Here is a 72,089-nt window from a genome sequence, read left to right as displayed (position 1 = left end):
CATATAGGTAGATGCAAGGGGTAGCTATACTTACGGAAGACCAACTTGGGAGAAAACCTGACTTGCCCACCAGCTGCCGTTGCCGCCTCCAATAGCTATACTTATACTTACGTAGATGCATGGGGTAGCTATACTCACAAACAAAAGACATGTACGTAGATGCAAGGAAGGTGAGGAGGAAGGATGAAATGTAGGTCAGATGGGGAGTACCTGTACAGATCGAAGCACCGCCGCCGTCGCTTGCTGGTTCTCCCGAGCCGTGTCCGGTCCAAAATTCTAGCCGCCGCGGCCGCCTCCAATTTGTTCGTTAGGGAGAGGGTTCGGGGCCGATGCCATGGTCGCCGTCTTGGGTGTTGGTGGCTGCTACACCACCGTTCGTGGCTTTTGTGCTTGCGAGGTTGAAGGCATGGATGCTTCATTTTAGATATGGAATCATTGATGATTGATTTTGTATATGGACTGATTGATGCTCGCCGTCTTTAATTATTTTTAATTGATAACTGAATAGATTGATCCTTGCCACGGTATGAATAGATATCTTAGGAAAGTTGTAATTGTGAAAGGAAAGAGTGGATAGTGATCGATTGTAGTACGCGAGGGACCCATGATCTCTATAGATAATATTTCATAACAAATTAAATAGGTACATAATGCTTTAATAATGAGATTTTTTTCTATGGTGTATAATGCGTCTTTAAAATCTTTTATTTGTTTCCTTAAAATCTATATTTGTTTCCTAAAGAAATTTGCAATAATGGGAGGTATCGGTTGATTTGGGTAAGTTAGTAAAGTTAGATCCGTGATTGCGTGTATGTTTAGAAAGTGCTGATTTGCAAGGAAAGAGCCGAGGAGTAAATAAACCGGTGAATAAACCCAGCGTTGATGGGGAGGTGGGAGGAGGGACAAAAAAAACCAAACAAAGGTGGGAGGGTAGACGAAATAAAACCAGTAAAAATAACCGACGGACTATTCACCAACTGCTTCATTAGAAGTAGAGAAACACAAACTGGATGGTGGCCGAGTGGCTAGCAGTGCAATGTTGCAGGTAGGAGATCGCTGGAACTATTCCCCCGTGCTATCCTGTTTCTCTATATTTCTTATATCGCGAAATGGCCTGGCCCGCAACTGTAGATGAAGACTGAAGGAAGAAGACTCGCTGTAAGTGAGATATAGTCTTTGCGAGGAGGAAAGCTAGTCGACAGTAGTTGCTGGCGTGAAGCCAGGCCCGACCCATGTACGATTCGGTGGCAAGCCCACGTATGAAAAAGGTCCCTAACATCGGCTCAACTCCTATTTGACAACCTCAGAGCTGGTTATAGGAAACATGCGCACACCCTTTCTGTCCAAGGCTCGAACTGTGAACCTCCTAGTTAATTTCCGACAACGGTAACCATAAGTAAATATCATGTGGAAGAAGAAAGGTAGTCGACATCAGTTGCCGGGTGTGCAGCGCCCCGTGCCATGTATGACGATTCCATTGTCAAGCCCACATACGAGTGCATGTATGAAAGGTCCCTAATATCATGTCAGCTCTATAGGATCATCCAAAGCAATATGGCGATGAACACACATGTCATGAGACGAAATGGTGTAAGTGGCATGGCAATATATCTCGGAATGGCTATGAAAATGCCATGATAGGTAGATATGGTGGCTGTTTTCAGGAAAATATAAGGATGCTTATGTGTGATAGAGCGTATCATATCATGGTGTTTGGATGTACCAACGAAGTTTGCACCAACTCTCGAGGTGAGAAAGGGCAATGCATGGTACCGGAAAGGCTAAGAAAGGTGAGAGTGCGTATAATCCATGGACTCACATTAGTCATAAAAACTCATATTCTTATTGTGAAAGTTTTATTAGCCCTCAAAGCAAAGTACTACTCGCACTCATATTCTTATTTTGCATACAATTGTGATAGGGAAATCACTACTGTAATATCTAAGGCACCAAAAGACTTGGCAGTTTGATTACTTCAGAATAAAATAGTGTTCCGATTAATTAGCGGAAAACTGGATGAAAACAATCACAAGCCACTGACAAGGTACACTGGAAAGATAAACGACACACACCGCTGAGAAGAAAACATCGTCGAGGTTTCACGTTGGTGTCATTGCCGACATCACTTTTTTTTTTCTCTGTAAGAAACCCCCACTTCGCCACAAACGACCACTGAAAAGCTTACACCACATAGGTCGTGATCCAATGTCTGATGATTCCTTTTGCAACCTTGTGATTACGCCTGTACATGACCCGGGTGTGATCTGTTGGATAAGTGAGCAACTAACTTTACTAAGGGCCAAAGGCCAATAGATATACAGGTGTGGCAAAGTGCAGAAAAGCCCCTTATACAATGGGGATGTACACAATGAAGTATACACATCTAACACCCCCCTCAAACTCATGGTGGAGCAACAACATTGAGTTTGGAGGAAAAAGCCATGCTGCGCTCGAGTCTGTGCCTTCGTGAAGAAGTCAGCCAACTGTAACTCAGAGGGCACATAGTGAAGAGCGAGAGTCTGATCCTGCACAGCAGCACGCACAAAGTGGGCATCCACACCGATGTGCTTGGTGAGCTCATGCTTCACCGGGTCACGCGCAATACTGATAGCACCGGTACTGTCAGACATGAGAGGAGTTGAAGAAGTAGCAGACACACCAAAATCCTCAAGTAACCACCGTAACCAGATCACCTCAGCCGTCAACATAGCCATGGCTCGCAACTCAGCCTCTGTACTCGAGCGAGAAGCTGCAGTCTGCTTCTTTGTCTTCCAGGCAATAAGAGAGCCACCAAGAAAGACACAGTAAGCAGACAGCGAGCGTCGATCAGAGGGATCACTAGCCCAGGTAGCATCAGAGTAGGCCTGGAGCTCAAGAGAGCTGGAGCAGGGAAAGAAAAGGTGCTGAGAGATCGTGCCACGAAGATATCGTAGAACACGGAGGAGGTGACTATAGTGGACAGAGGTGGGGGCTGAAACAAACTGACTCAGGATGTGGACATGATAGGAGATGTCAGGACGCGTAACAGCAAGATAGACAACACTGCCAACGAGGTGACGATAGCGAGTGGGATTAGGGAGAGGGTCACCATCATAGGCACGGAGCTGAACGTTGAGCTCCATAGGAGTCACAACAGTGCGCTCATCACCAAGAGCAGCGCGAGCAAGAAGATCCTGAATATATTTTTCTTGGGAGATGTAGAAGCCATCAGGGGTCGAGGAGATCTCAATCCCAAGAAAATAGCGAAGAGGACCAAGATCAGTCATGAGGAACTGATCTCGAAGGCGAGCCTTAACAAAGGCAATGTACTCAGAGTCGTCACCAGTGATGATCATGTCATCAACATAGAGAAGGAGAAGAGTCCGACCACGAGGAGACGTGTGAACAAACAGCGCAGGATCATGATCACTGGGCAAGAAACTAGCGGCGGTCACCATAGATGCGAAGCACTCAAACCAGGCACGAGGGGCCTGCTTGAGACCATATAGGGAGCGTCGAAGTCTACATACCATACCATCAGGAGCATAATACCTCGGGGGTGGCTGCATATAAACCTCCTCACGCAACTCACCATTGAGAAAAGCATTCTGAACATCAAGTTGAGAGATAGACCACCGACGAACAGAAGCCTCAGCAAGGAGAGTGCAGACAGTGGTCATGTGGGCCACAGGAGCGAATGACTCATCATAATCGCGCCCCTGCTCCTGCTGAAAGCCACGTGCCACAAGACGAGCTTTGTAGCGCTCAAGAGAACCATCAGAGCGAGTCTTAAGCTTTTAGACCCACTTGCAGGTGATGGGACAGACACCAGAAGGGAGGGGAACCAGATCCCATGTGCCAGAGCGCTCAAGGGCAGCAAGCTCCTCGGCCATCGCAAGCTGCCATTCAGGCTGAGTCATGGCAGTGCGATAGGAAGTGGGCTTGGTCAAAACAAAGAGACCGTACCAATCAAGGGAGTAGCGATCAGGCGGAGGGCGAGGCCGAGCACGGAGGTTATGAACCTGAGGAGGTGTGATAGGAGGTGCACCAGAGGTGGAAGGCTCATCAGAGGAGACATCCCCAGTACGAGATCGTCGAGTATAGTGGAGAGGAAACGGTGAGAGAGGGCGACATACTGGAGAGGATGGGGGAGAGCTGGAGGAGGAGGATGGAGAAGACGGGGTCGGTGGTGAATGAGAAGGAATGAGAGGTGCCTGAGGAAGAGGTGACACATGAGGCACATAGCAAGGTGTATCGGGAAGGAGAAGGAAAGAAAGGTCGTCCACAGAGAAACTCGAGGAAGAAGAACGTGGGTATTAAGAACGAGACTTGTCAAAAGTCACATCACGCGAGATGCGCAAGCGATGACCCATAGGATCCCAACATTGATAGCCCTTGTGCTCATCAGTGTAGCCAAGGAAAACACACTTAACCGACTGAGTAGTCAGTTTGGTGTGTTCTCGGGGGGCAAGAAGAACATAGTAGACACATCCAAACATACAAAGAGCTGAGTAGTCAGGAGAGCGACCAGTGAGACACTCCAGAGGAATACCACCCTGCAGAGCAGTCGATGGCTGAATGTTGATGAGATAGGTGGATGCGGAAATAGCCTCAGCCCAAAAATGGGGTGGAAGGGAAGCAGCAATCATCAGTGCACGAGCCGTCTCAAGCAAATGACGATGCTTACGTTCGGCAACGCCATTCTGAGCATGAGCACTAGGACAAGAGAACTGGGCAAGAATACCCTGTTCCGCGAGAAAACCACGCAACAGCTGAGAGATATACTCTCCAGCGGAGTCAGCACGAAAAGTGCGAATGGGCGTGGCAAACTGGGTGTGAACCATGGCAGCAAAACGTTTGTATATAGGAAGAACCTCGCTACGAGATTTGATGAAGTAGAGCCAAGTGTAGCGAGAGAAATCATTAATAAACAAAACATAATAGTGATGACCACCTTTCGAATCAAAAGGAGCAGGACCCCAGACATCAGAATGAACTAAGTCAAAAGGGCGCTGAGATACAGACTCACTCGTAGGATAAGGTAACTGAGTCTGTTTGCTAAGTCTGCAACCATTACAATGTAAGTAGACATCTCCAGATACAGACCCTAAGAGGCCGTGACGAACTAAAGAAGACAAGCGAGAGCCACAGATGTGACCAAGGTGATGATGCCACTGCTGGAAGGACGCAGACGAAGAGGCAGCAAGAGCAAGAGAGCTGGCAGAAGTGGTGGCAGCGGAAGGAACACAAAGCCAGTCAACCTCCCAAAGGCCCTCTGACTCACGGTGCCGGGGCCAGCACCAACCAAACCCTTGGTGTGATGATCCTGAATGGAGCAAGAGTCGGTATCAAGAATGACATGACAACCAGAATCAGTAAGTTGGGAAGCGGAAAAAAGATTCATGGTAAGGCGAGGAACATGAGAAACACTCGGAACAGAGAAAGATGGAGTTGAAAGAATACCACGACTAGCCACAGGAAGAGATGTGCCATCGGTAGTAAGAACATTAACAGGCGAATCAAGAGGGTGGAGAGAGGACAACGCAGAAGAATCAGAAGACATATGAAAGGAGGCTCTAGAATCCAAAACCCACGAAGATGTACTTGACTGTGTAGATGCTGGTGGTGGTGAGGAAGAGGATGCAGTCACAACAGCAACAGTCGATGAGGAGCCTGAGGAGGCAAGAAGGCGCTTGAGACGAATAATGTCCTGGTCAGTGAGTGACGGAGTCGAGGAAGACACAGGAGTCCCACTGGAGGAGGAGCGCCTCTGGTCTCGCTTCTTCTGGCCACAATCAGGCTCTGGGTGACCTGGCTGAGAGCAGTAACCATAGACGGTGTCACGGCGCGACGTGCTCCTCTCAGCATAAGGAGGACGACTCACCCCCCCTGGAGGAATAGGCAGGAGCGGCGAAGCAGTGAGGCGAGCAGATGACACAGGAGCCCGGGCGGCCAACACAGACGGAACCAGAAGCAACCCAGTAGAGCGAAGACGGGTCTCTTTAGCACAAATCTCAGCAAGCACCTCCAAGATAGGAACACGGCCACGAGCAAGCAAGTGAGCACGTCGCGGCTCAAACTCAGCACGGAGACGAGATAAGAACTCATGGACCCGCTGAAACTCCAGGTCAGACCGAGTAGTCTGACAACAACGACAGGTGCGACAAACAACTGTCCGAAGAGGGTCAAGCTGACGCCAGATGGCAGAGCACTGTGAATAGAACTCATCAACAGAGGAATCGCCTTGCTGGAGGGCGTGCTCCTGACGCACCACCGATAGGTAGAGAGTATCACCAGAGGGCTGATAGCGCTGACAAAGATAAGACCACATCGCTGCAACTGTGCCAAGTCCCATGAACTCTGAAGCAAACTGAGTGAGGACACTTGCAGTGAGAACAGCAGCAGCACGAGCATCATCATTGCACCACTGAGTGTAAGCAGAGAGATCATCGCGGTACACCGAAAGAGCATCGGAATAAGCAGATACCTGCTGATCATAAGCATCAACCGCAGCATCATCAAGGGCCTTGGCAGCATCCCGGTCAGCCTGAGAAGCCTCAGCAGCAAGTACTGGCGGCACCGGTGGGATTGGGGCCACGGGCGCAACAAGGCATGGCGGGCAGTGGACCTCGCTAGAAAGAACACCCCACAGAAGAAGGCCACGCATATGGATGCGCATGAACCCCACGAACTCAGCATAATTGGTGCCATCGAAGATCACGGAGCACCTAGGAACTGCAACATAGCCCGAAGAAGACATAGCAAGATCTTCTGTTGCTTTCTCTGTTCAGCTTCTGCTTGATTTTTGTTTGGTCAACGCACTGAAGATACCCGGATCGAGATCGGGCTGGAGGACGAGCGAGGCAACCCCGCTCGATCAGAAGCGCGAGGGTGGGCGGCCTGGGCTTCGCACGACCCGAAGCAGGAGGCCGGTGGCCTGGCTCGATATTGAACGAGCGAGGCGGAGAGGCCCGGCGACCGGGCTCGATCTGGAGCGGGAGTCGAGCGGGCGAGGCGGCCTGGCTCGATCCGGAGCCGGGGCTGAGTCCCTGCACGAACATGCGAGTGGCCCGGGGCAGGCAGTCGCGGGGAGCAGCGGCCAGGCAGCGGCGGGGGTACCGGCGGCCAGGCGGGCCAGGAGTGTGGTGGGCAAGGTCGGCTAGAGAAGAGGCAGGGGCGAACCCACGTTATGGTGAGTGGGGGCCTAGGCACCCATTGAAAAGTTGAAATTTCAGTAAGATTTGCTTGTGTTTTGTGAAAAATATGCTTAGATTCTTTGAATTTCTATAGAATATGCCCCCACTCAATTAGTTTGCCCCCACTCCAAATACTTTCTAGGTCCGCCACTGAGAAGAGGAGCTCCGGGCGCAGCAGGAGGGCCTGGTCCGAGCAGGCGGCAGGGACAGGTGCCGGATCTGGCCAGCCAGCAATGGAATCGGCTGGAATGACAGGATTCGAGGGAAGCTATGAGGGGAGTGCACGGAGTTGCGTCGTGCAAGAGAGCGGGGCTAACCTAGCATCTGATAACATGTTGGATAAGTGAGCAACTAACTTTACTGAGGGCCAAAGGCCAGTACATATACAGGTGTGGCAAAGTGCAGAAAAGCCCCTTATACAAGAAAAGCCCCTTATACAAGAAAAGATCCTTATACAATGGGGATGTACACAATGAACTATACACATCTAACATGATCAACCTCGCTAAGTAGAGAGGTTAAGGTCAAGAGAAAAATCAACCAATGTCACGAGGACGATGAAGGTTGTAGAACCAAACAGATTGGTTAGGTTCACGATATAGAGCAACATACGACTGAAGCAATGCCATCTTCGATGTTTATGTTTTCCACCGTAGTTTTACCGTCGTGGGTCGGCATACTCGAGTCACATGGAGCCGACCTGCCATTCCCATCCTGTTGATTCTTAAACCAAAGTAGGGTTATGATTTAGGTCAAGCTAGCATACTAAAGGGAACAACTCAAAGAACAATGGTAGCATTATGGACGAGGAGTCGGTTCGAGGTCATTGAAGCAAAAGAAGAGTCTGGAAAAAAGAGAAAAAAGTTAAGGAGGTTGAGCAGGAGGTCGGCTGTTAGGGTCCCAACTGTTGATTCACTTCTTTCGGCCATGAATTCAGATCACAAGCTTGATACAGGACTAACGGCTACGGGTTCAGGGAACAATTCTTGGGGGGAGAGAGGAGGAAGAAAGATAGGGGATGCGAGGGAGCCGCCAACGCCGTGATCCAATGCCCGACGATTGGTTTACTGCTTCTCCTCCACGAAGAAAGGGCGCGTCCTCAACGTCATTTGTTTTGATTTTTTCACGTTTTTATTTACTTTCGTTTATACTTTCAAAAATTCTAAATAAATATATTACAAAAAATACTCTAAATTGTTTTTCAAATTGTTAACCAAACATTTTGAAAAATGGCCAGGCCCGCAACTGTAGATGCTTCTTCTAGACTCAAGGAAGAAGACTCGCTGTAAGCGAGATATAGTCTTTGCGAGGAAGAAAGCTAGTCGACAGCAGTTGCCGGTGTGAAGCCAGGCCCGACCCATGTACGATTTCGTGGCAAGCTTACGCGTGACAAGTGTCGCGCGCGGAGCGCTCCCGTGAGGGAAAACCAGGTGGCACGATTGGTTCCTGGTTTTTCCTTTCCGGTTTGTGGTTTCGTGCGTTTTGCACTTTAACCCTCACACTACCACATTTTTCCGTTTATCCTTTCCGCGTGAAAACACAAAAAAATACCAGTTCGCACGCTTGGTTCCATGTTTCCCTTTTTCGTCTTCCTTTCCGTTCCCATTATATTTCCGGGTAATGAAGATTTATGGGGTAGTTACGGGCGGGTACTACCAACACTATCAAATGTGACCTTTCAAGTAACGAAAAAGCAACTTTTTAATGTAAAACGGCAGTCTTCAGAATTGTTCAATCGTGTGACTTATTTATAGGCACAGGTGAACACTAGGAGAGGCATGGATGTATAACTTTACTAAATTGAAGAAAAACATTCTGGTTCATGCAGCGTGCTGGTTCGTGCGGCGCGTTATCCGTCGCGGTGTGACACGGCGCCTCCGGTGCGAGGGAACCTCCTGCTCGCCTTCGGCTCTTTTAATTTTCATAAACATCTTGAAGGGGGGGCATAGGTCGAAGTGTGTGTTGGTCGTGCAGTGTGCTGGTTCGTGCGGCGCATTGTCCGTCGCAGTGTGACACGGCGCCTCCGACACGAGGGAACCTCCTGCTCGACTTCGTCTCGTTTAATTTTCATAAACATCTTGAAGGGGGGCATAGGTCGAAGTGTGTGTTGGTCGTGCAGCATGGTGGTTTGTGCGGCGCGTTGTCCGTCGCTGTGTGACATGGCGCCTTCGGCGTGAGGGAACCTCCTGCTCGCCTTCGGCTCGTTTAATTTTCATAAACGTCTTGAAGGGGGGCATAGGTCGAAGTGTGTGTTGGTCATGCAGCGTGCTGGTTCGTGCGGCACGTTGTCCGTCGCGGTGTGACACAGCGCCTCCGGCGCGAGGGAACCTCCTAGCAGGTCGTGCAAAAGGCAAGCTGCTTTGTTTCAGAACGCACATGTTTGAAGAATGTGCAGTCACGTCTACTTAAGAGCTATACTTTGTTGACGATATATAGGTTTGTGCATGCATGCACATGTGTGGATACTACTAAGGCATTGGTATGTTGCCTTCGGAGGCACAGGTTTGAAGCATGTGAAGTCACATGTGCGTAGGAGCTAGCCACGGTTGAGGCGCTCTTGGTATGTGTGTGTGTGGATATTGCCCGGAGGCATGGTGACCCAAGGTTTGGTGGCACAAGGCCATGTCGTCTCTGGAGGCACGGTACGGTGCTTTCCAGAGTCACACATAAGGGTATGTGTGTGTATGGATATTGCCCGGAGGCATGGTGACCCAGTGTTTGGTGGCACAAGGCCATGTCGCCTCTGGAGGCACGGGACGGTGCTTTCCAGAGTCACGCGTAAGGGTATGTGTGTGTATGGATATTGCTTGGAGGCATGGTGACCCAGTGTTTGGTGGCACAAGGCCATGTCGCCTCTGGAGGCACGAGACGGTGCATTCCAGAGTCACGCATAAGGGTATGTGTGTGTATGGATATTGCCCGGAGGCATGGTGACCCAGGGTTTGGTAGCACAAGGCCATGTCGCCTCTGGAGGCACGGTACGGTGCTTTCCAGAGTCACGCGTAAGGGTATGTGTGTGTATGGATATTGCCCGGAGGCATGGTGACCCAGTGTTTGGTAGCACAAGGCCATGTCGTCTCTGGAGGCACGGGACGGTGCTTTCCAGAGTCACGCGTAAGGGTATGTGTTTGTATGGATATTGCACGGAGGCATGGTGACCCAGTGTTTGGTGCCACAAGGCCATGTCGGATCTGGAGGCACGGGACGGTGCTTTCCAGAGTCACGCGTAAGGGTATGTGTGTGTATGGATATTGCCCGGAGGCATGGTGACTCAGGGTTTGGTGGCACAAGGCCATGTCGCCTCTGGAGGCACGAGACGGTGCTTTCCAGAGTCACGCGTAAGGGTTTGTTTTGGGAGTCACTACTATTGTACAAATAAGAAGAGGCATTGTTGTTTATAGTTTAATGGCACTCTCTTATGATGTAAGAGGCACTGTTGTCGAAATAGTTCACTTTTCAACATGAACACGTAATTTCTAACTACATTACATATAAATGTGAGTTATTGACAAACTGTTTTCTCACGTCTAGATAGAAATAGCCTCTCGGGCTAAATCAAAAGTTTTAGTCTTCATTTTTGCTTAAGGTCTTGCTAATCTCGTCACCAATTTCACTAGCTTTGACTTGATTCATCTCGCTATTTAAGAGAATGTACATTGCCTCTGCCCTCCAATCTTCGACCTCATCCTGTGAAATTTTGCCGAGAAGAGAAGTATATTATTAGAGTTTGTGAATATAAGTTGTTTATAAGTAAATATGTATAAACTTACTATCAAATCTTCCAGGTCTTCGATAAACTTTTCACATTGTATAGGAATGCAAGCTTTAAAACAACAAATGTCGATTCTCCCTTTTCTACCATTGGAACATCTTGCACGGTATGAGTCTGCCATCTTGTACCCTTGCCATTCAGTGTTTGTCCAAGTATGATGTTGAAGACTTCTTTAAACCTAGGTACCTGTGAGTATTGCATTTTGTAATTAATTGTTTTAATATTGGAACTTGTAAAACTGAAAAAATTGTTATGTATAAATGCTTACGATTGCCAACTTATGAACATGATATTCGTCAAACTATCTTTCTCTTTCTTCTTTAGCATCTTCATTTTCCTGAAGAACTCGACAAGCTTCTTCTTCTGTCAATTCTTTGATGTCTATCTTTTCTTTCTCAAATTCCTCGTGAGTCGTTTCTCGAGGATCAATAATGTGAACTTTGTGTCTGTATTTTTCCAGGACATATAGTACATAGCGGTCATGCTTCTCCATTGAAATGAATATCTTCATACAAAATACTTGTTGCTTAGATGACAGTTTAATATAAAGTAATTTAATAGAACACATATTTTCTGATTTTGTCATGGAAGAAAGGGTTGTTACCATGTTTGCCGTTGAGAGTTTTTTCCGTTGATTTTCCTTGAGATACATGGGAACCAGCTGATTCTTTGCTTTTTGCAATTCACTTTTAAATTTATTAATACTAGTTTTGTGTTCCTTTAAATGCAATATATGTTGCAAACAATATTTATGATGAAAAAAACTGTTAGAAAAAAGAGTTGTGTAACAATATAAAAAGAGTAGTTGTTGTAATATAACACAAGACTTTGTTTGAGAAAAGTTTACCTCTGCAAAGTTTGGGCCTAATATTACTCTGTCACTCTGTTTTGAATCTTGTCTGCTTCCCAAATTTCTGCTATGTCATCGAGGACCCTCTTTTCCATATGATGTGGTATGCTTGTCTGTGCTGGTCTTGGACCAAATACTACCTTCAGTTGGGCTCCAGTAAGTTGCGTGCTTTCACTGTCCCTGCGGATGCGCCTAAATATAGTTTTGCTACGACAAGGAGATAAAATAATTTTGGAGGTCACGGTTAGTGAGAAACAAATTCTTACATTATTTTTGGCCTCTGTCCAACTATTTTGAGGTGCAATAGAAAACAACTCACTTCTTGTATTCCTCCTGCCAGCTGTCGCTCATGACTAGATGGAACAGGTCGGATGCCTCCTTTGTGTGTTGGAAGCAATGAGAATGTTTTGGATATGGACTGGTGCTTTGTCTTTTTTTTTATTTTTATTTCATCTGTTTGTGTCAGCGGAAGCAGATATGTAATATGTAAGCTCTCGTGATACGAAAGACATTGGTGAACCGTGGGATGGGTAGGTTATTACAAAAAAAAGATAAGTAGAAATGATTTTCTTACCTTTGTTGGTGGAAAAGAACTTTGAAGTTCCTGGTTTGAATTCATTGATTCTTCCAGGTAGTTGCTCCCAGTTTACTAGGTTTGTTTCACCAAATATGGCTGTAAAAAGGAACTCTGGTTTCCACTCGGCATCTACGTTGCTTTGCTGCATGGAGGTCATCGGATATTCTTTTATTTTTCTTTCATGAGATAATTGAAGTATTCAAGTACTGCTGCTTGTAAAAACTAAACTTTTTGCTCTTGTACATTTCACTTACATTGAAATCCTCATCATCTTTCATGAGATCAATGCCATTCCAGTATTTTGCAAATTGAACCATGAAGTGTCCGCATTGGGTACCCTGCTGTTTTGGCACGCAAACTCTGTTAGGTGTTTCTGCTATCCTCGTCCAGTTCGGTTCGGTGTTGGCTCGTAGCTCCGCTTCGCCGCAATGCTTCTTCATGAGTGCGTGCATCCTTTTAATCTGTGTTATTATTGGGTTTTGCCATTAATAAAGGGAATGCAGGAATTGGAAAACCAATTAGAAAACAATGTTGAATTGACGTACCAGTTCTTGGTGATCCTTATGGTGTGTTTTCCATGTATTTTTCTGTCTCCGTGTCTGTAATGTAGTGAGTCAAGTATGTCGATGGAGCTCGTGTACTTGTTGAGCATGTACAATGTGTAATGTTTAGCTGTGTTATGAGGTATCATAATCTGCAGTGTTTGGAGACAGAGTGAGTTAAAGTTCATTCTTGTCAAGAGAATTAAATGACATGTGAATGTGCAATCTGTAGGAAGAATGAATTATGTTTCTATATTTCTATCAACTTACTAGCTTTTTATTTAAAAGTTCCTTCCCTGTTACAAGGGATGCAAACTGTTTCAATGCTTCTTCCTCATTGAATTCTTCTAGTCCTTCTTCTCCAATTTTAAGACCGAGCACGATCTGCCGCCAAAAAGTTTTGTACTTTTTAGTTCAATCATTGTAATCACTAAATTGATGCATGTGTTTTTGTCAAATTGGACTTCATACATTTGCAAATTATGCGGGAAGTATGGCTTTATCGGTTGTGTTTTATTGTTGCTGCACTGTCCATTCGTCGAACAATGCGTTTGCGATGGAGCCCTCCATCTGTCCATGATCTCCTTTCCGTAGCTGTTGCATTGCTTGTTTTCCTCTAATCCAATCGGGTCGCATCAAGCTAATATATACATTTAGACTGCAAGCAGAAAAAGTTTATACATTAGTTAGGTTGGTTTAAAAAGGGGCAACATTTCTTTGTTTTTTTGTTTATGCAAGAGAAAGTACTTACTCTCCGCATTCGTCCTGTCCTTCTTTGATGAATAGGTATTCATGGAGTGCTCTGGGTTTGTTCATAAATTTGAAATCTCCTGGGACAAATGTAGGAATCATGATTTCTCCAAGGAGCCTTCTTGAAGGCTTTACCGGCCTTTTTTTGACCGAGATTTTCTTGTCTGAGCTGTTCTCAGATGATTGAGGCATTGAATGTTCTCCTGACTCTTGCTGCAAGATTGTCAGATACGGCTTGGGATTTTTGTTGACTTCCTAGCTTTCATGGTCGGTCAGCCATGTTTTGATTACATTGAACTTAGAGGCCATCTTTACATGGTCGTTGTACACGTCTAGTTGTAGCGGGTTAAGGCTTGAAAGAAATTCATCAACTTCTTCCTGCTTTTCCATTGTTTTTGGTTTTAGGAAGTCTAAAGAGATGGTGCTGGAGGTGCCTTGCTGATTGCTTGTCGAGCCTGTTTCTTCTTGAAGAAGAACATGTTGTTTCTTCTACTCGGAAACCTGTTGTTGTGTATTTGGAACGTTGTTGCTTCTGTCATCCTCTTTTAAATCAGTGCTTGTTTGTTCCAGTTGCTCTGTGGTCGTGATATTGCTGTTGATATTTTGCTCGTCCGTTTCCTCTTCAGCGTGGCTGCTGACATCCATAATCTCTTTGCGTTTACTGGATATATCAATAACTTCATGCTCTTGTGTGGTTGTCGCATGCATAATATGTTCTTTTGGCCCGGGAGTAGGCGGAAACTGTTCTAGTATGCAACATTGTGCCTGTTGCATTTCTTTGTCTTCCATATCTACTTCATACTTCAGCATATCTGTAAAACAATAATTAAAAAAAAACTACTTCTTCTAGTGTTACGAGATTGTAAGATTTAGTTTCTGAAGAGACTAACCTGTTGTACACTTGATTAGTGACAGTTTTGTATTCCCTCTGTGTTGACTGATTAGTTGATATAGAACTTTTTTCCTCAACTTTGGTACTTGTTCTGGCTTTAAGGTTGTTGTTGTTCCATCACTGGAGTAGTGCTTCAGGTTCATGTACCTATAGAATGCGCAGTCCATTCTGCATGTAGATGAATGGTACTGGTGAGATTGTTGCATTCAAGAAACGGAAAGAAGAGAAAAGTTTGAGCAATGGTAGTGGTAATTGTTGTATTGAAACGACGAAAGAACAAAATTATTTTAGTAATTGTAGTATTGAATCTTGCATTAAAAAAAAGAAATAAGTGAAGATGTTGGAAGATCTTACATGTCTTCTTCTTGAAGTGGCACCTGCAGTCTGACCTTGTTGTAATGGTCGATGCTTTTTTCTGAAAGTTGTAGCTCTATGCTTATGTGCTTCCACATTTTCATTAGTTTGCTGGTTACATTGTTGAAGAATTCTATTGTGCCTGGATATGCAGTTGAAGAGTTAAGGAGTTCAAAGCGTTGTTTTTGCATGTTAACTGTGATGGTGAAGTAATGACTTATAGTTTCGTCTTGCTCAAACCCGCACAATGAACATGGTAGAAGGAACTGCAAAACACAAAATAAAAAGAAAACATTTGGAAATCTTCTTATATTTAGAAACATAAAGTAAAAAGACAACTTTGCATAACATATTCGCAATTTGTGTTTTGTTTTTGAAACAACTGATCTCCTTACCATGTTATAATCTTGCAGTTTTTCTTCTTCTTGCATGTTGAAAAATGATCTAAGCGTTGCAGGTAGTAACTTTTTTGTAATGTGTTGTTGATCATTATTTTCATAGCACACTGGATCTTCGTCGTCGGCTTCCCTTATTGAGTGCTGCTTATTTCGTCACAGATAGACCAAGGGAATTTGTCAGTTCAGCTATAGGGGAAGTTTGTCTATTTATAAAGTCATATATATTGTTTTAAACGTGATTCTTTTGCTGTGATATTTAGTTACAGTGTTGCTTAACGGCAGAATCTTTCTCCGTGTGCCATTGAGTTGTTTTCTCAAGATTGTTAGCATGGGCTTGATTGCTTCGGTGCGTACTGATTTACCGACCTTGAAGCTTTCGGAGACATGTCCTAGATTTACATCAAACTTGTCCGTTGTAATAAAAAGCTGATCCCTGGAAAGTATATTTAGAAAAATGTTTTAGTTCACACATGATACAGTCAAAATGATCGTGTGTAAAAATGTTTTCTGTGTTAGTTGCATGAACTTACATTTCTCTCTATGTCCATGGCTTGCATACAATGTTGTATAGGTCTACGATGGCTTTGTTGACGGAATCGCTATCTTTGCCCCCTTCCTCCACTATGCAGGCGATGATTTTGAATTTAATGTAAATAATTCCAAGTCACAAAGATCATAAGATAGCAATTATGTTTTATTGTCTTGCATGCTTCGATGCTGGAAGATATGTCATGTCCAGTGTTGTTCCTTTCTTGTTCTCCTTCTATTTCCTGCGGCATGTTTTGTTCTTCTTTTTGCGTTGTACCCTTTTGTTCCGTTTCTGCCCCATCCTTAATTGAGTTGTCTATGGTTTTCTTAGCATCATGTTTTTCCTTGTCAACCGTCATGTCTTGCTGGTAGTATTTTCCGTCTTGTTTTTCAGCCTCGACCTGGATGACACTGACCTGTCTGCAAGGGGAATTGGCATCGTACGACGGCGTAGGGTTTTCTTCGATAGTTTCTGGTTCTTTCTCTGGAACAATTTGTGTGCTTGCTTCATTGGTTGTATCTCCGTGGTTGCCTTCTTCGTGTTTCTGCGTTGTCATTTAAAAAGCATTGAAATAATTTAACTTGCTACTTTATTTTAATAATAACAGCTGTTATGGGAAAATAGCGAAGCGTTCGGTGCGTGCTTTGAGTTATTTTGATTGTGATTAAGTTGTCATTTTGTGGAAACATTTTGTGCAGCTTCACCTGTTGAGCTGCCATTGGTGATGCTGAGTGTTCCACCCGTTCTTTGTTGGGTGTTGTTTCTTGGGTACCGTCCTGTTCTTTTTTTTGGTGATCATCGTCACTATCATGGTTTCTATCTTGCAGCTGTTCAATCATAAAGGTGGTAAGTTTCAACCATGGAACTACTTTATATTTTCGTAGAATCGGCTTATGTAACTTTACCTTCTCAGTCGTAGCTGTTTCTGTTGTCTCTACTGCTGTTCTCGTTGCTGCTGCTGACTGTTGTGCTTGTTCTTTGTTGAGTGGAGGTTTTTGGGCATCTTCCTGTTCTCTCTTTTGGAGTTCATCGCCGCTGCCGTCATTTTTGTCTTGTAGCTTTTGAAACACACACGTGGCTAAGTGGCAGTGCATTTGAGCTTCAACAGAGCTATTTTATACTTTCAGAGGATCAACTTATGTAACTTTACCTTTTCAGTCGTTGTCACTGCTGCTGTCTCTGCTGCGGTTTTTTCGGTGAGTGAATATTTTGGCGCTTGGTCTTCTTTGACGTTGATGTCTGCCGTTTGAAGAACATGTTGCCCTTCTTCAGTGGCCTCCTTTTGCTCATCTGTCTCCTCTCTATGTGATCGAGGAAAGTAGTGAAATGTGAAATGCGTATTTTTGAACTATAAGATCATTCAGAGGTATTATGTGTTTTCACCTTTGTACTTGTTATTGCTGATTGTTCTACGTGTTCTTCAATGAGTGGTGTTTTTTGGTCCTTCTCTTGCTCTTTTTTTTGCTGTTCATCGTCACTGACCTTGTTTTTTTCTTGCGGCTGTTCAAATATAGAGGTGGCAAAGTGAGAGTGCATTGGAGTGAGTACATGTGTGGTAGGTTGGAGTTTATTTGATTGTGCACGCGGCAATTTTATAGTTTCATGCTTGCAGGTTTCGTAACTTTAACTTTTCAATCATTGACGCTGGCGCTGTCTCTGGTAGCTGTTGTTTGGTGAGTGAATTTTTGGTGGCTTGGTCTTCAGTGGTATTATTGTCTACCGTTTGATGAACATGTTCGGGTTGTTCATTGGGCTCCTCTGGTTGTGTTTGATGGTCTTGATTGTTGGTGCTCTCCTGAGCTTTTTGTGCCTGCACCAACACAAAAAGTATTTAAGAAATGGTGCATCTCTGATTGTTGAGTTACAATTTTTTTATAAGACCTCTTTCTCTGGATTTGCAGGTCTGTCTACTACTGTAACTACGGCTTCTCCTTGTCTCGTTATGTCCTCTAATTTTTGTTGTTCAATGTCTATGCGAGTGCTTTCGCTTGCTTCCTCTTCCTGTTCAGTAAAAAATTGAAATTATAGTTTGAACTTCATTTGTATCTCAGCTTTGTAACCTCACCTCTTGAGATGTTGTTGTTTGATGTTCTGTGTGTTTTCCAGTTTCCTTTGGTTGCGCTGCTTCTTGATCTTCGAGATCAATGTACTTGTTTGTTTCCTACCCTTGTAATCCTTGTATTGCGGTGGTGGTGTGTATTATGTAGTTCAGACATCATAAATGGTTTGAAAAGGGTTTGTTGTTGATTTTTTACCTCTATGTTGATGACTGGGTTATTCGTGCCTGCATCGACTGTTTCTTTGCCAGGTATAACAGTCTCTAGTTTCTCATCGGCTTGGATGTCTTGTGTTTTCTCCTTTGTACTCGTGATGGTGATCTGCAATGTTGTGGCACTGGAAATCTCTTGTGCACAAACTTCCTGTTCTGTGACTCCTTCGTCTGTTTGAGGTTCACCATGGGGTTCAATTTCAACACTAGTTGTCTCTTGGTCTTGCAGTGATTGTGATACCTGGAGTTCAAACAATATGAGTTTTTGGTTCACTTTCTTTCCTGCCATTATGAGTTTCCGGTGTGGGGTCTAGTGGGCTGTGGAATTTTACCTCCTCTTCGTTGTTTTCTTCTTCTTTGTCGTTTGTTATGCTAACGGTTGATTGTGGGCAGCCTTTTGCATTTGGTTGACGGGACTGCTGACTTGATTGTTCTCCAGCTGATCCTATATTTTGTTGGAGGTTTCTTAGTTAACTTATAACTCTATCTAGTTTTGAAAGGAAAAATTTATGTTCATACTGACCTCTTCACTGGTTCTGACGTCGATCGTATCTTTTGCTTGTGTTGGGGTAGTTGTTGTTGTAGCACTGTCTGTTGTGAGGTTGCTTTGTTTGTTGCGTTCATTCTTGTTTTTGGGCTTGTTGACGCCATCCTGCTGTTGGAGTTCATCTTGGCCTGGCGTGCTATTGGTACGTTCCTGAAAGTATTGACACATCTCTTTTCAGTTGAGGTATGAGAACAGGGTTTTGCTTGCGGATGGCACCATGCATTACTATTTATTTACCTGTTTTTGCCGCTTTATCTTCTTCTTGTCAATGCCCACGTCCCTTGATTTTGTTCTTCTCTTCCTCTCTTCGTCCTCTTCTTCTTTCTTACCTTTTGTCCTTTCTCTTTGGTCTGTTGCGGCTACTATTTCATTCGTGCGGTTGGCATCGACTAGTCTACTTGATGCTGCTGGAACTGCTTGCTCTAGTGTCTGCAGGGTCGCGCTGTTTGTGAGGTACCTTGTGCAAACTATGTCCTGAAATTGTCTGAGTTGTTCTAGAGAATCCATCTGGGCAATTGTTTGTTGCACGACTTTGTCCTTGTTTTTTTCATCCAACATCTCACTACTAGGGAAAAGCCTATACACAGAATCTTACCAGCAGCGCTCCTCAAAATAGGACGCTACGGCTATTTAGCAGCAGCGCGTTATAGCAAAACGCGCTGCTGAAAGGAAAATAGCATTAGCGCGTCCACCGCAAAATGCGCTACTGCTCTAATTGCCATGACCTCGCTCCCCCGCTAGTTATAGCAGTAGCGCCCTATAATGAACCGCGCTACTGCTATGGAAGTTAGCAGCAGCGCGCTTCGGAGAAAACCGCTACTGCTAAGATCAGCCCAAAAGTTTAGTCCCACCTCGCTCCGTGAACAGGGTGTTTACCACCTTAAATATGTTATTTATGAAACTATCACAACCAGCTGGTCTTCACTGAACTCTATGTGTAAAATTTGTGGCTGCAATATGAGTCCTCTCCGGTTCCTACCGGAGAGGACTCATATTGACAATTCAGATTGTACACAAAAAGATCAATTATGGCCAATGTATTTTTGCATCGACGTATTTTTGTATAGTTACACTTAGCAGTAGCGGTTTATATGCAAAGCGCTACTGCTATTCAGATTAGCTGTAGCGCGTTTTGGCAAATGCGCTACAACTATCCCTACCTTATCCCCACGCGCACGACCGACCCTCTCTCTCACTCACACTCTCACTCTCGCCCGCGTGCCGATAACCGTCGTCGTGCGTCGCCGCCGCCGCCACCTTCGTCCGTCCGCCGTCGAGGTACTCCCCTCCTTCCGTCCCTCCTCCATCCTCCTCACACATCCTCCCTCCGCCTGCGGCCGCCCCTCCCTCCTCCCTCCGCCTGCGGCCGACCCTCCTCCCTCCGCCGCCGGCAGCCCTCCTCCCACCGCCCTCGACCTCACCGCCGCCACCCGAGCCCACCCAGCACCGCCGCCTCCCGATCCCGATCCCGCCCTCGCCGCCCCTAGCTACCTCTCCATCGCCCCCACCCCCTGCCACTAGTTAGTACTAGATTTAGTAGTAGTAAATGTTAATTTAGGTTTCATAGCTAGTACTAGATGTTGCTTAGTTAGTACCAGATTTTTAGTAGTAGTACATGTTAATCTCTACTCCTAATGCAGTAGTTGGTAGTCTCCGCCGGTCAATTTTCATCCCACCACTTTCGTCCGTTTTTTTCGTAGTTTAACCTTCGTAGATTTTTTTCGCCCACTTCCGACCATCCCGTGCCAAACAAAAAAAAACATAAGCCACCATCCTTCTCTCGATCCACCCGATGCGGCCGCCCTATCTCCCTCGTCTAGCGATGCAGCATCGCCCCAATCTCCCCGCTCCGCCGCTGCAGCCCCAATCTCCCCACTCCGCAAAAAATTAGACGAATGAGGCTCCCTCCCTCCCTCGAACCCTAGCTACCCCTTGTCTCCTTGCCTCCAGCCGCACCCGCCGCCGCACCCCAATCCCCGATCTGACCCCCTCCTCATGCCCTCTCCATCCTCTTCCTCAAGACGTCACCATCGCCTCCGTTCATCTTCTCCCGCGCAGACGCCGTCGAGGCCGAGTCGTTCGACTTCCCGCTCTGGCAGGTATGCGCGGCCATGTGCGGGGCGTTCGTCTTCTCCCGCGCCGACGCCGTCGAGGCCGAGGCATTCGACTTCCCATTCTGGCAGGTCTGCCCGACCGCGTGCAGGGTGGGGCCGGCCGAGGTGGCGTCCCTCGATGGGCGCACTAGGCTGCGTGCCGCCGCGGCGGCTGGCAGGACTGGCGCCGGCGTGGCCAACCCCACTGCCGTGGCCGTCACCCACGTGCTCCACAACAAGCGCGAGTTCCCCTTCACCGCCGGCACCGGCGACCTCGTCGTGCTTTCTCTTGGCGGGAACGCCGCCGTCGGGTCAGGCGCCCGCGCGTCATCCTCCAGCCTCCTGCGCATCGCCGGCACGTGCTAGGCCGACATGGTACGTCCCGATTGCTTCTTGAGCATTCATTGCACGGACATAGTCGTATAAATTTGATTACCCATTTGGACTAAGACCGGGATTCAATGTAAATTGCCTGATTGAGTGGTGGCTAGAAGCCCTTGAATTACTTCCTGTGCAGTGCCACAAAGAGTTCTCCTCCATGTGCATGACGATTTGGTGGATGACATGGAAAGAGAGAAATAGTAGGATCTTCAACCAGAGGGCTTGTGATTTTCTAGGCACATGCAATTCGGTCACTGAAGAACTTCGAACCTGGCTGCACGCAGGCATCAAAGGAGTGAAATGGATTGAGTAGTCGACATATGAGCTACCATGTTTCTATACATCTGTAATTAGTTCTTAGTATTTTTCCTTCATTTTTGTAGTTACGCCACCTGATTACGTTCCTGCCCTGTAACCTGTGGTTTCCCTCTTAATGAATAAAAAGCAGCACCTGCTGTGGTTCGTCAAAAAATAATTGTACCATCGTCACGTACGCGGGGCTAAACAGGACTGTGGGTGTCTGTGCTTTTCAGGTGGACCAAGCCGTATCAATGGCGTTCGGAGAGAACAGAGCAACCAACTATATCCGCATCCTGGTGGAGGTGCCGATTCTGCCAGTTCCACAACGCAAGAGCCCGTGGCAACGCGGCAAACTGAAGTTGTTCGCCGGCGTCGCGCAGGGCGTCTTTGGCGTCGCAGGAAACCCTACCTTGGGGCTGGCGCAGGGCGTCTGGCGTTGTAGGAAACCCCACCGCGGGGCTGGTGCAGGGAGTGGCCGACCATCCGACCCTGCTGAAGCCGCAGGGTGTCTCTGCCAAGTCCATGGTTATCGAGTCCAAGGCCGTCTCTGTCCAGGCCTCCGTGGTAGAGGCGAACTGCACTAACATCGATGTCTGCCCTGAATCGTTGTAAGTTTACTGACCATGTGCTTCTGATTTCTAATGTATTCTTGCTGTTTGCATTTCTCTCATTCGTACCCTTGTATTACAAGTGCATCTAAAAGCTCTTGTGACGATTGAAAGTCTACCTCCAAGGGACCAAAAAAGAAAATCGGTCCTAAAAGATCGTAAGTTGATCACTAGATCCATATACACGTCTGATACCGTGCTGTGTCCATCTATTCATCGTTTCATGATCTGATCCATGGTTTCTGTATTTGCAGTTCGCCTAACACATCTACCCCCGATGATAGTGAAGTATATCAAGCTGGTGCTAAAAGAAGGTTTGTGTTTATCCTCTCTAATATATTTTTACTGTTGTTGTACTTGGTTGGTCGCTAATGCTTTTTTGATACAACGTAAGCAGGACTCTTAACCCCTTTATTCCTCATAAGGAGAGCTTGGAATCTGAAGATTTTTCTGCAAAGTAGGTTTCCCTTTGGCTCTAATTCATGATATTTGGCAACTTGCTGCTGTTGTAGTTTTATTGATAACCTGGTGATTTCAGATACCAACAAAAAATTATTTGCCTACATAGTATTACGGTTGCACAAGTCCTTGTGGATATCCTATACAGTATAAATATGAACCACCACTTGGTGGATCCCTGCCGTTTAGAGCTCTGCTCTGTTAATGCTACTTTGAGTCTAGATGGCATTAACTACAGAGAAGGGATCTAGCTAGGTTTGCAATGGCATGTGTACTATTGAATCATTTTAGTCTCAGGCTTTCCCTGCAAAACTGAAGTTCATGTCTCATGTTTGGATTAATCACGGTGTAGTCTGATGGTAATTTGTCTACTTAATGCAGTTTACGTATTCTTCCACAACTTCATTTCATGCTTTCAGAGTTAAAGTTTTGGGGATACTTTGGATGTTTTACACAAGGCATTATAATTGCTCTATATTATTCTTAATTTCATATATCATCACCTTAGACTACTCGAACTGTCGGCCATGCTTTGTGATCATGTGCGACGAGCATATTGTTCGGTGCTGCTATTTTCCATTCGCTGCTGGGTTGCTTCTACTCTCCACCAACCTGTCAAGTGGCAAAGAGTAGGTTTGACCTCAATTTCGATGCAGACATTGGATGTGATGCATGTACTTGCTAATTAAGTGATTTGGATCTTGCCCTCAATTAGCAATCTCAAAGAAGTGGGGTTTATGAATTTTATCATTTTTCAGCTTGAATGGACTGTAGCTTCGCTTAATTGACTGACAGTTGTATTTGACTGCATAACTGGATTAATTGATTTCATGGCAGATGCCGGTTTTGACCTTGGTTGATCATGCTTTGTTCCGTGTTTGACCTGCAACATATTTTCTATGCATTCGCAGAAATGGTAACTGAATAATTACTTCATACTACAGAACATCTTGCTTAATACCTGAGTCCCCGGCCCTCGTTGCTACATGTTTATCTGCCCAATAACATGAATTGATTTTTTTCACCCAAAAATGTTGAAATCAACTGATTTGCATACACAATTAAATAGTGAGCATCGCGTTTTATTAGCAAAAATTATTAGTTCATACACAATTAGAAAGTTGCATGAAGATTACATTATTTTTCTTGAACATGTTCTATTGTAAAGATAAGGTCAGAGGCATACCAACACAATGCTCTGTTTAGTGAAGTTACAAAACCCACCATCATAACTGATAATTCTGTGTTTTATTGTCTGGTGAATATTTATTCTGTTTCAATGCTGACAAATTGGCCCTTCGTTGATCGATATGGTTCCCTTTGAATGGCATGAAGGAGGAATAAGGGTTGCTTCTCACTCCCTTTTGGTCTGTGCTAGCGTGGACGGAGGGTGACCCAGGCCTGTCCGACCAAAGGTGGTCGGTGAGCCTCTTGGTCTGTGCAGGTAAAATTTCTCACTCCCTTTTATCTTTTCGTGACTTCTTCTTTTGGGGCCTCTTGAATTGGTTTGCTTGGTGCAATTGAGAAAAATAAGATGACCTGGTGAGGTGAGGAAAAAACATACAATGGGGGCATGCCAAATTGGTGGAGTTGAAGCATGTGTCCTGCTTACACCATCTTAGGAACATGGCAGAGGAAGGTGTTGATTAATTGCTAGGCAAATTAAGCATTTCATGGGAATCCTCGGTTAATCTAACATGAAGGATGGAGTGTTTCCATGGTTGTGAATTTTTCTCATAGCAAGTTGAACGTAGAGCATTTACGTGTAACATAAAGCTTCGTATAATGGATCATGTTTGCCCTGTCCAGTTACTTAACTTCTAATAACAATGGGCCTGTAAGGAAGTGCTTACCTAATAAATAAATATACTCATGCTTGATTTGCATTGTTGATTGACAATATGGTCTCTACTGAACCATTAAAAATACCTGGCTTCCTGATCTCAGACCCAAAATATGCTCTCTGTTTCTATTGTTTTTCCCAATTAATTCTACAATTACTCCTTTTATTTAGTGATGTATTCTTCATATGCTTAACTATCTCTTCTTCTTTTTTGACATTGAAGATCATTTAGAGTAATTCATTTTCATTCATCCTGAAATTCAGTGAACGAACATCAAATATATCACATTAGATGATGGGGGAAACTGTACTTGTAGTGCTTCAGTTCTGCAACAATGGACTCCCCGAAGTGCCAGCACCTTTACATGGATATTCAGGATATTTTTGAAGGTTAGAATATGAAAGTAGAACAACAAGTCCCATTACTTTGGGAAAAGTGTCCGGCCCCAAGCTGATAAAAGTGTAATTAGGATGATAATCTAGTTATTTTATGCGGACAATTCTTTGCACACTCCCAACTTGTATGTTCTTATTTCTTTCATCCCAGGGACATTACCTTCCTGAAACGAGAGGTCTATGTCTTCTGAAGAGCAAATTGTCAGAACAGTAAGTTTCTAAATCCTGCCATATTATTGCATTTATTTGACTACATGCATGCGCAAATTTTACAGTCGACAATTGCATGTACTGAAAAATTTAATGCATCCAGATCTTAAGAAGGCCAACAATTGGACCAGGAAACAAAATCATAGATATGGTATGCTTGGTCCAGACTACAACCGTTTGTTGTCTTGCTTCAGACAGTCTTTCATTGTGCTATATTTGTGAAAAGGTAATATTTTGTGTTATCTGCACACATTATCAGCTTGCCTATGCTAAATGTCCAGTAATTTTGCACGTAAAGACATATGAGAAGCAAAGGGGATAAAATGAATGCACATATAGTGTGCCTTTTCTGGCCCAATTCCATGTTTGAAGTCTTCTATATAGAATGCTCTAATCCATACTGAACTACTATTCCTGACATGACAATGGTTTCAGGGTATTTTTGAACTGATATGGAGGGACTACTTCGGATTTCTTTTCAGCAAAATATGGGAACTCCATTTTCTTGCAAGGTAAATAAGATACAATTGTATCATTCTGAATTTTTTCGCACATGTATGTTACGAAAAGGATGCACATGTGTTTTTCTTCTGTGATCTCCTGCGATGTTCAATTCTGAAAGAATTCTGCTGTGATCATTGCTAATTGTTATTTATTATCAAAACTTCAGGACATAGATTTAATTGCTAATTGTTATTCATCATATTTCCTGTTCAATCAAAGACATTTGTGATTCAGAACATCGAGAGTTTAGAGGGTTAGAGCTCAAAAGTACTAGCAGACTGCGAATATATTCAGTCAAACATATTTTATTTATTTATCTTCTTTACATGTCTGCGAGGGTAACCATAGAACTAATTTTGTTTTTCTCCATGTCGAAGTAAAACTGAGCAGGGTGTGTGTCCTGTTAAAAGAATAAAGAAAAACAATGTTCCTCATGCTGCAAATATAGCTCAAAACTTTCTCATTTTTGTTTACAATGGATAACACACGTCTTAGGTCATCCATGAGGTGTCTCAAGGTGAACTCCATAGTACCCGATCAAGTGGCTGGAGGGAATGGTGTATGCTCACAAGGTGCGTGATTTAGCTGTGCTTCTGACTATATGTCTGCTCATGGCCTCATGGGTTCTGATATAGCTGTGCTGGCTATATTTGGTTTCCATAGACCAATTTGTTTCACCCGGACAAGAATCCCACGAACCCATGCAAAATTGTTTGTAAACCATGGATGAGACTTCATTGTCTGCAAAACATGGGCTAGACTTAATTTGGCATAGGCAGTGCGGAAATTCACATGATATGCACTGTACTATTGCTTGTTCTTCAGCCAATCATCAATATAATTCCTTTTTTATGTGTCTATGTATTGAACTCATATGTTTTGCCAGTATATAGAGATAATAATATGCAGATTTAGTGATCTATACATGCAGAAAGTTTGTTTGTTCTCTTTTAGTAATCATATGCGGATCATCAATATTCAATATCAGATGACACATTGGCCACAACATTCAGTAAATGTGTTAATCCTAATAAATCAAGAACAGTTGCTGATTCTAGATATTGATAGAATGCTAATAAATTACACCCTAGAGCAATATGAGAGTATTTAAATTTTGATGGACCTAAACCTATCAGGCACAGTACAAAAGCTCTTTTAAAATATCGACATTTATCCAGTTTGCATTTTTTTGTACTAGAGTTAAACCGTTCCAGTTCGTGAATCTGAAGTCGGCTTCAGTATATATCCATTGGAAGTCGGCTTGTGTGGCTCTGCCTGTATATTTACATTTTGCAAACGCAGTTTATGCCTGACATTTGTGTTTCTTTATTTATGAAGAACTATTCTAGAGCTCAAGCCATCAGGTACGCTTTAGATACAAACTCGCGCTCAACGTGATTTCCATGTAGTGTTAAATTCTGGTGAACTGTATCTCACCCCATGCATGCTGCCTACCCCTTTGTTGCAGACACAAAGTTGCATGAGACCAGATCGATTAGGTATACTTTGTTACTGACTGATTGGTTCATGGATTAAGCATGGACTGTAGTAAATTGGGAGTTGTAGGAGGAAAGGAGAAGAGAAGAGAAGAAAGAGGACTTATTTCATTGGATTCGCGGCTGTTTGATTCCTTTTTGCTGCAAGGATAGATCTCCGTTGACCACATATTCAGTACTAGGTCAAAAGCTTATTTTAAATTCTAGGAATAATTGGGTTCATAATTTGGTTGTGGCACCCACATGAAAGTTGTAGAGTTCATCGATATCTTTCCAAGGATACTAAGTTTCTGCAATTCAGCATAATAATTGTCAAGATATCACCAAAACATATTTCTATGTTCGGGGATTTTTAATACTAGAAGATTTTCTGTTTTACAAGAATTACTCTACTTATAGGAAGAACCAGTTTTTGGCCACCACATGAACTTGCAAATGACCTCCTTCTAATATTCATAATATTCTCATTTGCTTGATTTTGTGAAGTGCATTAAGATTTACAGTATAGAGCAGATATGTTCAGAATGGTTTCAATGTTAAGTGAAAGATAGGAAGATATGATTTCAGTATCTTGATGAGGGCCAGATTTAACATGCCGATGAATAACGTCTTTTATATTGCTGGGACATGTTTTTGGCCTCGCATTACTTGACTCTGCAGCTAGTTTGTAGAGCTGCATCTTCTCTTCATCTTTTAGGTTCTTCGGAGGAGCGACGCTGCCTATGGGTTGTGGACAAAGCGGCTGCTACTTCCAGGTTCGATTTTTTGCTGATCAGTTCCTGGTGATGGGATTATGGTTTTCTGTGTGACTTCTCCTGAAGAGATTTTTTTTTTGTTTTTGGTTTTGATGGTGAATTTAGGATAACAGGGACAATGCTGCTGCCATACCGGCAGGTGCTGGACATGATTCTCGAAGAAGATACAGATGTACATGCTTCATATCTTCTACACGCTTATGCAAAGCGGGATTTTATTCATATTTTGATTAGCTTAATTTCTTATGTTAATGTTTGCTTCTGCCTGAAGGATACATATGGCATGTTTTGTGAGCGGTGGGTATGGATGAGGTGAGAGCGTCTGTTAGTGCGTCATTTTTGTTGGATACTTTAGTCTGGTAAGGTTGGTATATATTGAGTGTTGATGATGACATGTTTATTTTGATTGGCGTGGTTGCTAATGCCCTTCTACTCCTTGGGGGGCGTGAGTGAAGATTTATGCCTTGAGCATAGGAATGAGGGAGTAGGTCTCCAACAGAATAGGCGATGATGCTAGGAGAAAAAGAAGACTTTGATCTGGTTCTTCAAAGAGGTACATCGAGGAACAAGTACATGGTGCTACTCGATGGTCAGCCAGATTCTGACTATTATTTTGGGATGCCAAAGAGATATCACATGATGTTCGACCGCTGGGGAATTGAAGTATGGTACTGGTGAGATTGTTGCATTCAAGAAACGGAAAGAAGAGAAAAGTTTGAGCAATGGTAGTGGTAATTGTTGTATTGAAAAGACGAAAGAACAAAATTATTTCAGTAATTGTAGTATTGAATCTTGCATTAAAAAAAGAAATAAGTGAAGATGTTGGAAGAGCTTACATGTCTTCTTCTTGAAGTGGCACCTGCAGTCTGACCTTTTTGTAATGGTCGATGCTTTTTTCTGAAAGCTGTAGCTCTATGCTTATGTGCTTCCACATTTTCATTAGTTTGCTGGTTACATTGTTGAAGAATTCTATTGTGCCTGGATATGCAGTTGAAGAGTTAAGGAGTTCAAAGCGTCGTTTTTGCATGTTAACTGTGATGGTGAAGTAATGATTTATAGTTTCGTCTTGCTCAAACCCGCACAATGAACATGGTAGAAGGAACTGCAAAACACAAAATAAAAAGAAAACATTTCGAAATCTTCTTATATTTAGAAACATAAAGTAAAAAGACAACTTTGCATAACATATTCGCAATTTGTGTTTTGTTTTTGAAACAACTGATCTCCTTACCATGTTATAATCTTGCAGTTTTTCTTCTTCTTGCATGTTGAAAAATGATCTAAGCGTTGCAGGTAGTAACTTTTTTGTCATCTGTTGTTGATCATTATTTTCATAGCACACTGGATCTTCGTCGTCGGCTTCGCTTATTGAGTGCTGCTTATTTCGTCACAGATAGACAAAGGGAATTTGTCAGTTCAGCTATAGGGGAAGTTTGTCTATTTATAAAGTCATATATATTGTTTTAAACGTGATTCTTTTGGTGTGATATTTACTTACAGTGTTTCTTAAAGGCAGAATCTTTCTCCATGTGCCATTGAGTTGTTTTCTCAAGATTGTTAGCATGGGCTCGATTGCTTCGGTGCGTACTGATTTACCGACCTTGAAGCTTTCGGAGACATGTCCTAGATTTACATCAAACTTGTCCGTTGTAATGAAAAGCTGATCCCTGCAAAGTATATTTAGAAAAAAAAATTAGTTCACACATGATACAGTCAAAATGATTGTGTGTAAGAATTTTTTCTGTGTTAGTTGCATGAACTTACATTTCTCCCTATGTCCATGGCTTGCATACAATGTTATACAGGTCTACGATGGCTTTGTTGACGGAATCGCTATCTTTGCCCACTTTCTCCACTGTGCAGGCGATGATTTTGAATTTAATGTAAATAATTCCAAGTCACAAAGATCATAAGATAGCAATTATGTTTTTATTGTCTTGCATGCTTCGATGCTGGAAGATATGTCATGTCTAGTGTTGTTCCTTTCTTGTTCTCCTTCTGTTTCCTGCGGCATGTTTTGTTCTTCTTTTTGCGTTGTACCCTTTTGTTCAGTTTCTGCCCCATCCTTAATTGAGTTGTTTGTGGTTTTCTTAGCATCATGTTTTTCCTTGTCAACCGTCATGTCTTGCTGGTAGTATTTTCCGTCTTGTTTTTCAGCCTCGACCTGGATGACACTGACCTGTCTGCAAGGGGAATTGGCATCGTACGACGGCATATGGTTTTCTTCGATAGTTTCAGGTTCTTTCTCTGGAACAATTTGTGTGCTTGCTTCATTGGTTGTATCTCCGTGGTTGCCTTCTTCGTGTTTCTGCATTGTCATTTAAAAAGCATTGAAATAATTTAACTTGCTACTTTATTTTAATAATAGCAGTTGTTATGGGAAAATAGCGAAGCGTTCGGTGCGTGCTTTGAGTTATTTTGATTGTGATTAAGTTGTCATTTTGTGGAAACATTTTGTGCAGCTTCACCTGTTGAGCTGCCATTGGTGATGCTGACTGTTCCACCTGTTCTTCGTTGGGTGTTGTTTCTTGGGTACCGTCCTGTTCTTTTTTTTGGTGATCATCGTCACTGTCATGGTTCCTATCTTGCAGCTGTTCAATCATAAAGGTGGTAAGTTTCAACCATGGAACTACTTTATATTTTCGTAGAATCGGCTTATGTAACTTTACCTTCTCAGTCGTAGCTGTTTCTGTTGTCTCTACTGCTGTTCTCGTTGCTGCTGCTGACTGTTGTGCTTGTTCTTTGTTGAGTGGAGGTTTTTGGGCATCTTCCTGTTCTCTCTTTTGGAGTTCATCGCCGCTGGCATCATTTTTGTCTTCTAGCTTTTGAAACACACACGTGGCTAAGTGGCAGTGAATTTGAGCTTCAACCGAGCTATTTTATACTTTCAGAGGATCAACTTATGTAATTTTACCTTTTCAGTCGTTGTCACTACTGCTGTCTCTCCTGCGGTTTTTTCGGTGAGTGAATATTTTGGCGCTTGGTCTTCTTTGACGTTGATGTCTGCCGTTTGAAGAACATGTTGCCCTTCTTCAGTGGCCTCCTTTTGCTCATCTGTCTCCTCTCTATGTGATCGAGGAAAGTAGTGAAATGTGAAATGCGTATTTTTGAACTATAAGATCATTCAGAGGTATTATGTGTTTTCACCTTTGTACTTGTTACCGCTGATTGTTCTACGTGTTCTTCGTTGAGTGGTGTTTTTTGGTCCATCTCTTGCTCTTTTTCCTGCTGTTCATCGTCACTGACCTTGTTTTTTTCTTGCGGCTGTTCAAATATAGAGGTGGCAAAGTGAGAGTGCATTGGAGTGAGTACATGTGTGGTAGGATGGAGTTTATTTGATTGTGCACGTGGCAATTTTATAGTTTCATGCTTGCAGGTTTCGTAACTTTACCTTTTCAATCGTTGACGCTGGCGCTGTCTCTGGTAGCTGTTGTTTGGTGAGTGAATTTTTGGTGGCTTGGTCTTCAGTGGTATTATTGTCTACCGTTTGATGAACATGTTCGGGTTGTTCATTGGGCTCCTCTGGTTGTGTTTGATGGTCTTGATTGTTGGTGCTCTCCTGAGCTTTCTGTGCCTGCACCAACACAAAAAGTATTTAAGAAATGGGTGCATCTCTGATTGTTGAGTTACAATTTTTTTTATAAGACCTCTTTCTCTGGATTTGCAGGTCTGTCTACTGCTGTAACTACGGCTTCTCCTTGTCTCGTTATGTCCTCTCATTTTTGTTGTTCAATGTCTATGCGAGTGCTTTCGCTTGCTTCCTCTTCCTGTTCAATAAAAAATTGAAATTATAGTTTGAACTTCATTTATATCTCAGCTTTGTAACCTCACCTCTTGAGATGTTGTTGTTTGATGTTCTGTGTGTTTTCCAGTTTCCTTTGGTTGCGCTGCTTCTTGATCTTCGAGATCAATGTACTTGTTTGTTTCCTACCCTTGTAATCCTTGTATTGCGGTGGTGGTGTGTATTATGTAGTTCAGACATCATAAATGGTTTGAAAAGGGTTTGTTGTTGATTTTTTACCTCTATGTTGATGACTGGGTTATTCGTGCCTGCATCGAATGTTTCTTTGCCAGGTATAACAATCTCTAGTTTCTCATCGGCTTGGATGTCTTGTGTTTTCTCCTTTGTACTCGTGATGGTGATCTGCAATGTTGTGGCACTGGAAATCTCTTGTGCACAAACTTCCTGTTCTGTGACTCCTTCGTCTGTTTGAGGTTCACTATGGGGTTCAATTTCAACACTAGTTGTCTCTTGGTCTTGGAGTGATTGTGATACCTGGAGTTCAAACAATATGAGTTTGTGGTTCACTTTCTTTCCTGCCATTATGAGTTTCCGGTGTGGGGTCTAGTGGGCTGTGGAATTTTACCTCCTCTTCGTTATTTTCTTCTTCTTTGTCGTTTGTTATGCTAACGGTTGATTGTGGGCAGCCTTTTGCATTTGGTTGACGAGACTGCTGACTTGATTGTTCTCCAGCTGATCCTATATTTTGTTGGAGGTTTCTTAGTTCACTTATAACTCTATCTAGTTTTGAAAGAAAAAATTTATGTTCATACTGACCTCTTCACTGGTTCTGACGTCGATCGTATCTTGTGCTTGTGTTGGGGTAGTTGTTGTTGTAGCACTGTCTGTTGTGAGGTTGCTTTGTTTGTTGCGTTCATTCTTGTTTTTGGGGTTGTTGACGCCATCCTGCTGTTGGAGTTCATCTTGGCCTGGCGTGCTATTGGTATGTTCCTGAAAGCATTGACACATCTCTTTTTAGTTGAGGTAAGAGAACAGGGTTTTGCTTGCGGATGGCACCATGCATTACTATTTATTTACCTGTTTTTGCTGCTTTATCTTCTTCTTGTCAATGCCCACGTCCCTTGATTTTGTTCTTCTCTTCCTCTCTTCGTCCTCTTCTTCTTTCTTACCTTTTGTCCTTTCTCTTTGGTCTGTTGTGGCTACTATTTCATTCGTGCGGTTGGCATCGACTAGTCTACTTGATGCTGCTGGAACTGCTTGCTCTAGCGTCTGCAGGGTCGCGTTGTCTGTGAGGTACCTTGTGCAAACTATGTCCTGAAATTGTCTGAGTTGTTCTAGAGAATCCATCTGGGCAATTGTTTGTTGCACGACTTTGTCCTTGTTTTTTTCATCCAACATCTCACTACTAGGGAAAAGCCTATACACAGAATCTTACCAGCAGCGCTCCTCAAAATACGACGCTACTGCTATTTAGCAGCAGCGCGTGATAGCAAAACGCGCTGCTGAAAGGAAAATAGCATTAGCGCGTCCACCGCAAAACACGCTACTGCTCTAATTGCCATGACCTCGCCCCCCCGCTAGTTATAGCAGTAGCGCCCTATAATGAACCGCGCTACTGCTATGGAAGTTAGCAGCAGCGCGCTTCGAAGAAAACCGCTACTGCTAAGATCAGCCCAAAAGTTTAGTCCCACCTCGCTCCGTGAACAGGGTGTTTACCACCTTAAATATGTTATTTCTGAAACTATCACAACCAGTTGGTCTTCACTGAACTCTATGTGTAAAATTTGTGGCTGCAATATGAGTCCTCTCCGGTTCCTATCGGAGAGGACTCATATTGACCATTCAGATTGTACACAAAAAGATCATTGATGGCCAATGTATTTTTGCATCGACGTATTTTTGTATAGTTACACTTAGCAGTAGCAGTTTATATGCAAAGTGCTACTGCTATTCAGATTAGCTGTAGAGCATTTTGGCAAACGCGCTACAACTATCCCTACCTTATCCCCACGCGCACGACCGACCCTCTCTCTCACTCACACTCTCACTCTCGCCCGCATGCCGATAACCGTCGTCGTGCATCGTCGCCGCCACCGCCTTCGTCCGTCCACCGCCGAGGTACTCCCCTCCTTCCGTCCCTCCTCCATCCTCCTCACACATCCTCCCTCCGCCTGCGGCCGCCCCTCCCTCCTCCCTCCGCCTGCGGCCGACCCTCCTCCCTCCGCCGCCGGCAGCCCTCCTCCCACCGCCCTCGACCTCACCGCCGCCACCCGAGCCCACCCAGCACCGCCGCCTCCGATCCCGATGCCGCCCTCGCCGCCCCTAGCTACCTCTCCGTCGCCCCCCACCCCCTGCCACTAGTTAGTACTAGATTTAGTACTAGTAAATGTTAATTTAGGTTTCATAGCTAGTACTAGATGTTGCTTAGTTAGTACCAGATTTTTAGTAGTACTAGATGTTAATCTCTACTCCTAATGCAGCAGTTGGTAGTCTCCGCCGGTCAATTTTCATACCACCACTTTCGTCCTTTTTTTCGTAGGTTAACCTTCGTAGATTTTTTTCGCCCACTTCCGACCATCCCGTGCAAAACAAAAAAAAACATAAGCCACCATCCGTCTGTCGATCCACCCGATGCGGCCACCCTATCTCCCTCGTCTAGCAATGCAGCACCGCCCCAATCTCCCCGCTCCGCCGCTGCCGCCCCAATCTCCCCACTCCGCAAAAATTAGACGAACGAGGCTCCCTCCCTCCCTCGCACCCTAGCTACCCCTCGTCTCCTTGCATCCAGCCGCACCCGCCGCCGCACCCCAATCCCCGATCTGACCCCCCTCCTCATGCCCTCTCCATCCTCCTCCTCAAGATGTCACCATCGCCTCTGTTCATCTTCTCCCGCGCCGACGCCGTCGAGGCCGAGTCGTTGACTTCCCGCTCTGGCAGGTCTGCGTGGCCGCGTGCGGGGCGTTCGTCTTCTCCCGCACCGACGCTGTCGAGGCCGAGGCATTCGACTTCCCGCTCTGGCAGGTCTGCCCGACCGCGTGCGGGGTGGGGCCAGCCGAGGTGGCGTCCCTCGATGGGCGCACCAGGCTTTGTGCCGCCGCAGCGGCTGGCAGGACCGGCGCCGACGTGGCCAACCCCACTGCCGTGGCCGTCACCCACGTGCTCCACAACAAGCGCGAGTGCCCCTTCACCGCCGGCACCGGCGACCTCGTCGTGCTTTCTCTTGGCGGGAACGCCGCCGCCGGGTCGGGCGCCCGCGCGTCGTCCTCCAGCCTCCTGCGCATCGCCGGCACGTGCTAGGCCGACATGGTACGTCCCGATTGCTTCTTGAGCATTCATTGCACGGACATAGTCGTATAAATTTGATTACCCATTTGGACTAAGATCGGGATTCAATGTAAATTGCCTGATTGAGTGGTGGCTAGAAGCCCTTGAATTACTTCCTGTGCAGTGCCACAAAGAGTTCTCCTCCATGTGCATGACGATTTGGTGGATGACATGGAAAGAGAGAAATAGTAGGATCTTCAACCAGAGAGCTTGTGATTTTCTAGGCACATGCAATTCGATCACTGAAGAACTTCGAACCTGGCTGCACGCAGGCATCAAAGGAGTGAAATGGATTGAGTAGTCAACATATGAGCTACCATGTTTCTATACATCTGTAATTAGTTCTTAGTATTTTCCTTCATTTTTGTACTTACGCCACCTGATTACGTTCCTGCCCTGTAACCTGTGGTTTCCCTCTTAATGAATAAAAAGCAGCACCTGCTGCGGTTCGTCAAAAAATAATTGTACCATCGTCACGTACGCGGGGCTAAACAGGACTGTGGGTGTCTGTGCTTTTCAGGTGGACCAAGCCGTATCAATGGCGTTCGGAGAGAACAGAGCAACCAACTATATCTGCATCCTGGTGGAGGTGCCGATTCTGCCGGTTCCACAATGCAAGAGCCCGTGGCAACGCGGCAAACTGAAGCTGTTCGCCGGCATCGCGCAGGGCGTCTTTGGCGTCCCAGCAAACCCTACCTTTGGGCTGGCGCAGGGCGTCTGGCGTTGTAGGAAACCCCACCGCGGGGCTGGTGCAGGGAGTGGCCGACCATCCGACCCTGCTGAAGCCGCAGGGTGTCTCTGCCAAGTCCATGGTTGTCGAGTCCAAGGCCGTCTCTGTCCAGGCCTCCGTGGTCAAGGCGAATTGCACTAATATCGATGTCTGCCCTGAACCGTTGTAAGTTTATTGACCGTGTGCTTCTGATTTCTAATGTATTCTTGCTGTTTGCATTTCTCTCATTCGTACCCTCGTATTACAAGTGCATCTAAAAGCTCTTGTGATGATGGAAAGTCTACCTCCAAAGGACCAAAAAAGAAAATCGGTCCTAAAAGATCGTAAGTTGATCACTAGATCCATATACACGTCTGATACCGTGCTGTGTCCATCTATTCATCGTTTCATGATCTGATCCATGGTTTTTGTATTTGCAGTTCGCCTAACACATCTACTATCAATGATAGTGAAGTATATCAAGCTGGTGCTAAAAGAAGGTTTGTGTTTATCCTCTCTAATATATTTTTACTGTTGTTGTACTTGGTTGGTCGCTAATGCTTTTTTGATACAACGTAAGCAGGACTCTTAACCCCTCTATTCCTCATAAGGAGAGCTTGGAATCTGAAGATTTTTCTGCAAAGTAGGTTTCCCTTTGGCTCTAATTCATGATATTTGGTAACTTGCTGCTATTGTAGTTTTATTGATAACCTGGTGATTTCAGATACCAACAAAAATTTATTTGCCTACATAGTATTACGGTTGCAGAAGTCCTTGTGGATATCCTATACAGTATAAATATGAATCACCACTTGGTGGATCCCTGCCGTTTAGAGCTCTGCTCTGTTAATGCTACTTTGAGTCTAGATGGCATTAACTACAGAGAAGGGATCTAGCTAGGTTTGCAATGGCATGTGTACTATTGAATCATTTTAGTCTCAGGCTTTCCCTGCAAAACTGAAGTTCATGTTTCATGTTTGGATTAATCACGGTGTAGTCTGATGGTAATTTGTCTACTTAATGTAGTTTATGTATTCTTCCACAACTTCATTTCAAGCTTTCAGAGTTAAAGTTTTGGGGATAGTTTGGATGTTTTACACAAGGCATTATAATTGCTCTATATTATTCTTAATTTCATATATCATCACCTTAGACTACTCGAACTGTCGGCCATGCTTTGTGATCATGTGCGACGAGCATATTGTTTGGTGCTGCTATTTTCCATTCGCTGCTGGGTTGCTTCTACTCTCCACCAACCTGTCAAGTGGCAAAGAGTAGGTTTGACCTCAATTTCGATGCAGACATTGGATGTGATGCATGTACTTGCTAATTAAGTGATTTGGAGCTTGCCCTCAATTAGCAATCTCAAAGAAGTGGGGTTTATGAATTTTATCATTTTTCAGCTTGAATGGACTGTAGCTTCGCTTAATTGACTGACAGTTGTATTTGACTGCATAACTGGATTAATTGATTTCATGGCAGATGCCGGTTTTGACCTTGGTTGATCATGCTTTGTTCCGTGTTTGACCTGCAACATATTTTCTATGCATTCGCAGAAATGGTAACTGAATAATTACTTCATACTACAGAACATCTTGCTTAATACCCGAGTCCCCGGCTCTCGTTGCTACATGTTTATCTGCCCAATAACATGAATTGATTTTTTTCACCCAAAAATGTTGAAATCAACTGATTTACATACACAATTAAATAGTAAGCATCGCGTTTTATTAGCAAAAATTACTAGTTCATACACAATTAGAAAGTTGCATGAAGATTACATTATTTTTCTTGAACATGTTCTATTGTAAAGATAAGGTCAGAGGCATACCAACACAATGCTCTGTTTAGTGAAGTTACAAAACCCACCATCATAACTGATAATTCTGTGTTTTATTGTCTGGTGAATATTTATTCTGTTTCAATGCTGACAAATTGGCCCTTCGTTGATCGATATGGTTCCCTTTGAATGGCATGAAGGAGGAATAAGGGTTGCTTCTCAATCCCTTTTGGTCTATGCTAGCGTGGACGGAGGGTGACCCAGGCCTGTCCGACCAAAGGTGGTCGGTGAGCCTCTTGGTCTGTGCAGGTAAAATTTCTCACTCCCTTTTATCTTTCTGTGACTTCTTCTTTTGGGGCCTCCCGAATTGGTTTGCTTGGTGCAATTGAGAAAAATAAGATGACCTGGTGAGGTGAGGAAAAAACATAAAATGGGGGCATGCCAAATTGGTGGAGTTGAAGCATGTGTCCTGCTTACACCATCTTAGGAACATGGCAGAGGAAGGTGTTGATTAATTGGTAGGCAAATTAAGCATTTCATGGTAACCCTCGGTTAATCTAACATGAAGGATGGAGTGTTTCCATGGTTGTGAATTTTTCTCATAGCAAGTTGAACATAGAGCATTTACGTGTAACATAAAGCTTCGTATAATGGATCATGTTTGCCCTGTCCAGTTACTTAACTTCTAATAACATTGGGCCTGTAAGGAAGTGCTTATCTAATAAATAAATATACTCATGCTTGATTTGCATTGTTGATTGACAATATGGTCTCTACTGAACCATTAAAAATACCTGGCTTCTTGATCTCAGACCCAAAATATGCTCTCTGTTGCTATTGTTTTTCCCAATTAATTCTACAATTACTCCTTTTATTTAGTGATGTATTCTTCATATGCTTAACTATCTCTTCTTCTTTTTTGACACTGAAGATCATTTATAGTAATTCATTTTCATTCATCCTGAAATTCAGTGAACGAACATCAAATATATCACATTAGATGATGGGGGAAACTGTACTTGTAGTGCTTCAGTTCTGCAACAATGGACTCCCTGAAGTGCCAACACCTTTACATGGATATTCAGGATATTTTTGAAGGTTAGAGTATGAAAGTAGAACAACAAGTCCCATTACTTTGGGAAAAGTGTCCGGCCATAAGCTGATAAAAGTTTAATTAGGATGATAATCTAGTTATTTTATGCGGACAATTCTTTGCATACTCCCAACTTGTATGTTCTTATTTCTTTCATCTCATGGACATTACCTTCCTGAAACGAGAGGTCTATGTCTTCTGAAGAGCAAATTGTCAGAATAATAAGTTTCTAAATCCTGCCATATTATTGCATTTATTTGACTACATGCATGCGCAAATTTTACAGTCGACAATTGCATGTACTGAAAAATTTAATGCATCCAGATCTTAAGAAGGCCAACAATTGGACCAGGAAACAAAATCATAGATATGGTATGCTTGGTCCAGACTACAACCGTTTGTTGTCTTGCTTCAGACAGTCTTTCATTGTGCTATATTTGTGAAAAGGTAATATTTTGTGTTGTCTGCACACATTATCATCTTGCATATGCTAAATGTCCAGTAATTTTGCAGGTAAAGACATATGAGAAGCAAAGGGGATAAAATGAATGCACATATAGTGTGCCTTTTCTGGCCCAATTCCATGTTTGAAGTCTTCTATATAGAATGCTCTAATCCATACTGAACTACTATTCCTGACATGACAATGGTTTCAGGGTATTTTTTGAACTGATATGGAGGGACTACTTCGGATTTCTTTTCAGCAAAATATGGGAACTCCATTTTCTTGCAAGGTAAATAAGATACAATTGTATCATCCTGAATTTTTTCGCACATGTATGTTACGAAAAGGATGCACATGTGTTTTTCTTCTGTGATCTCCTGCGATGATCAATTCTGAAAGAATTCTGCTGTGATCATTGCTAATTGTTATTTATTATCAAAACTTCAGGTCACAGATTTAATTGCTAATTGTTATTCATCATATTTCCTGTTCAATCAAAGACATTTGTGATTCAGAACATCGAGAGTTTAGAGGGTTAGAGCTCAAAAGTACTAGCAGACTGCGAATATATTCAGTCAAACATATTTTATTTATTTATCTTCTTTACATGTCTGCGAGGGTAACCATAGAACTATTTTTGTTTTTCTCCATGTCGAAGTAAAACTGAGCAGGGTGTGTGTCCTGTTAAAAGAATAAGGAAAAACAATGTTCCTCATGCTGCAAATATAGCTCAAAACTTTCTCATTTTTGTTTACAATGGACAACACACGTCTTAGGTCATCCACGAGGTGTCTCAAGGTGAACTCCATAGTACCCGATCAAGTGGCTGGAGGGAATGGTGTATGCTCACAAGGTGCGTGATTTAGCTGTGCTTCTGACTATATGTGTGCTCATGGCCTCATGGGTTCTGATATAGCTGTGCTAGCTATATTTGGTTTTCTATAGACCAATTTGTTTCACCCGGACAAGAATCCCACGAACCCATGCAAAATTGTTTGTAAACCATGGATGAGACTTCATTGTCTGCAAAACATGGGCTAGATTTAATTTGGCATAGGTAGTGCGGAAATTCACATGATATGCACTGTACTATTGCTTGTTCTTCAGCCAATCATCAATATAATTCCTTTTTTTATGTGTCTATGTATTGAACTCATATGTTTTGCCAGTATATAGAGATAATAATATGCAGATTTAGTGATCTATACATGCAGAAAGTTTGTTTGTTCTCTTTTAGTAATCATATGCGGATCATCAATATTCAATATCAGATGACATATTGGCCACAACATTCAGTAAATGTGTTAATCCTAATAAATCAAGAATGGTTGCTGATTCTAGATATTGATAGAATGCTAATAAATTACACCCTAGAGCAATATGAGAGTATTTAAATTTTGATGGACCTAAACCTATCAGGCACAGTACAAAAGCTCTTTTAAAATATCGACATTTATCCAGTTTGCATTTTTTTGTACTAGAGTTAAACCGTTCCAGTTCATGAATCTGAAGTCGGCTTCAGTATATATCCATTGGAAGTCGGCTTGTGTGGCTCTGCCTGTATATTTACATTTTGCAAACGCAGTTTATGCCTGACATTTGTGTCTCTTTATTTATGAAGAACTATTCTAGAGCTCAAGTCATCAGGTACGCTTTAGATACAAACTCGCGCTCAACGTGGTTTCCATGTAGTGTTAAATTCTGGTGAACTATATCTCACCCCATGCATGCTGCCTACCCCTTTGTTGCAGACACAAAGTTGCATGAGACCAGATCGATTAGGTATACTTTGTTACTGACTGATTGGTTCATGGATTAAGCATGGACTGTAGTAAATTGGGAGTTGTAGGAGGAAAGGAGAAGAGAAGAGAAGAAAGAGGACTTATTTCATTGGGTTCGCGGCTGTTTGATTCCTTTTTGCTGCAAGGATAGATCTCCGTTGACCACATATTCAGTACTAGGTCAAAAGCTTATTTTAAATTCTAGGAATAATTGGGTTCATAATTTGGTTGTGGCACCCACATGAAAGTTGTAGAGTTCATCGATATCTTTCCAAGGATACTAAGTTTCTGCAATTCAGCATAATGATTGTCAAGATATCACCAAAACATATTTCTATGTTCGGGGATTTTTAATACTAGAAGATTTTCTGTTTTACAAGAATTACTCTACTTATAGGAAGAACCAGTTTTTGGCCACCACATGAACTCGCAAATGATCTCCTTCTAATATTCATAATATTCTCATTTGCTTGATTTTGTGAAGTGCATTAAGATTTACAGTATAGAGCAGATATGTTCAGAATGGTTTCAATGTTAAGTGAAAGATAGGAAGATATGATTTCAATATCTTGATGAGGGCTTGATTTAACATGCTGATGAATAACGTCTTTTATATTGCTGGGACATGTTTTTGGCCTCGCATTACTTGACTCTGCAGCTGGTTTGTAGAGCTGCATCTTCTCTTCTTCTTTTAGGTTCTTCGGAGGAGCGACGCTGCCTGTGGGTCGTGGACAAAGCGGCTGCTACTTCTAGGTTCGATTTTTTGCTGATCAGTTCCTGGTGATGGGATTATGGTTTTCTGTGTGACTTCTCCTGAAGAGATTTTTGTTTTTGTTTTTGGTTTTGATGGTGAATTTAGGATAACAGGGATAATGCTGCTGCCATACCGGCAGGTGCTGGACATGATTCTCAAAGAAGATACAGATGTACATGCTTCATATCTTCTACACGCTTATGCAAAGCGGGATTTTATTCATATTTTGATTAGCTTAATTTCTTATGCTAATGTTTGCTTCTGCCTGAAGGATACATATGGCATGTTTTGTGAGCGGTGGGTATGGATGAGGTGAGAGCGTCTGTTAGTGCGTCATTTTTGTTGGATACTTTAGTCTGCTAAGGTTGGTATATATTGAGTGTTGATGATGACATGTTTATTTTGATTGGCGTGGTGCCCTTCTACTCCTTGGGGGGCGTGAGTGAAGATTTACGCCTTGAGCATAGGAATGAGGGAGTAGGTCTCCAACAGAATAGGCGATGATGCTAGGAGAAAAAGAAGACTTTGATCTGGTTCTTCAAAGAGGTACATCGAGGAACAAGTACATGGTGCTACTCGATGGTCAGCCAGATTCTGACTATTATTTTGGGATGCCAAAGAGATATCACATGATGTTCGACCACTGGGGAATTGAAGTATAGTGCTTACCAATATACTGGCATGTATTTTTTTCTAAAGGATATAGTGGTTTCCTTTAGTTGAAATACATAAAATTTTCACCCCCAATGACTCAACAAGAGTTGTTCATTAAAAGCGTGTGGTCTCTTTCTTCATCAAGAATTGAAATAATCTGTGCTATTAGAACTCCATAGAGAGCAATAATATAATTTTCACATGGGGTGACCTTTATTGGCTAATTGTATAGCTTATGATCTTATGGAGTTTAGGTTTGTAAATCCATGTATTTTTTAGATGAAGAAACAAAGAAGGAGATGGCTATATCAAGGATCACATATGGTTAAATGTAGAAACAATGAACACGGTGGCATATCAGTTGCAACACGGTGAAAATTTTAGGATAGATAAACGAATTGCTCGGTCGGTTCAAGAGTTAATAAAAAAACACAGTGGCACAAGAATAGTTTGCGGTAATGCATGACATTCGACTGTATGTTACAACGTGGCAATGACTCAGGATATATCGGATCTGCCTTTATGACGGTGGTGGATCAGCACGAACACAAGGGGTGGGGATTAGGGCGGAGAGTAGGCGGTTGGCTGGGGACTCCTTGGTGGTCCGTGGGGGGTATACAATGTGAATGTGGGAGGGCGCCATGGCGAGGTGAGGTGGGCATCATCTGGTTTTAAAAAAGAGGGCTCCAGCGAGAATTGTCCCACTACAGCGAGAAACCGAGCGGGAAGGGATGGGTTCAACAGAAAAAGGGAATGATGCGTCGTGGGTTGAGTTTTTTGTGTTAGGACCCTGTGTTGGAGATAAAATGACGGATAGTCCGGAGAAGCACATTTCTCCTCCGCATATGGTCTGGATTTGAAGAAGTCCATATTGTCCAGATGGTTGAATTTTGGGGTGCATGTAGGGTGCCCATTTGATGTTCGAACACGCCCAAATATACGAGGAAGAAATGAACTTCGACCTTCGAGACGGCCTTAATCATCTATTTGATTCATTTATATAAATACCTTGTAGCCCATAGCAACGCACGTGCTTTCTACTAGTTACTAGTAGTGATGGTACTAGTTAACTAGGGCAGTATGATTAATAGTAGTTGTAATTGAACTACTTTAGTTGTAGTTGAACTAGTTTAGTAAGTAAATTAATAAACTAGTTTAACTAGTTGAATTAATAGAACTAATGTATTTTTAGTAAGATAATTAATATAACTAGTTGAACTACTTTATTTTTAGAAAGAACTAGTTTTTTTTGTCTATTTATTGTAAGTTTATATTTAGTAAGAACTAGTTGAATTAATAAAACTAGTTGAACATGTCATATTTGTTGTTATTTTTTAGTTTAAACAATTATTCGTGATGTATTAGTGATAACTTATACGGTTTCAGGTGACCACCGTCGTCCCCGTCACTGACCCCCTCCGACATCCCCGCCGTCGTCCCAGTCACCGACCCCCTCCGACATCGAGGTGAGACCAGCCAAATATCCTTGTATATCTTGTGTTGTTGCTCAAATAGGATATGTGGTTGCCCAAGTGGCCGTTCATGTTCAGTTTACATCTCCGAGTGGCCTATGTTTTGCCAGAGTGTTGATTAATTTCCATTCCGGCAAATTTCAGGTGCTCGATATGTCCTTTTTTAGCAAAGGTCATGCCGGATTTTTTCGTGAATTCTGGCATGACTTGTGCTAGAATATGTACACGTTTAATCTTTGAATTATGAATGTAGGAAATGTCGTACTCGGACGACGACATTCTCCCGGGGGAGTGCAACTGGTGCCACGACGATCGAGGTATGTGCAACAGGTTCGTTGAGCTGGACGAAGATCGGTGCTTCAACATTAAGCTCGAGGAGACCTTCGATGTTGAAACGGTACGCAACAACGACAAGTGTTTTTTCGTAATTAAGCATGACTTCAACTATTTCAACGTCTAATTTTCATATTTTACAATTCGACTAGCTTATCCCATGTCATGCAAGACGCTATGTCTTGGAGAGGATGGGTTTTGAAGACCATGAAAATTTTGAAACAAAGAAAATACACCTAAGGACCCATCATGATATGGATTTTGAAGTAAATCTGTGCAATACTCAGAGTGTAACCCATTTTGGTTGCCAAAATTGGGAAGAACTTTGCAAAATGTATGGTTTTTATGAGGGTTTGATTGTCACCATGGATCTTGGTGATCCTGACATCGAGCAAGACAATATGGACATTTGGGTCCTTGTTGATACGCTTCCGATTGTACCGCTATGTGAGTTTCTCAAACATAGTTATTAACTAATTTATATTGTTTATTTCAAAATAGTTGATAGCTTATTTCCATTGACAGCTTATTTTGATTCTTCAAAGACTGTGCGGAAGATGGTAGATAAAACCCACTACACCGATGGCACCGAATTAATGTATAAGGAGAAAAATCATGTGATCGCATTTTGTACTCTTCTTGAGAATTACAATAACTATTATCGAACTCCAAATTATGGTGAATACGTGCCACTAGTGAATGTGTTGAACCACGGTAACTTCTCTGGAGATACCCTGATAAGATTTTTTACTATTACGACATCCGTGCATCTTTTGCATACTTCTAAAACTAGTACATCATTGCTAACTATGAAGTTATTATTATGTTTTTCAACAGAAACTCCCGATGGATTGTGTGCCTCATCTGATGTCTCTGAATGGTCGCCTCTCAGTTCTGAACATACTGCCAGGTAAATCTAGGGAGCTCACCTGTGCATATCGGATTTCTAAAACCGGTGAACACATGTTCATCAAAGAATGGAAGAAATGTATGGACATTCACAAGGAGGTTCTTGGAAGTAACATTCAGCGAAAGGCAAGAATTGGAGACATGCTAATCTCCATTCTCCATAATGGAGAGTCAGGGGCTATCTTGTTTTTTCCTATTTTACCTTAGAAAATGTAGTAGGTCTTAATCGAATGTAGTAGGTCCTATGAGGTACAATATATTTATTATGTGGTAATGTGTTAAAGTTGATAATGAGGAGTACTTGTGATTACGACTAGTGACCAATTTGCTATGTGATGTCATTGATGAAAACGATGATCTTGAGGAGGTGTTATATGACAATGATGTATTATGATGATAAGTTGTTAATGATATGATGATGATGATGATATTATTATATCATTGGGTGAAAGAACCGCGGATTAGTTTCAAGTGGATGGACATCCACTTGAAACTAGTCCATGGTTCTTTCACCCCGTGATGTAATAACTCATTATGATGTAAAAACAATCTCTAAATTCCTGTTGTATGAAAACTTGTTGTCACACCCAATATGCGATACTATCCTAAAGAGACTCGAAGGTCCCACCAAGGATAGAACCGCATATTGAAACGCTTTTGCAAGGTGGATATCATTACATCAACATTACGTAATAGACGGGGATACATACAAGAGGCATACAATGCCACACGCGTACAACCTCACAATACATAAGATCAACATCCGACTACGGATGAAACACAAACAGAAACTCAAACGACATCCACCCTGCTAGCCCAGGCTGCCGACCTAGAACCTATACCCTAATCGAAGAAGCAGAAGAAGAACTCAATGCAAGCAAGCATCGCTCTCGCGTCATGATCATCGCATAAACCTGTACCAGCAAACTGTTGTTGTAGTAATCTGTGAGCCACGAGGACTCAGCAATCCCATTACCATGGGTATCAAGACTAGCAAAGCTTAAAGGGAAAGGAAGGGCTAAAGTGGTGAGGTTGCAGCAACGACTAAGCATGTATGGTGGCTAAACATACGCAAATAAGAGCGAGAAAAGAGCAAGCGGAGCGGTCGTGAAGCTAGCAATGATCAAGAAGTGATCCTGAACTCCTACTTACGTCAATCATAACCCAAAGACCGTGTTCACTTCCCGGACTCCGCCGAAAAGAGACCATCACGGCTACACACGCGGTTGATGCGTTTTAATTCGGATCTGGTGTCAAGTTATCTACAACTGGACATTAACAAATTCCCATCTGCCTATAACCGCAGGCACGACTTTTGAAAGATTATACCCTGTAGGGGTGTCCCAACTTAGCCCATGATAAGCTCTCGCGATCAACGAAGGATATACCTTCTCCCAAGAAGACCCAATCAGACTCGGAATCCCAGTTTACAAGACATTTCAACAATGGTAAAACAAGACCAGCAAAGCCGCCCGATGCGCCGACAATCCCGATAGGAGCTGCACATATCTCGTTCTCAGGGCAACACCGGATAGGTCAGCCTACGAGTAAAACCAACCCTCGAGTTGTCCCGAGGTGGCCCCGCAGTCTGCCCGGTTCGGACCAACACTTAGACAAGCACTGGCCCGGGGGGGCTAAAATAAAGATGACCCTCGAGAGAGCGACTCCCAAGGGAAAAATAGGTGGTGGTGAGGCAAATGGTAAAACCAATGTTGGGCCTTGCTGGAGGAGTTTTATTCAAAGCGAACTGTCAAGGGGGTCCCATAAATCACCCAACCGCGTAAGGAATGCAAAATCCGGGAACATAACACCGGTATGACAGAAACTAGGGCGACAAGAGTGGAACAAAACACCAGGCATAAGGCCGAGCCTTCCACCCTTTACCAAGTATATAAATGCATTAATAATATAAGAGATATTGTGATATCCCAACCAAAATCCTGTCCACCATGGAGCAATCTTCAACTTCACCTGCAACTAGCAACGCTATAAGAGGGGCTGAGCAAAGCGGTAACATAGCCAAACAATGGTTTGCTGGGAAGGGTGTCAAAGGTTAGAGGTTCATGGCAATTTGGGAGGCTTGAAGAGTAAATGATAGGTAGCGCAGCAAAGCGATAGAACGAAACAACTAGCATAGCAATGATAGTAGTGAGATCCAGGGTAGCGGTCATCTTGCCTGAAATCCCGCAAGGAAGAAGAACGAGACCATGAAGAAGACGAACGGATGAAGCCGAACCTAGCGTAAACGAACGAGTCCTCACGATCGCAACGAAACGGGAACTATCGAGAAGAAGCACACAACATAGTAAACACACCACACATGAACAAGACATGACGCACAACAAGCATGATGCAAGACAAGACTACATGAAGCTACTCATGGCAAGAGATGATGCACACAAGAACAACACATCAAGGCAAGTTCAAATGAGGCCGGGAATAACATATACAAATCCGGTAAGTCCTCATATGCATATTTCGAAAATGGTACAGATCTGAATAAACCTTATGTTCAAGTTGTTAAACAGCAAGTTAAGATGCACCAAGATGATCTACACGAGATTCTAGTCAAGTTACATATAAAGTTCATTTAGTTCGGAGCTACGGCCTAGAAGATATGAGCAAAACAAGTTAAACATGGCATTGATGCAAAATGCATACAAACATCAAGCAAACACACCAAAACAAGGATGCAACATGATAATATGAAGCTACATGCAATTCTAAGCAAGTTTCATATAGAGCACACTCAAAATGGAGCAACGGTTCAACACACACACACACTAAACAAGTTATGACAACAATCTGTCCAAAACAGCAACTATGCATATTGCAAGCACCAAAACAACATGCTACAGGACCTCAACAAGAAAACAAAAGGCATGGGCATGATGTACAGGTAAAGTATAACAAAACATGAACACTGAGCTATCTCCAGAAATCACTAGAACATACTCAAACACACATGGCAAGATTGCAAATAATATCAGTTTCAGACTTTGCAGAAAATAACATCAGGTTGCAATGTTTAGATCTATCAAACAACATGTTACAGGAACTTATCATGGCAAACCAAGGCATGACATGATACTACTAAATGCATAGAACAAAAGTCCCTTACTGACCATGAGCCAAAAAGGATCAGAAGATATGATGGCACCCATGTAAACATAGCAAGTTATATACAGATTCATACATGGCAGGAACAACAATAAGTAGACATGTTGATGAGCTTGTACAGCTCACCACAGAGCAATACATGGCATGGCAAGGCAACCAACAGTAAGAAAACATATTTATGAAGCTAAGCATGGCAATAGCAAGTTCATAGGGTGCATGTATCACTAACAACAATCATGGCAACAACTGAACTTAATGTTAACAGGCTGACAGCAACATTATATAGCAACTTTGGAGCAAGATATGAACAAGCTACAGGAGACTATAAATGCAACCAGGGGTATGGATGGATAAAGCATGACATGTAGAACAAAACACCCTTAGTGAACATCTCCAGATTATGCATAGAATGACTTGTAGCAGCAGGTTTACATAGCATCACGAAATAACAGATTCAGCCTAGCAAAACAGCAACAGCAAGTACCCTACTTAACAAGCTCGGTTTACTCGGCACAAGTCATTGCATGACAAGATAAGCATAGCATCAGCAATAAGACATGTTTATGAAACAAACCAAGGCAAGAACAAGTTCATAGCATGCAAGGATCAACTACAACAACCTTGGCAAAATTGAATAGCATGTAAACAATCTGCCAGGAAACATTTTGAAGCAAAAGTAGAGCACGAAAATGACATGCTAGACTACTCCATAATTGCAAAAAGGGGTATGAATGGATAGATCATAACCATATTTTAAAAACACCCTTACTGAAGTATCTAAAAATATGCATGGATCTCTCTGTAGCATCAAGTTTACATGGCATCAAAATAACAGCAGAACAGGGACTAAAATAAGTAACATCACGAAGCCTAGTTTGCATGCTTGTGCTAGTCACCACATTGATCACAAAAATACATGGTAAGCACCTCTGTAAAGAAGACATGACATAGATCAAAACACATGTAGACATCAACCTCAGACAATGCACACATAAAACATGGCCAAAATGACAAATCATCAAGTTATAACAGTTTCAGCAGATTAACAGCAACATGCACTCTTGCAACGAAGATTCAGGCATCAAGATGAGCTCAAATGAACATGATGCTATGGAATGAAATGAAGTACTCGTTGAGACGAGCAATTTGACATATTACACGCACAAAACGGAACAATTTTACATATTACACGCACAAAACGGAGCTACAGATGCAGAGATATGATGTGATGAACGTGGCATGATAATGTCAAAATACAGGGACTTAGGCGTTTTCGGGGTCAACCTTAGGTCTTCTAGATCCAGATCGGGGCGCGGAAAACGAGGATGACCAAAGCAACCTCGCCGGAGAAGGGCGACGCGGCGGCCAGAGGCGCTCGGGGAGGCCGGGATCCGACGGCCGGCGAGAGCGACGTGGCGGCCCTGGATTGGCTGCGGGGGGGGGGGGGCTGGACGTGTCCGACGAGATTCGACATGTCCGGTGGGCGAGAGAGAGGTTGATCTAGGGTTTGCCCGAAAAATTCGTGGAGAGAGGCCTTTACGGTTCCTCGGTTAACCGTTGGAGTATCAAACGACCTCCAAATGGCACGAAACTTGACAGGCGGTCTACCGGTGCTATACCAAGGCCGCTTGGCAAGACTCGGTCCATTCCGAGAACGTTTAACACCCTCTCACAATGAGAGACAAAAGGGGGACGCCGGAGGGCATAGGAGCGCCGGATTGCAAAATGGACAACGGGGAAAAAGCTCGGATGCATGAGACGAACACGTATGCAATGCAATGCACATGGTGACATGACAATATGCAACACGCAAGCAGATGACATGGCAACAACGATGAATAACTGGCGGACACCTAGCGCATCGAATCCGGGGCGTTACAACACTCCTCCACTAACAAGAGATCTCGTCCCGAGATCTTAGGACCGAGACGGAAGGGAAAAAGGGATGAGGTGAAACAAGAACTCGAGAAGAAGCAAAGAATCGAGAGCACTCGAGAATAAGAGAGGAACGGCGAGAATGACGAGAATCGAAAGGTCACGGGTTCAGATAGACTATGAAACCACTTCGGTTAGAACGAGATAATAAACGAATAAGACCGAAGGATTTAGGCAGTACTCCAGCTGAAACATGGAGGAATAGAACACGAGTTTGAGAGGATGGAAAGATACTTGATGAAGACATGACACAAAACCTCCGGAGAGAATTGAAATAGAATGAAAAGAACTTGGAACGAAGGATTGAACGGATTTGAATATCTGAGAAGAACGAAGAAATGCAAAACTCCAATTCAAAAGAATACGGAGAATTAATTACACTTCGAGATGCGCGAAGAAAAGATGCTTGAACTCCACCAACAAAATCTTGATGAACTCTTGAAGAATGAATTAAATCATGAAGAATCACCATGAAGAACTCCGGTGACAAAAGGATGATGAGATAGAATGAAGGAAGGAAAAATAAGATGAGCCTTGCGATGATTTAGATGGAGGTTCCGACGAAATGGCCTTGGAAATTTTAACTCCGGAAAAGAAAAGATGAAAACACTTGGAACTAGAATTTATTCATCAAGAACAAACTCCGAAGGAAGAGATTAATCACTTGGATGAAATAAGAATAAGATTTATTGTATGATTATCCTTCACCAAATTTAATTGATGACAAGCAATGGATTTTTTCATACTACTTATTCTTCTTGGCAAAAGGATTGAGGGGGGTAAATGGCGCGAAACTTGAGAAAGTCTTCATGAACCACCGGTAGGATTGAAAGAACGAATGGATTGAAATGATAATCAAAGAAAAAGAATCTTGAATGAACCACCATAAGAATTCGAAAATGACTGATGAAAGAAACTGAATCACCGGGATAATTGGATAACGGTAGCTGAAATGTGAGGACAAGAATTATTATGGAACGATGACCTCCGAAAAACAACTCTTGACAACTTCGGATGGTTGAGAAAAGGAATATCTAACAATTGAAATAATTCGAGATGATGATATGAAAACTCTTCTTCGATCTTCAAATGATGACGGAAAACACCACCAAAATTACTGAGATACTCCGGTAGAATGAAAAGCAGAGAGGTTGAGGCAACAATGAAAATGATTTGAAATCGATATTGGAAAGGCATCTGACTGATGGGATCCATTCTTACGTCACACTTTGAAAAGAATTGAGAATAACTCCGGGGAATTAGAAGAGTCAGGTAAGATCCTGGAAAAAGACCTGTGGGTTAGGGCCCACTAAAGAGATAACACCGTTGGAAAGGATTGTTGAAAAGATAGATGATGCACCGGAACAATTGAAATATTTGAATGAGGCGACAACCTCGAATTAATTGGAACACCGACGAATCTCTTGAGATGTCTTGAACTCCGGAATGATTGAATGGCGAGAGGCAAACAAGCAAGGAGAAAACTTGATCCAAGGCAAAGGATGTGATCAACCCGAAAAAAAAACTTGAATTCAGTCCACCGGAGAAGAAAAGAGATGAAGAATGTCCACCGAGACGAGAATTCACCAGTTGAGATAATTTACGAAAAACTGAAGAGGTTCCACACGAATGAGATAGATGGTCGAGAGAGAGTCAGACTCTGGGAAGAAGAGGGTGGGAGGGCGGGAAAACAAAGGCAACTTGGAAGGGGAAATCGACGAATATCTTGAAGAGAAAACACCGGTTGAAATCATTGAGGACAGAGAGCAAAAACTTCGCACGAGTATGATGGATACTCGATTATGGACTCCGGCTTCGAAAAAAAAAGGGGTGGGTGGCTGGGAAAAGAAACAACTGAGGATTGAACTCAAAGATGAAGAGGCTCGAGTCATCTTGACGAGAAATGGACCGGATGAAAAGAGCTGAGGAACAACGATCGGAAAACCAACTGTGTGATCCTAAAGAAAATTTTGAAGGTGAAGAGGAGTAATTCAAAACACCTACGTCAAGATTCCTCACCAGAGCGACGAAGGGGGCTGAGGAGTAAAAAGAATTCCTACTCTCCGATATAACTAGACTCCGAAAAATAGTTTTTCTTCTAGACTCAACAACGGCCAAACTACAAGATCAATCAAGGGGGGCTCCTCGGGTCGGTCGAGGCTCTGATACCAACTTGTCACGCCCAATATGCGATACTATCCTAAAGAGACTCGAAGGTCCCACCAAGGATAGAACCGGATATTGAAACGCTTTTGCAAGGTGGGTATCATTACATCAACATTACATAATAGATGGGGATACATACAAGAGGCATACAATGCCACACGCGTACAACATCACAATACATAAGATCAACATCCGACTACGGATGAACCACAAACAGAAACTCAAACGACATCCACCCTGCTAGCCCAGGCTGCCGACCTGGAACCTATACCCTGATCGAAGAAGCAGAAGAAGAACTCAACGCAAGCAAGCATCGCTCTTGCGTCATGATCATCGCATAAACCGGTACCTGCAACTGTTGTTGTAGTAATCTGTGAGCCACAAGGACTCAGCAATCCCATTACCATGGGTATCAAGACTAGCAAAGCTTAAAGGGAAAGGAAGGGGTAAAGTGGTGAGGTTGCAGCAGCGACTAAGCATGTATGGTGGCTAAACATACGCAAATAAGAGCGAGAAGAGAGCAAGCGGAGCGGTCGTGAAGCTAGCAATGATCAAGAAGTGATCCTGAACTCCTACTTACGTCAATCATAACCTAAAGACCGTGTTCACTTCCCGGACTCCGCCGAAAAGAGACCATCACGGCTACACACGCGGTTGATGCATTTTAATTCGGATCTGGTGTCAAGTTATCTACAACCGGACATTAAAAAATTCCCATCTGCCTATAACCGCAGGCACGGCTTTCGAAAGATTATACCCTGCAGGGGTGTCCCAACTTAGCCCATGATAAGCTCTCGCGATCAATGAAGGATATACCTTCTCCCAGGAAGACCCGATCAGACTCGGAATCCCGGTTTACAAGACATTTCGACAATGGTAAAACAAGACCAGCAAAGCCGCCCGATGCACCGACAATCCCGATAGGAGCTGCACATATCTTGTTCTCAGGGCAACACCGGATAGGTCAGCCTACGAGTAAAACCAACCCTCGAGTTGCCCCGAGGTGGCCCCGCAGTCTGCCCGGTTTGGACCAACACTTAGACAAGCACTGGCCCGGGGGGGCTAAAATAAAGATGACCCTCGAGAGAGCGAATCCCAAGGGAAAAATAGGTGGTGGTGAGGCAAATGGTAAAACCAATGTTGGGCCTTGCTGGAGGAGTTCTATTCAAAGCGAACTGTCAAGGGGGTCCCATAAATCACCCAACCGCGTAAGGAACGCAAAATCCGGGAACATAACACCGGTATGACAGAAACTAGGGCGGCAAGAGTGGCACAAAACACCAGGCATAAGGCCGAGCCTTCCACCCTTTACCAAGTATATAGATGCATTAATAATATAAGAGATATTGTGATATCCCAACCAAAATCCAGTCCACCATGGACCAATCTTCAGCTTCACCTGCAACTAGCAACGCTATAAGAGGGTCTGAGCAAAGCGGTAACATAGCCAAACAATGGTTTGCTGGGAAGGGTGTCAAAGGTTAGAGGTTCATGGCAATTTGGGAGGCTTGAAGAGTAAATGATAGGTAGCGCAACAAACCGATAGAACGAAACAACTAGCATAGCAATGATAGTAGTGAGATCCAGGGTAGCGGTCATCTTGCCTGAAATCCCGCAAGGAAGAAGAACGAGACCATGAAGAAGACGAACGGATGAAGCCGAACCAAGCGTAGACGAACGAGTCCTCACGACCGCAACGAAACGGGAACTATCGACAAGAAGCACACAACATAGTAAACACACCACACATGAACAAGACATGATGTACAACAAGCATGATGCAAGACAAGACTACATGAAGCTACTCATGGCAAGAGATGATGCAAACAAGAACAACACATCAAGGCAAGTTTAAATGAGGCGGGGAACAACATATACAAATCCGGTAAGTCCTCATATGCATATTTCGAAAATGGTCCAGACCTGAATAAACCTTATGTTCAAGTTTTTAAACAGCAAGTTAAGATGCACCAAGATGGTCTACACGAGATTCTAGTCAAGTTACATATAAAGTTCATTTAGTTCGGAGCTACGGCCTAGAAGATATGAGCAAAACAAGTTAAACATGGCATTGATGCAAAATGCATACAAACATCAAGCAAACACACCAAAACAAGGATGCAACATGATAATATGAAGCTACATGCAATTCTAAGCAAGTTTCATATAGAGCACACTCAAAACGGAGCAACAGTTCAACACACACACACTAAACAAGTTATGACAACAATCTGTCCAAAACAGCAACTAGGCATATTGCAAGCACCAAAACAACATGCTACAGGACCTCAACAAGAAAACAAAAGGCATGGGCATGATGTACAGGTAAAGCATAACAAAACATGAACACTGAGCTATCTCCAGAAATCACTAGAACATACTCAAACACACATGGCAAGATTGCAAATAATATCAGTTTCAGACTTTGCAGAAAATAACGTCAGGTTGCAATGTTTAGAGCTATCAAACAACATGTTACAGGAACTTATCATGTCAAACAAAGGCATGACATGATACTACTAAATGCATAGAACAAAGGTCCCTTACTGACCATGAGCCAAAAAGGATCAGAAGATATGATGGCACCCATGTAAACATAGCAAGTTATATACAGATTTATACATGGCAGGAACTACAATAAGTAGACATGTTGATGAGCTTGTACAGCTCACCACAGAGCAATACATGGCATGGCAAGGCAACCAACAGTAAGAAAACATATTTATGAAGCTAAGCATGGCAAGAGCAAGTTCATAGGGTGCATGTATCACTAACAACAATCATGGCAACAACTGAACTTAATGTTAACAGGCTGACAGCAACATTATATAGCAACTTTGGAGCAAGATATGAACAAGCTACAGCAGGCTATAAATGCAACCAGGGGCATGGATGGATAAAGCATGACATGTAGAACAAAACACCCTTAGTGAACATCTCCAGATTATGCACAGAATGACTTGTAGCAGCAGGTTTACATAGCATCACGAAATAACAAATTCAGCCTAGCAAAACAACAACAGCAAGTACCCTACTTAACAAGCTCGATTCACTCAGCACAAGTCATTGCATGACAAGATAAGCATAGCATAAGCAATAAGACATGTTTATGAAACAAACCAAGGCAAGAACAAGTTCATAGCATGCAAGGATCAACTACAACAACCTTGGCAAAATTGAATAACATGTAAACAATCTGCCAGGAAACATTTTGAAGCAAAAGTAGAGCACAAAAATGACATGCTAGACTACTCCATAATTGCAAACAGGGGCATGAATGGATATATCATAACCATATGTTAAAAACACCCTTACTGAAGTATCTCAAAATATGCATGGATCTCTCTGTAGCATCAAGTTTACATGGCATCAAAATAACAGCAGAACAGGGACTAAAATCAGTAACATCACGAAGCCTAGTTTGCATGCTTGTGCTAGTCACCACATTGATCACAAAAATACATGGTAAGCACCTCTGTAAACAAGACATGACATAGATCAAAACACGTGTAGACATCAACCTCATAGAATGCACACATAAAACATGGCAAAAATGACAAATCATCAAGTTATAACAGTTTCAGCAGATTAACGGCAACATGCACTCTTGCAACGAAGATTCAGGCATCAAGATGAGCTCAAATGGACATGATGCTATGGAATGAAATGAAGTACTCATTGAGACGAACAATTTGACATATTACACGCACAAAACGGAGCTACGGATGCAGAGATATGATGCGATGAACATGGCATGATAATGTCAAAATACAGGGACTTAGGCGTTTTCGGGGTCAACCTTAGTTCTTCTAGATCCAGATCAGGGCGCGGAAAACGAGGATGACCGGAGCAACCTCGCCGGAGAAGGGCGACGCGGCGGCCGGAGAGGGCCGGGGACGGCCGGAGGCGCTCGGGGAGGCCGGGATCCGACGGCCGGCGAGAGCGACATGGCGGCCCTGGATTTGCTGCGGGGGGGGGGGGGCTGGACGTGTCCCGCGAGATTGGACATGTCCGGCGGGCGAGAGAGAGGTTGATCTAGGGTTTGCCCGAAAAATTCGGGGAGAGAGGCCTTTACGGTTCCCCGGTTAACCGTTGGAGTATCAAACGACCTCCAAATGGCACGAAACTTGACAGGCGGTCTACCGGTGCTATACCAAGGCCGCTTGGCAAGACTCGGTCCATTCCGAGAATGTTTAACACCCTCTCACAATGAGAGACAAAAGGGGGACGCCGGAGGGCATAGGAGCGCCGGATTGCAAAACGGACAACGGGGAAAAAGCTCGGATGCATGAGACGAACACGTATGCAATGCAATGCACATGATGACATGACAATATGCAACACGCAAGCAGATGACATGGCAACAACGAAGAATAACTGGCGGACACCTGGCGCATCGAATCCGGGGCGTTACACTTGTGTAAAGGTGTATGAATACAACATGAAATAAAAAAGAAATAAAATACTAAATAATAGTAGTGGCGCGGGAAAGGAGAAGCGCTACTTCTAATTACCAGTAGCGCTGTTCTGAAGAAGCGCTACTACTAAGTCAATTTAGCAGTAGCGTGGATCTAGGCGCGCTATTGCTAAGCTTTAACTGTAGCGCCTTATCAGTAGCGCTCCTTTCTGCGCTACTGATAGGCCTAAAACCCGCGCTGCTGCTAGGCTTTTCCCTAGTAGTGTCTCTTCTTTTTCGTTGCATCGGTGTTTAGCCCTGGTGGTTACTGTGGGTAACTGTTCTGCTTCATGGAGCACTTTTTCCAACAATTTGTTTATCCTTTGAAATCCTTCTTCTGGTCCTGTGCTGATGTTTTTGTTTGGTTCCGTGATTCCACTGGTGCCGATACGTGGTTCGCGCCGGCGATTGGGTGGAGGTGGTAGCAGTTTGGTTGTGTGCTGGTGTTACTGTTCTTTACGATGTTCTCCTGCTATCTGGTGAACTGAAGACGAAGTTGATGTTGTGCTGGTATAGAAGATCCTCTCTGCTGTTCCTTTCCATGTCTGTGTTGTTTCGGTGGAATGGAGTTGATTATAATGGAAACTGTTTTCACAAAGGGAAGGACTGCTTTATGTACACCAGAGCTATACCTGTATCTTGCCTAATTTATAGTCATCTGGTCGTGCTTTTCCGTCCGTTTTCATGTCTGCTCTATCTATTTTCGCTAGGTCACTCTCTTTGAGATGGTTTGCTCGTGGTAATGAGGATTTGTCCATTGTCTTTGCAATCTTCCGCATTTCTTTTGTGTCGGTTGGCAGCAGCAGGGAGTCCAGGTACATGATTACTGGTACCTGTGCCAAACCATTGATGTGCTTTTTGTTCTTTTCTTCCTGAGGCAACATCATGTGCTTCTGCCATGTCTTGGCTCCTTCCCTAATACATTTGACGATTACCTCGTAGAAATCCATCTTTGCCATTTCCGGATAGTCCATGTCCTTGACCATTATAGCTGTTCGGGCGAAGATAGCGGCGCTTGACCCGCAGACAACATTGTGGAAAAAAATAAGGAAAAATATTTTAACGGATTTCCTATTTGATTCTTCGTCATCTATTTCCACCTATATTTGTAGCTTCTCGAACAGTTGTTTTGGCGCGAATTTTGTATCTTCGAAGCCAAGGTCTGACATCAGTTCTTTCATTGAAGCTGGGCTAGTCTCTGGCCTTGGTGCTGACCTTTGTGTGCCGTTTGGGTATCCAAACACCTTCTGGGTAGCTTCCTTGGTAATCTTGATTTTTTTTGTCTTCAGTAGCATCACCGAAGGTTATTGTCATGGTTTCTGTGTTGAGGTTGTCGTAGATGTGTGCTGCAAGCGGTCTGCAGATGGAGCCCGTTATTTTGCAGTTCTCTATGCTACCAAATCCTGCCGTCCTAATATCTTTCTTGTGACGGTCTTTAAGTAAATTCCATGCTTTCTTGACATGGGTGAATGCTTCCCCTGCCTTGATTTGGCATTTCTCTTCGTCTGTTTCTTGCTGTTCTTCGTCAACTGTCGGTACTACCAGTTCTTTCCCGCTTGTCTTGCTTCTCTTTCTGTCCTTCTTGCCTGATTTGGCCTGCTTTAGAAGAAAAAAAAGAAAGGGTTTTGTTAAAAAGAAATGTTAGATCCCTAGTGCTGAATAGTGGTATTCAAAATTAGTGCATAAGTGTGTTTTTACATCCTCGTCATGTTCTGCGTCGCTGTCATGCTCTTCGACATCATCGCCGTCTGTAGGAATGAAATCTACATCATGATGTCTGTCTGTCGTCGTCATCATTGGTATCTTAACCTTTGCTGTTTGTATCGTCTTGTTCTTTTTCTACCCTTTGTCGTTTGTTTTTCTTCTTGCATTCAGCTTGTTTCTTCGTGCCGGTTGGTTCTGTTGGCAGGAGTACCATTAGAGGTAATGGCTGATGCTGCAAGGTACCAGTGTCGATGATATTTTCAGCATTGTCCTTTTTCTTTTGCCTTTTGGCTCTAGGAGTAAAAACAGTGCTGGTATCTGATTTTCTCTTTTTTTGCTTGTTGCTAGGTGTTTAATCCTGTTGAGCATGGTGTAAGTTACCATTTCTGCCGCAGGTGGTTTGTTCCTCATGTTCTGTTCTGTGTCCTTTTCTGATGAATGAGGAGACATGCTTTGTGTTTGTGTGCTGTCAATATCACCGTCTTTGTGTCCTGCATAATGACCAGGTAACGAAAAATGATATTCTTTTGTTCGAAAATATTTTATACACATTTAAAATATATATCTTCCACGATTATGCATAAGGAATGTGAAATTCCCAAAAGGGGGTTTTTAGTTTTCTTTTTTGGGTTAAGAAAGATTATTTCTACTATGGGTATTGAAAAAAAATATTAATTATGATTATGAGTGGAGCTTGGGAAGTGAAGTTAGGGTGAAGCATTTTCTGAGACAAAAATGCACTCTGCAGGTGATATTTCATAATGGAAGGAATATCATGAATAAGAGTTGAAGATATATTTAGTAAGTTAAACTGTTTTTTAATTAAATATAAGATATTGTGCAAACATTTTTAATGTTTTCTATAAAGAAATATATAAAAAAGTGGCAGGTAGTTTTATTTGTAGACATTGTTAAGTTATTGTTGTCAAGGATAGAAGTTAAGTTATTAATGTCTCAATACAATTTTTTGTAGATAGACAATGGACTCTTTTGGTCAAACCTTTGACAGGAGCTTGCTGGATTGCATGCTCTTCAGCAGGGTCTTCGTCAGTATTTTGCTGGGTTTTAGCTTCTTCGTGAGGATTTCTCATTGCTGCATAAAAAATGGGCAGGTGTTAGAAGCAGAGTCGAGTGTCACAGAAAAAAAAGCTGCGTTGTGTGAAAACAAATTTGTATGTATAGAGAGGCACGGGTTGTTTTTCCCTAGAAGCATAGGGTACAGCTATTCTGTATTCACGGTTTTTCAGACTAGAGGCACTTAATTTGAAAAACGATTACATTGAAGGGACAAACATGTAGAAAATATCGTACGGTTATCAGGTTTTGGCCTCTCAGGATGCTTGCGCGGTTTGGATCTATCGACGTATTCTAGTTAGTGACGTTTCAGATTTAGTACCTTTGAGCACATATCGTATGGCGAAAAATTCCAGGGCGGAGAGCTGTAGCATTTCTATTAAATCTCATCTCTTCGGCAGTTCAATTTGTTGGACAAATTGATTTTAGGCTATTGGAAAACTCCTTGGTAGCTGTGGCTAGGGTTGCTGCTCCTTCAAGTTGAAAAATCAGTATGATCTACTCGGTGGAATGGAGTGGGATAGAATGATAATTACCTTCAATTAGTTGTGCGGTGTTCTTCAGTTCCATCCGCTTATTGTGTCGTTGCTCTTTTTTCGTTACGATTTGCGCTGCCACTGTCGAAGTCCTCGCTGTCGGTCGCCGCAGCCAGCGGGGTTATTGGTGTTCTCGCGGGCAGTGTGTGGCTGTGTGTATGTCGGATTGGAGGGTGGCTGGGGAACGCGGTGGCGGTTTGTTCAGTGACGCGAACTCGATTTCAAATTTGTGTTTGTGTGCAGAAGGAAGGAGGAGAGCGTGCGGGAGTGATGAAGGTTTTGAGATTTACTTTGCGGAAGGGGAAGCAAGCTAGTAGGAGAGGGAGGGAGAGATGGAAACCATCGAACTGTCTCTAATCTTCAACCGTCCGTTTGAGCATCAAGATCCATTTTTTCTGATGTTAGGCTCGAGAGTGTAGGTTCTACAAGCACGTAGATGCAGGCACAGGAGGCACGGCAGTGTAGGTTCTACAAGCAGGTAGAGAACCACGGGACAAGCAAGAGTCGCGTGAGGCACGTGGATGTAAGCCTAGGAGGCACGGAAAGGAAGGCAATACAGGCACGAACATGCTGCTTTTGGAGGCACGGGTATCAACGCTGAGGATGTAAAATAGTGTTGTGGTAGAGGCATGTGTTAGAAGCGTCGTTAAAGAGGCATGGTTGTGAAGTCTCAGGAGCGACGCAGGAGTTGCAGTGGGGCCATTTAAGAGTCATGATGTATGTTGTGTTAGGCACGTGAGGCACGTGGGTTCAGGCACGAAAGGGAGAAAAGGTGAATCCACAACAGGCACGTACGTGTGTTTTCTCAAGTCACTGGTGTGCAGTCTCTGGATGCACAAAAGTGTGGCAGCAGAGGCATGTGTCTGACTACTCGGTTACAGAACCACGGTCGTGAAGTCACATGGGTGTGGCACTACGGGGCACGTAAGAGTCTCGACAAGTGTCATGTTGCGGACGTGGGTGCAGGTTAGTAAGGCACAGTAATGGAGGCACTACAGTTACGTTCGTGCACTCTCTGGATGCACGAAAAGTTTTGCGGCAGAGGCGTGGTTCCGAGTACTCGGTTAGAGAACCACGGTTGTGAAGTCACGTGGGTGTGGCACTACGGGTCACATAAGTGTCGTGGCATGTGTCACGTTGCGCACGTGGATGTAGGTACATGAGGCACGACATTCAAGGCAACGGAGGCACGGACTTGTGGCTTCGTGAGGCACGGGGTATCAACCCTGTGTATGCCAAAATAATGCAGTGGCAGACGCACGTGTCAGGATTCTTGGTTACAGAGGCACGGTTGTGAAGTATCAGGAGCCACGCATGTCAAGTTGCGCACGTGGGTGCAGGTACGTGCAGGCACAGAAATGAAGGCACCACAGGCACGTACGTGCACTCTCTAGATGCACAAAAGTGTGGCGGCAGAGGCATGGGTCCGAGTACTCGGTTATAGAACCACGGTTGTGAACTCACGTGGGTGTGGCACTACGGGGGACGTAAGAGTCTCGGCAAGTGTCATGTTGTGCACGTGGTTGCAGTTATGTAAGGCATAGAAATCAAGGCACCACAGGCACGTACGTGCATTCTCTGGATGCAAAAAAGTGTGGTGGCAGAGGCATGGGTCCGAGTACTCGGTTAAAGAACCACGGTTGTGAAGTGACGTGGGTGTCGCACTACTTGGCACGTAAGAGTCTCAACAAGTGTCGTGTGAGGCACGTGGGTGCAAGGACGTAAGGCACAGAAATCAAGGCACCACGGTTGTGAAGTCACGTGGTAGTGATGAAGTGGAGCCTCTCTAGAGGCATGTGGATGCAGGCACACGAGGCACGAAAGTGCAAGTTCTACAGACACGTACATTCAGGCACAGGAGGCATGGAAGTGTGGGTTCTACAGGAAGTTAGAGGACCACGGGACATGCAAGAGTCGCGTGAGGCACGTGGATGTAAGCATAGGAGGCACGGAAATGAAGGAACTACAGGCACAGACATGCTGCTTTTGGAGGCACGGATATCAACGCTGAGGATGTACAAGAGTGCGGTGGCAGAGGCATGCGTTAGAATGCTCAGTTAAAGAGGCACGGTTGTGAAGTCTCAGGAGCGACGCGGGCGTGGCAGTGGGGCCATGTAAGAGTCACTGCGCATGTCATTACGTTAGGCACTTGAGGCACGTGGGTGCAGTTACGGAAGGTAGAATTGGTGAATCCACAACAGGCACGTACGTGTGTTTTGTGAAGTCACAGTTGTGCACTCTCTGGACGCACAGAAGTGTGCCGGCAGAGGCATGGCTCCGACTACCCGGTTAGAGAACCACGTTTGTGAAGTGACGTGGGTGTGGCATGACGGGCCCCGTAGGAGTCACGACAAGTGTCACGCGAGGCACGTGGATGTAGGCACTTGAGGCACGGCATTGAAGGCACAGGAGGCACGGATGCAGGTACAGGAGGCACTGAAGTATTGAACCTAGGAGGAGACCTTGCATGAGTGTGAAATGTTTCGAGATTTACTGTGGAAGAGAGGAAGCAAGAGAGTAGTGGAGGTGGGAGAGATGGAAATGATGGAACCGTCTGTTATCTTTGACGGTCTGATTTTAGCATCAAGATTCGTGCCGCCTGGCTTTGTTTTTTTGTTCGATGTAGCGTCTTAATACACATATGAGGCATAGAACACCAGGCTCTACATGCACCGATGTTGGAATTATAGAGGCACTGGTATCAACTCTATGGATGCACAAATGTGTAGTGGCAGGGGCATGCATCTGAAGACTTACTCAGACAGTCACGGTTGTGAAGTCTTCAGAGTTACGAGCGTGTGTCACCACGGGCACGTGAGAGTGATGCGTCGGGAAGTGTGGTAGTAGAGGCATCGGTGCGAATAGTAGTCAGAGAGCATTGGTCGTGCGGTAGTAGCGGCGTGCGTCGGGAAAGGTGCGAGGAGTTCAACATAGTACATGCTTAGTATCTGAACGTAGTGCACACTATCTAAGCATGCCAGTGCAGTGTGTGCTTGAATGGTTTACGCAAAAACATTTGTTACGTGCTTAATTGGACGATTTGACGGTTGCTTTTTCCCGGCAACCGCGAGCACTGCTACTCGGCGGTTTCCCCGGCGCACAGCAACCGCGAGCGCATGTTTACTGCCCTCATTACCACGATGAGGCCTCGTCCAACCGCCTCCTCCTCGACCCAAACCTTGGCACAAAAGGGCAACTGCGCTTCCATAGCCGCTCAATTACGAAAACACTATTGCCTCTCCATCTCAACTAGCAACTCCTCACAATCTCTGTGTCAAGGCCGCCATCGCTGCAGGATCGTAATGGAGGAGGAACCGTCTGCCAAGCGTCCCCGTGGTGAGACGTCCGATCAGAGCACTGAGGTTGACGATGTTCAGGTCCCCGGTCAGAAGCACGACTACAAGGTGCACCTCAAGGAGGTTGGCATCCACGACAAGGGAAAGCTGGATGTCGTATGCACCAGCAATCCTGACGAAGCCGACAAGATGATCAGCAGGATCCTGAAGAGGGTCTGTGGCTTGTACCCTCAGTACATCGGCGTTGATGTCGAGTATACCAGGGAAGACGAACCTCCGTAGAGGGCAGTGGTTCTGCAGTTATGTGTGGAGGAACTCTGTCTGGTATACCACATCACCGCGGCAACAAAATGGTGAACCATCCTACAGCTTCAACCTCTCCATGTTTCTGTTTAATTAGCATTTCACCCTGAAATTTGATTAAATTGGTTTATTGAATTGATGTATCAGTGAAGTTTCTGAAGTAGATGCAGCAGAATAGATTTTGAACTTGACTCACCAGATCAGTTTATGTATTTGATGCACTAGATTAATTTATGAATTTGATGTATGAGATTATTTTCTGAACTTGATGTTCTAGTGCACTTTCTGTTCTAGTGTAGTTTCTATATTTGATGTTCTAGTGTAGTTGAGTTTCTTGATTTGATGTGTTAACGTGGGTAAGGAGTAGATAGGTCATTTATTCAAGTGTAAATACCAAAAATAAAAATGACATGTTGTGCTTGTATTTTATTTCTGAACTCTGCATAGCAGTTTCTGAAAATTTTTCGTCCAGAATTATACGTACTATATAAGTATTTACTTGATGGATACTTGATGGATCCACCTTAAATGTGTCATCCGCCTTGCAGGCCCAAGAGCATGCGCCCGTTCCTGAAGGAGGACAAGTTCTACACCTTTGCCGGCTTCAGTATTGAAGGTGACAAAGAGATGCTGTGAAGTTTTGGTTTGGAGATCAACCCCGACAAGTACATCGACATCCAACGCAAATGGAGAGTTCCGTTCAAGGGAAGAAAGAGGTACCACTCTTTGGCTGATGTTGCAGGGAGCGTGATCCACCCATTCTACAAACAGATGAAGGATAAGATTGACAGGGTTGAAGACCATAAACTGTGGGGGATCAGCCCACTGCCAAATTACCTCATCGAGTATGCAGCGATAGATGCGTACGCCACCTACGAGTCTTGGAAGAGAATTGAAAACATCAGAGATGGGCTGGAGAGTGCAGAAGAGGCAGAGAAGAATTATGACGATCCGTACTATGTCTACTAGTGATGACGAAAACATAGAAAACTGGTCGTGGAGTTGCTTGTGTTTCTGCTTGTCCTTTCTATTGTTTCAGGTTCGTAGTTTACTTCTGTTAGGACGAAGCAGTTTCTAATGTCATCTGTATCAGGTTAAACAAGTTTGCTTATGTGAAGTTTGTAGTTTGTTTATGTGATTGAACAAGTTGTTTGGCTTGCTAAGTACTATGTTTATTCAGCAATCTTGTGATTTTGAATTAGTAATGTTGCTTTTTAGTCTAAAAACAACTAAATACAAAGCAGTCTTTTTACGCTAAGTACAGTTTAGTTGTGCGCACAAGCGCGGCTTCTTGAGGAGTGGCAGGAGTGGCATGGGTTGGAATACGCAGTTAGAGAGGCACAGGTTTGCAGTCTGTAGAGCCACCGGCGTGTGTTAGTGCAGGTGTCAGAGGCACGAAATTGAAGTCTCTACAGAAATGAAGGCACCACAAGCATCCATCCAGAGGCATGTCGACGGAGTAGCAGAGGTGAGCTCCGAATACATAGTTACAGGGTCACGGTTTGGAAGTGTGCAGAGCCAAGGTTGTGCGACACGATGGGGCATGTATGAGTCATCGCAAGTGTCATGTGAGAGAGGCACCTGGATGCAGGTACGCAAGGCACGGGATGCACTGTGGTGACGTTTGTGAAGAGACACGGGCGTGGTACCGCGAGCATGTAAGTGTCGCGGGGTGTGACACGTTAGGTATGTGGATGCAGGCACATAAATCACGAAGGTGAAGACTCAATAGGCACGGAAGTTGGGTTTTTGTTGTTTCGAACAGCTATCAATACTGTGGATGTTCAAAAGTGTGGCACCAGAAGAATGCTTCCGAATACGCAGTTAGGGAGTCACGGTTGTCAAGCCTCTAGAAAGTCACGCGTGATCTGGCATCACGGGCATGGAGTGGTGTGGGACTTCGAGGGGCATCAGTGGCGCATGGTGGTGTGCTAGGAGAGGCACCATTGTGGATGCACAGGTGTGAGGCCTCTAACAGCGTGAGTGGGTGGCACCACATGCAATTGTTTGAATACTCATTTAGAGAGTCACGTCTGTACTCAACCAGATGCATGCTGTAGGTTGGTGGCATTCGGCAGCACACGGTTGTAGAGAGGAGGAATGTTTGTGAAACATCAAAGTCACCTGGCGGTCACGCGTGAGGAGTATGCAGAGTAACTGAGCGTCGACGTGACGCACGTATGTCTAGGGACGGACTTGGGGCATTGGCTAGTGTTCGAATGCTTGGTTAATGAAGAATCAAGGAACTACATCAATAAAAAGAGTCTGCTGCTTCATTATCACACTATGATGTGCGGTTGAACCGTTTTCTGATGCTTTGACGGAGCTAGGCTTGTTCGCTTATCAACAACTTTTATTCCTTTTCCTTGATGTCGTCGTAGATCTTTCTAATCTCATCGCCCATTTTGCTGGGTTCGATTGTATTCTGATTGCTAAATAGTAGCCTGCACAGTTGTTGTGCTTTCCATTGTTCCGTGCCATCCTATAAAAAATTCAGTGAAAAATAAGGAGAAAAAACACATCAGAATTAGGTCATGCAGTTATATGATATCTTGCAGATTTATAGTGAGTTTTAAGCGAAAACTTACATCGAAATTATCTATCTCTTCGACGAAGTGGTTGCCATCAAAGAGATGCGCGAACCTTAGAACTGCAAACGGGGTTTCACCTTTGTTCACATGTGGAACGTCCTTTAAAAATTGAACTTCCCATTTAGTCTTTTCCTTTTTGAATTTTTCACTGAGAAATATTTCGTATACTTCCTTGAACCTGGGCACCTGGGAATTGCATTTTGTTTTTGTTTTAGAGAGACATGTACTGCAATTTGTAAAACCGAAAGATGTTGTTATGTACAATTCTTACCAGTCTGTCTTTATGGTTGTGGTATTTGTTATGCTCCTTTTCTTTGCTGGCTTCATTGATTTCCATGTCAGCAATTTGCTTACTTAGTTTGCCATCACGCACGTGGAGATCACGTTGTTTTTTGGGCATTCTTTCCTCTTCAATGCTTCGAGAGGTTTCTCCAGGCTCAATGATTTGAAGCTTCCTTCTATATTTGTCGAGCACTAATAGTGTGTATCGGTCTTCCTTTTCAAATGGCATGACTACCTGCGGTACAAAAGTTTTATTGTTAGAGGAGAGTTTAGAATATAGTATTTTGTTTGAAATGCTTATTTTTGTTTTGTTAGAGGAGAGTTTTATTGCTATAGGAGAGTTTAGAATATAGTTTTAACGCTATTACCATTTTTGTTGTTTTGAGCTTGTCTAATTGACGTTTCTTAAGGAACAAAGGAACCAAGGCATCCTTCTCTCGTTTGAAATCATCTCTGAAGTGTGTCATAGATTTTCTTTTATCCTTTAAACCCAGAATATTCTGCAGGCAACAAATAAAAAACCATTAAAACAAATTAGAAAGAATAGATCGGTACCAAGAGATTAAACAATCGTTGCAAAAAGACGAGGTTGTCTGATCCTTGTGGTTTTTTTTTGTTTTTAAATTTACCTCTGCAAAGCTTGGGCCTAATAATAGTCTATGTATTTTGTATTTAGTTTGCTTGCTTCCCTCCCATGCTTCTGCTAACTCATCGAGCACCTTCTTTTCCATTCCTTTATGTTTTTTCTTGTTTGCAGGCCCAAAAATTTCCTTCAGGTTTGATCCAGTGAGAGTTGCGCTGTTCCCCTGTGGTTGTTCTCCCGAGAATACTACTTCTCTGCTTACAGGTAAAACAGTAGAAGAAAATTTTGTTTAGAATGTCACTTACAAGCAAGCTAATAAACAGGAATTCAAGGTTCTTTCTAGTTTCTGTCTTATTTGTGTGATTGCCACGTAACTTCAACTAATTTCAGTTGAAAAAGGAACCAAGTCACCTTTTGAATTTGTCCTGCCATGTGTCACTCATGACTATGTCGTAGAGCTCGTTTTCCTTACGCATGTGTTTGAATGAATGCCGGTGTTGCGGGTATTTGTTGGTGCTCATTGATTGATCCTGGTTCTTTTCGTCTCGCTCTGTCAAAACAGATAAAAAGTTATGGTTGTTGCTTCTAAAAGATATATTTGAAGCTCCTGTCATGTTGACTGATGGTAAAAATGAAAATAGTTATATTACCTTTCATGGGCGAAAAAAGGTTTGTAGTCTCTGGTTTGAAAACTTTGATTTTTTCAGGAAGTTGATGGTGCTTTATTTGGTTGGTTTTACCGAATATGAGTGTGTATACGTACTCTGGTTTCCATTCGGCATCCACCTTGCTGTGCTGCAGGCATGTCAAAATGCATGGTTTATAGTTACGTGTTGTCCACCATTGTGAATAAACTAATTGCGGTAATAAAGAAATCAAGTAATTTGACGTGTATGTACTGGTAACTTACATGAAAATCCTCTCTGTCCTTGACCAGTTCTTTCCCATTCCAGTGTTTCGCAAATTGGGCCGTGAAGTGTCCGCATTGTGTTCCTTCTTGCTTTGGTGTGCAGATCCTGTGAGGCCTTTCTGCTATCCTTGCCCAGTCTGGTTCATTCTTGTGTTTTAGTTGGTGGTACTTGTTCATCAGCACCGACATCCTTCTCATCTGTGATTGCATTTTTGTTTTGTTGTTTGGGTGCGGCATTGATAAAAGTAAGAGTATCATACTATCGCGAGGAAAAGAATAAATCAATGTACAAAAAGTACGTACCAGTTCTGCTCGATGCACATGGTGTTTACTCCAAGACAAATCGGCGTAGTTTACATAGTTCAGTGAGTCAAGGATGTCGATGCTATCTCTGTACTTGTTCATTACATATAGCGTGTAGTGCTTGTCCGTGTGATGAGGTATCATGATCTACGTTGAGAGAGGAGATCGTTGTTGATGTAAAAATTGAATTTCATTTAATTGTTGAAGCTCAAGGAGAATAAGTCGTGTGTTCAGTAATAGTTCCGAACTTACCATCTTCGAGTGCAGGATGTTTTTACCTCGCACGAGTTGTTCAAATTCTTGTAGTGCATTGTCTTCGTTGAATTCTGATAGCTCACCTCTATTATAATTGAGACCTAGCACCATCTTCAAGAAAGAGAGTGTGTGGTAATAGTTAAATATTCTACCATAGTAATGACGGAGGTGTTTTTGTGGGTGTGGTATGCATACATTTGCGAATTCTGCAGGGAGTAGTTGTGACGTCTGGGTTGAACTATTTCTGTTCTGTCCATTCATCCAGTAACGCGTTTAGCATGGAGCCCTCCATTTGTGCGTTTCCTTTCCCTGCTAGTTCCATGAAGGATTTTCCTGAAATGTAGCCTTCGCTCTTTGAGGTTTTATATAGCTGTTCTCTACAAGCAAGGAGGGTTTAGAATTAGGTGAGTGAATGGTTAGTTGGATGTTAGAGAATGTGCAGCTCTGTGTAATCGTTTCCATGGAACAAGGAGAATCTGCTTACTGTCCGCATTTTTCTGTCCTTGTCGGCTCATCAGATATCTATAGAGTTGCATGGCCTTTTCTTTGTAAATGAAATCTCCTGGAACAAGTGCTGGAGCGTTGACTTTGTCAATTTCCTTGCCTGCTCTCTTGAATGGCCTATTAGTTGAGATTATGTCTGCTGAGCTGATCTCAGGTGATTGAATCGTCGAGGGTTTTGGGGAACTTGTCTGCACTCTTGCAAGATGCCTTCCCCTTTTCTTGTCGTGACCGAACTGTGCCTGCTCGTTAAGCTGCCCAGGTGTTGGTGTGTCCTTTTGTGTGTTGTTGTTTTTGATGCTCGGTTCTATTGAGACTTCAGCATCGTGTTTCCTCTTTTGAAATATCTTTCTAAGAAAATCTTTCCTTTCTCCTTCTTTTCTTATTGTGCATGTTCTGCCTCAGGTGATGTTCCTGATATGCGATCTTCGCCAACAGGGTTCATGTTCTGTTTGGAAAGCTGTTGTTGGCGAGTTGGTACGCTCTTTGTCCTGTTATCCACTTCTAAAGGAGAGCGTGTTATGCCTTCGTTGTTTTTATCTGGGGGTGGTCTGTCTGGTTCTATCAGCGGATCTATCCGTTCGTCTTCCTTTTGTAAATCAGTGTGTGGCTGCGCGTGTTGTTCCCTCTGTAAACCAGCATCTGTCTGGGCTTGTTCTTCCGTGAGTGCTTCTTCAGACACCTTGGTGGTATCCTTGCCGCTCACATGATCATCTTCTTTCTCCTCATCGCTGCTTGTGTCATTAATGTCAATAACTTTTATCTCTTGAGCGCTTGTCCCAATGTGCTCGGGAGTTGGAGGAATCTCTTGTTGAATTATGTCACAACGTATTCGTTCCATTTCACTGTCTTCCATATCGACCTTAGGTTTCAGCATATCTGTTAAAATAAAAAATAAAAACGTATTGGTGTGTCTCTGAAAATTAGATAAGTAGAATTTTACTTTGTTGTCTTCAGTAAGACAAACCTGCGGTGTAGTTGATTAATGACAGTGCGGCCGTATCTCTGTATTGGCTGAATATTTGATAGAGAATTTTCTTTCTCAACTCTGGGACTTGTTCCTCTGTTAGTAACACTGTTTCTCCATCGTCGGTGTAGTGCTTTGCGTTCATGAACATATAGAACGCACAGTCGAGTCTGCAGGTAGAAGGATGATTGATTATTGTCGCTGTCCAAAGATGGTAGGGCAGTTTAGGTGAAGTTTTCCTAATGTCCTATGTTTTTTATGGATTGCATTAATAATTTTTACAGTGAGTAAGGAAAAGGAGAAAGGTTTGTAGTGCTTACGTTTTTCCCTGAAGTGGCACCTTCATTTTGACCTTTTTGAAATGGTCAATATTACTTGGAGACAGTTGGAGCAATGGGCTTATTTGCTTCCATATCCTCTTTACTCTGCTTGTTACTGTGTTGAAGTAGTCCGTTGTGCCTGTATATTCATCTGGTAAAGAGTCAAGGAGTTCAAAGCGCTCTTTTTTCATGTTAATTGTAACAACGAAGTAGTGGCCCACAGTTCTTTGTTTTTGTTGAACATGCCCGCCTATGCAAACTGGTAGAAAGAACTGCAAAAATGCAAAATAAATAAATAAGGGGTCCTTTTTGGATTTAGTCATGATTTGTTGATCGTTAGACGTAATTGTAGTGCCGAGATTGTATCTCTTGTCTGTAACATGAGATGTGCTTACCATGTCGAAATCTTGTAGTTGCTCTCCTTCTTCCAGATCAAGGAATCTTTTAAGCCTTTTAGGAATTGTCTTGTCTCTGACGTGTGCTTAGTCTTTATTTTTCAACTCCAATGGATCTTCATGGTTGGCCATGCATATTGATGCCTGCTTGTTTTGTCACATGTGCGTAGAAGAAATTTGTAAATTCAATTGTACAGAGAGGTTGATTGATCGATAGAGTGATATTCATTGTTGAAACTTGAGCTCTACTTACGGTGTTGTATGTTGATAGAATCTTTCTCTTTGTGCCCCTGAGTTGCTTTTTCAACATCTGTAGCATGACTGCCATGGTTTCGCTGCGCACTGGCTTTCCAATGTCGAAGCTTTGTGCCATGTGGCTGACTGTTACTGTTGTCGTCTCTGTATTTATTAAAATCTCGTGCCTGCAACATATATATTTACAGGTATACATATAAAATGTTTAAGGTAGGAAATCATTGGAAGAAAATAATTCTTTGGTGTTGACATGAACTTACCCTTTGTCCTTATTCGCTGTCATGACGTTGTTGTACAGGTGTTCGATCCCTTTGTCTTTTGTCCCTTCTTCGAAGGCTAGGTTTTGTATGATCAACGGTTCACGTTTTGTTTGAGTGCTGCCCTGGGTTACCGCCGTGTTTGTGGCGGCAACATCTTATACAGCACAATGTTTCTTGTCTGATGGTGCGGCCTTTTTCTTGTTGCTGTCTGACTCTCTCTCTGGAATGTTTGCCGCATGGTTTTCCAATGCACTATGGCCCTTTGCTTCTTTACTTGTGTCTGCGTGCGTGTCCTGTTGAGGTTTCTGCGTTATCGTGCAAAAGTGTCGTTAAAAAATAAATAAATACGGTCGTTATTTTCACTGTAGTTTATTGTCCGTTCCCTAAGAAAAATACTCAAATGTTTAGTGTGTCTTTTGAACTTTTTTTTATTGTAGCTTCACCTTTTCAGTCGTTTCTGCTGGTGCTTCCTCTTCGACCTTTTCTTCGGTGAGTGCAGATTTTTGGACCTCCATGGTGTCGTCATTTTTGTCTTGTGGCTGTTGAGACATAGAGGTAGGTAAATGAGATTGCATTTGTGTCTTTGTTCACTCAAATTTCTAATTTCCTTAAAAGCAGGTTATCTCACTTCACCTTTTCGATCTTTTGCGTCGACGTTGACATCTCTGTTATTTCTTGCCCGGACAGCGAAAGTTTTCCGGCTTGGTCTATGGAGGTTAGGTTGTCTGTTGTTGGAAGAACATCTTCTGCTTGTTCCATTCCCCTGTGTTGTTGTGTTTGTTTGCCTTGAATGTTGGTGCTCTCCCCTGTTTCTTGCATTTGTCAGAATGCAAAAGTAATTAAAATGTGTCTGTGTTTGTTTCTGGTGGATGCATTTTTTATAGGGACATTCATATTTGTGCCCCTAACTCGGACCCACTACTCAAAATTACCCCTAACTTTTTGATGTGCTCAAATTTGCCCCTAAAATGCATTTTAAGTCACAGAAATGCCCTTCCATCTGGTCAAAGTGTTTTGCCCAAAACTTTGAAAATTTGTAACAAATTCATATGAACTTAGAAGAATGCAAAATAAGATATCAAAATGCTCATAAAAAACAACACCTATATGCACATGTCATTTACGTTCATGACAAAAGCACTCTTTAAAGCCTTTTAGGGTTTATAACATTAAAAAACAAT

At 43.4% G+C, this 72,089-nt stretch overlaps 2 long non-coding RNA genes and 2 pseudogenes across 2 annotated transcripts; all 4 read left to right on the top strand.

Moving 5' to 3' along the window:
- The first annotated feature begins 20,766 nt into the window (after positions 1-20,766).
- On the top strand, positions 20,767-22,041 carry LOC123039726 (patatin-like protein 3; annotated as a pseudogene).
- A 292-nt stretch (positions 22,042-22,333) lies between these two features.
- On the top strand, positions 22,334-23,906 carry LOC123042891 (uncharacterized). The gene is made up of 4 exons (XR_006418930.1): positions 22,334-22,351; positions 22,435-22,494; positions 22,794-22,855; positions 23,832-23,906. It is a non-coding gene; the product is annotated as an uncharacterized lncRNA (long non-coding RNA).
- A 10,197-nt stretch (positions 23,907-34,103) lies between these two features.
- Positions 34,104-35,665, top strand: LOC123039725 (patatin-like protein 3; annotated as a pseudogene).
- Positions 35,666-35,788: 123 nt separating this feature from the next.
- LOC123042890 (uncharacterized) lies at positions 35,789-36,164 on the top strand. The gene is made up of 3 exons (XR_006418929.1): positions 35,789-35,819; positions 35,946-35,975; positions 36,059-36,164. It is a non-coding gene; the product is annotated as an uncharacterized lncRNA (long non-coding RNA).
- Positions 36,165-72,089: the final 35,925 nt, after the last annotated feature.

This window comes from Triticum aestivum, chromosome 2B, assembly GCF_018294505.1.
Source record: "Triticum aestivum cultivar Chinese Spring chromosome 2B, IWGSC CS RefSeq v2.1, whole genome shotgun sequence".
NCBI classification, from domain to species: Eukaryota; Viridiplantae; Streptophyta; class Magnoliopsida; order Poales; family Poaceae; genus Triticum; species Triticum aestivum.
This window is presented reverse-complemented; position numbering and strand designations above follow the sequence as displayed.